The sequence below is a fragment of the Lithobates pipiens genome, unplaced genomic scaffold (genome assembly GCF_037356315.1).
Source record: "Lithobates pipiens isolate NorthernLeopardFrog02 unplaced genomic scaffold, aLitPip1_a1.2 Scaffold_16, whole genome shotgun sequence".
In the NCBI taxonomy this organism is placed as follows: domain Eukaryota; kingdom Metazoa; phylum Chordata; class Amphibia; order Anura; family Ranidae; genus Lithobates; species Lithobates pipiens.
Genome location: NW_027507748.1, coordinates 225314863 through 225386951, shown reverse-complemented (window position 1 = coordinate 225386951; position 72089 = coordinate 225314863). Strand labels below are relative to the sequence as shown.

General features: G+C 45.1%; 1 protein-coding gene across 1 annotated transcript; it reads left to right on the top strand.

Moving 5' to 3' along the window:
- Positions 1-14744: 14744 nt before the first annotated feature.
- On the top strand, positions 14745-64096 carry SHISA4 (shisa family member 4). The gene is made up of 5 exons (XM_077481147.1): positions 14745-15090; positions 51943-52114; positions 52227-52360; positions 60957-61211; positions 63203-64096. The coding sequence occupies exons 1-5, from the start codon at positions 14790-14792 to the stop codon at positions 63241-63243; spliced, it is 903 nt and encodes a 300-aa protein (XP_077337273.1). The 5' UTR covers positions 14745-14789; the 3' UTR covers positions 63244-64096.
- The last annotated feature ends 7993 nt before the right edge of the window (positions 64097-72089 follow it).

Genomic DNA, 72089 nt, shown 5'->3' with positions numbered 1-72089 from the left:
TAAAACAAATGTCTGAGGGTGCACTTTTGTTTGTTTGTTGGGTTTGGTCTGACTTAAAATATCTGTGTTAAAGAGGGATTTCACTGTAAAAAAAAATATTAAAAGCCAGCAGCTACAAATACTGCAGCTGCTGACTTGTAATTAATGGACACTCACCTGTCCCAGGATCCAGCGATGTCGGCAGCTGAGGACGATTGATCGCTCGGCTATTAGCTGCTGTCGCCGCCATTCTAGGTGAGGGAATCAGGAAGTGAATCGTTGCGGCTTCACTTCCCGGTTCCCTACTGCGCATGCGTGAGTTGCGCAGCGCAATAGGAATGGTCCGCGCTGTCTCTGGGACCCGTGTGTGTCCCAGCAGACAGCGCGGTGGGACAGGACGAGGCATAGACTCTCGTGGGAGTCTATGCCCGGAAGTGGGTGCAAATACCTGTCTTAGACAGCTATCTGCACCCCCCTCCCCCCTGAAAGGTGCCAACTGTGACACCAGAGAGGAGGAGGGTTCCGATGAGCGGAAGTTTCACTTTAGGGTGGAACCCCGCTTTAAGGGACATTGTTTTTCAGCTCATCAGTGGGCAATGGCACCTATGTATGATGTTTACACATATATTTATATATTTCTTGTTATGAGGGCTCTTTGTGTCAGCCGATGTGAACTTGTTACAACCACACATACTTCACAATACACATATCTTTATAGTCTCATCCTTGCTGCGCATAGTCTTCATCTCCATCTTCATCATTTATGTACACATTTTACATTTGGTATTATTGCCTTATAAACGTCGGGATTTAATTGTCATCACTACATATTTGTAGTCCAGACATTTAGCTAGCGACATCTGATTCATGCGTATTGATGTAATTGTTTAGCATAACATTTATTCCTCTCTATATATCTGCTTATTAACTTTTTACACATACTATTTTATGCTTAGTAATTTCCAGGCAGTTTTTTCACACAGTTTTAGAGGCTTCATCGAATGGGGATCTATGCGTCACCTTGATTTTGGTATATTAATTGTCATCCAACGATATGGAATTTGTTTGTTGTAGGCGTTTTGTGGCATATTTTTTTTTTTTTGTCACTTTTTAATGATAGCGCTTTGATCCCTTATGTGTGAACATGTCTCTACGGGTACCACACACTTTCAATGTTTATTGTTTCGTTTTCCAATGTTACAGGTTTGTGTGTCCCATACACATTCAGACCACATCGGTATTGCTGCTGCCTCGTTTAACCTAGTTTAGTTTTGTTTATGGCCTCGGTATTACCTGCTTGGGTTTAATATGGTATGTTGATTGAGTTCACATGATTTATTCATTTACTTATTTATTTTTAGGGCATTTTTTAGAGAGGCTTTTATGCAATTTTCATGCAATCTTGCTTTTTCTTATTCAATTGATGGGGGGCTTGACAGGAATTTGCCAAAGGCTTGACAGGAATTTGCCAAAGGATTGTCCAGGTTAAGCCATAGTCAGGGATCCCAGAAGACAGAATAAACGCTATACAAGCCAGGGTCGGTAGCCGGGGTCAGTCTTGGAACACAGGAACCTTTGGCAACAAGAGACAATGAACTGACCAAGTCCTTAGAGTGAAACAATGCTTTATACCCAGATAATTAGGTAACCTGCCACAGCTGATCCAAGAGTGACAGGTACAAATAGAATTGCCCACAGTACTTATGCAAAACTAGACATGGCTGGAAAGCAGGCAGAATAGGACTGAGGTGTGGCTCAGAGGTAAGGTAACAAACAGGAACAACTACTGGCAGTCATGAGTTCAATACCACCCAGAGCCACTTGGGGCGTGACCACACCTGGCTGTCCAAAATAGGGACAATTACAACGCACAGATCGCCGATCCACATACGGGCGTTTGAATGCGCTTAGATACGTGTATATTTTCATATGCGCCGCTGTGTGCTGCGGCAGGCATATGCATTCTGATGCTTTTGCATGCGCCGCCGTGTGCATATTAATGCTTTTGATTCTTTCAATTGTACACACGTTTATGTACTTCATGTTCACACCTTTCAATCATTCTTGTTTTATCTTTTTAATTACTTTTTCACAGTATATACTTGCATGGTTATTTAACCATGCTTATACTTACAATCTCATAATTTTATTTAGTTTTTATAATTCAGCATTTATTATAACCACGTACACATTTTTTCACATACATTTATATTGAGGCATATGCATTCACATCCAATGATTTGGGTTTTGCACACCACTTGTCACTTCATATAAATTCATTTCTTTGTAATTTTTCATCAATTCATTCTTTTTTACACTGCTATTATATGTGTCCTCCTCGATCCATCCCTGCTGGGATGTGGCCGGAGGTTTTGCTTTTGTGTTTGCAATGCACTTTAGTTCACATTGGACTTACACTGAGAGCTTTCATCATCTTGTATTAGGATTAAGAGGTTCAGGCGGACAGGCACCAGGTGATGTCTCTTGTGTTTGATTGATTCATCGCCTGGCCCTGCCCACTGTCATATTGCAACACTCTATATATTTATTTGTTGTCTGCCACTATGTTAACCAGCTATGAGTAAGCACTAGTCTTAGTGCAAAACGCGTCAGCTGTTAGACTCTTTTGCTGTGATGTCATTTGCTGTGTCCTAAATATTATTTGAATAAAACATCGTTTTAGCTTTTGAGTGCGGCCGTCCAGAGTTCTGTCATTATTCACATTGAGTGTGCTACATATCCTAAGTCTGGAAAGGAGTACTGGGGTTGTACGCATGGCCTGGCCTTTGGCACTTGTCACTAGGGATGAGCCAAACACCCCCCGGTTCGGTTTGCAGCAGAGCATGCGAACATGCAAAAAGTTTGTTTGGACACACGAACACTGTTAAAGCCTATGGGACACGAATGTACTAGTTTTAAAGACTTATATGCACTTTATTGCCATAAAAAGTGTTTGGGGACCTGGGTCCTGCCCCAGGGTACATGTATCAATTTTCAAGTCTTGCCACAGATTCTCAATTGGATTTAGGTTTGGACTTTGACTGGGCCATTGTAATACATGAATATGCTTTGAACTAAACCAGGGGCCGGCAACTCGTCGATTACGTGTGGGTGAAGGGTAGATCATCAACATACCTCTGCTTTGCCGACCCCCCGCACCTCTGTGCCAGTCTTCCCTTCAGCCTCCTATACTGCACTTATCTCTCCTCACATCGAGCACAGCAGAAATTGTCAGGCAGCACAACTCAGAATGGTGGGCGGTAGCTGACCAAGTTAACTTTTCAAGCAACCAATCACCAGCTTGTTAATATGGAAAGCCCCCTGTTCAGAGCTGTGTACACCTGAGGAGAATTATTCCACTGCTGCACTGACATTGATGCTGCTGTGTGTTGGGGGGTAGTAGGTGATTTAAAGAGGTAGAGCAAATTGCTGGGGGGCAGCAGAGGGCACCACTGTGGGGGAAGGGGTGATGTGAAATGGACACCTTTCACTGCTCTACTGCCACTGTCATCTGCACTACTGCCACCAGGCACTGCCTTACTGCCACTGTAACTTGCCCTACTGCCACCAGCCACTTTCATTTGCCCTACTGCCACCAGCCACTGCCTTACTGCCACTGTCACCTGCCCTAGTGCCACCAGCCACTGCCTTACTGCTACTGTCACCTGCCCTGCCCTACTGCCACTGCCACCAGCCACTGCCTTACTGCCACCTGCCCTACTGCCAAAAGCCACTGCCTTACTACCACCTGCCCTACTGCCACCAGCCACTGTTTTACTGCCACCAGCCACTGCCCTACTGACACTGTCCTGCTGCCACCAGCCACTGCCCTATTGACTCTCTCACCTGTCCTACTGCCACCAGTTACTGCCCTACTGACACCATCTACTGCCCTACTGCCACTGTCAACTGCCCTACTAACACCATCCACTTTTAAGGTAGGCTAAGCTTATATTTTTACTGTGACATGTGTTTTACTATATATTTTATAGTTATAGTTTTCCTTACTATTTAGTTAGGCCTTGTTAATGAATGTCTTTAACCCTTTCATGACTAAGCCTATTTTTGGAATTTGGTGTTTACAAGTTAAAATCCATATTTTTTGCTAGAAAATTACTTGGAACCCCCAAACATTATATATATTTTTTTAGCAGAGACTCTAGAGAATAAAACGGCGATTGTTGCAATATTTTATGTCACACGGTATTTGCGCAGTGGTGTTTTAAACGCAACTTTTTGGGAAAAGGGACACTTTCATTAATAATAAAAAAACAAAACAGTAAAATTAGCCCAATTTTTTTGCGTAATGTGAAAGATAATGTTACGCCGAGTAAATAGATACCAAACATGTCACACTATAATTGCGCGCACTTGTAGATTGATGACAAAGTACGGTACCTAAAAATCTCAATAGGCGACGCTTTAAAATTTTTTTACGGTTACCAGGTTAGCGTTACAGAGGAGGTCTAGTGCTAGAATTATTGCTCTCGCTCTGACGATCGCGGCGATACCTCACATGTGTAATTTGAACACCGTTTACATACGCGGGCGCGACTTCTGTATGCGTTTTCTTTGCTTCGCGAGCTCGCGGGGACGGCGGGCGCTTTAAAAATTTTTTTTTATTTTTTTATTTATTTTAAAATGACTAAATTGTTTTAAAAAAAAAATAATAAAAAATTGATCACTTTTATTGCTGTCACAAGGAATGTAAACATCCCTTGTGACAGTAATAGGTGGTGACAGGTCCTCTTTATGGAGGGATCGGGGGTCTAAAAGACCCCCCACCCCTCCTTTACACTTCAATGTATTCAGATCGCCGAAAACTGCGATTCTGAATACCGGATATTTTTTTTAAACCGGCGCCATTGGCAGCCGAGTAAACGGGAAGTGACGTCATGACGTCGCTTCCGTGTTTACTATGAGGAGACTCGAACGAAGCCGATTACGGCTTCGTTCCAGTTCCTCCGCAACAGCCGGAGGCGTCGGATCTCTGATCGGTGCTCCCGATCGAGCGGGAGCACCGGTAACAGCGGCGAGAGGCGGCGGGAGGGGGGGACGCCTCCCGCTCCTCCGGCATAACAGCCGAGCGGCTTTTAGCCGCATCGGTTGTTATGCCTGGATAGCCAATCGCCTGCTGCAAAAAACGGTACCGGGATGATGCCTGCAGGTGCGGGCATCATCCCGGTATAACCCCCAGAAGCCGAGTACGCATATCTGCGTACGCTCGGCGGGAAAGGGTTAAAAAAAAAGGGGGTTACCGAACAGCAGTGATCTTTGCTCTCTTTATGTTGTTCAGGTAGTTCTTCACCCCTCAAAGGTTGCTTACCCTTGATCTAAACCATTCCATTGTAGCTCTGACTGTATGTTTAGGGTCGTTGTCCTGCTGGAAGGTGAACCTCAGCCCCAGTCTCAGGTCTTCTGCAAACTCTGACCAGCTTCCCTATCCCTGCTGAAGAAAAACATCCCCACAACATAATGCTGCCATTGAAAGGTTATGTTAAGCATCCATCTTGTTTCTGTCAGCCATCTTAATATTCACAAACTTCCATTTTACAATATGTACAGTTTGAACACCCCTTTAACTTCTCAGATAACTGTCTCAACATGAGATTCTTCTAACTCATTTGTTCTCACACACTTATCTAAAACTTTCACAAATTTTCTCAGCATTCCTTCAGCTACTGTAGAAAACATGAACTGTCTCACGTTTTGTTATCTTTTTCTCACATTCCTTCAGCTACTGTAGAACAATGAACAAAGGCATTTTTTCTTGACCAGCTGTAACCATCTTAATATCTACTGCGCATGTCTTATTCTGTGTGATGTGTAAATTACTATATGAATCGCTTTGTGATAACTCAATACAATTAGTTCTTGAAGGACAGCATCGTGTGAGCGTTGTTTCTTTGTTCTTAAAGAACTGATTCCAGATATATCTGAAATTATACAATACATTGGATCTGAGGTCTGAGAGGTTGAAGGGACCCCCCTAGACACAGGATTAACCCTTTCAGCACTGGGGGCTTGTCCGAAGGATGGATGGAGATCTACCCTTAACGGGATTGGAAGGCTACTTTAACAGACTCGGTAAGTTAATTCTGTTCTTATTGAGTGAAATTGACTTGCTGGGGTCCAGGTGCCTGGCTTCCATCATACAGAGATTGCTGTTGGGTTATAGAACCTCTCATAAGTATAGATAAAAGTTCACTGGCCATGACCTTAGGGGTCATATAGTGTTTTGGGGACACTTGAAAATGTTTTGATGACCTTAGAAGAATTTACATGGTACTCTAGAGTTTTAGTTCTGTTTGGGACAGAACAAGTGACAGACGAGCAATGTATTGTGTAAACTCTGTGTATGATTGTATAACTGCTTTGCTTTAAAAGTATCATGCTGGATGAATTGCACTAAGTGTGGGTGTGGGCTGCTATTTTGTTTCAAGAACCAAAAGGCATACTTGGTGAGTGTTATTCCTGGAGGTTATAAAGCTACAATTTGGGTAAAGCTATTTTGTGAAAGGTAAACAGATGATTGTACAGTGTAAAGTTAATTTCATAGGTGGTTTAAATTTGTCTTAAACAAAACAGCAGCTCCATGAGCAAGATTGTGCATTTATTGTATGTCCGAAATACTCTTGAACTTGTTCCAATTTTATCCTGTTAAAGACTTTAAGTGATTGAAGCCATATTAGTATAAAAAAAGTATCACAGACAGTACCAATTTTTTTGTTAAATGAATCTAAGTAGATGTAATGATTGATGTGTGTGTGGTAGATGTGTGATTGTCTGATTCACACCGTTGTCTGATTGTCTGCACTGCTAGGTGGCAGTCAAGCACTGTAAATTGTTTTGTTTTCATAGGAAAATGGAATGTACATCACTGCCTAGTTAACCCTTGGGTGGATCATATGGCAGGATGGACAGAAAGCCGGTTTGGGTATTCTGCCAACTATGGATCCATTATTGATCCAGACTTTCCTGAGTAATCTCAAACCCCATTTAGTGGTTACAGTCAAACAAATGATTACTGAATGGTCAACCCTTTCTAGAACTGATTTTGGCAAAGCACTTTCACTGAAAGATGCAGCAGGTTGTTTTGATATACCAAAGCCGTCGCTTGTCTCCACACAACATTTCCAAGGGAATATGAAGGGAAACTTTAGAGGCAGAGGAAAAGGTAGAGGCAGATTTAAAGGCAGAAATGGAACAGGGATGAGTCACTCTAGAAACAATGGATGTTTCAATTGCGGTGCTGAGGATCACTGGGTGAGACTCCACCCCTCCTCAGATTCCCATCTCCAGCTCTGCCCAAAACCAGACACAACAACCACAGGCATCCATCCAACAAGGTCCAAAATTTCCCATCAAATGGGGAAATCAACAACAATGATGGGGCCCGGAGGGTAGTGTCCCAGCTTTTCCTTTTGTCTCGGATGATTTCAGTGACAGTCCAATGGTTGTTATTTCAATAAATGAGAGACCCCTTCCCTATCTCGTTGATAGCGGGGCCACTAGGAGTACTATTTGTGAAGATCATTTCAAAGGCAAATGGGAACTAGCGGAACCCTCTTTGGGAATTAATGGGATACTGACAAAAACATATAGGCCCCCACCCCTACCAATAGAAGATGATGAAGGGTACACCATATGGACACACTCTTTTAGGATAATACCAAGGTGCCCTGTAAATTTGTTGGGAAGAGACTTGTTTGGGCCACTGGGAATCACAAATAGAACCAACTCAGAAGGAGGTCTAGACATTTCCTCAGCTAAAATCACTATAATAGCATGCAAACCAGGTTTATTGATTCTGTCACAACAAAATAGTGAAGAAGATTTTGAGGATATAGACCCCCAGGTCTGGTCTACATCAGATCTGGATGTAGGACTTATTTCATGCACACCATACAAGCCCACTCTCAAAGAAGGTGCATTTCCTATCTATCACAAACAATATCTACTCTCTAAAGAGAAGATGGATGGCATAGTGCCAATGGTGAAAAAGTTCCTGCAGGATGGAACCCTGGAGGAAATTATTTCTCCATGCAACACACCTGTTAACCCTGTAAAGAAGCCGGATGGCTCCTTCAGATTTGTACAGGACTTGAGGGCCATAAATGACCTCATAGTCCCAATAGCACCCATTGTACCTGATGTTCCATCACTACTGTCCTCCATTCCAGCAACGGCCAAATGTTTTACTGTGATTGATTTAAAGAATGTTTTTTTCTCCATCCTTGTAGACAAGGAGACACGGCCACTCTTTGGTTTTACTATGTCGATTGACCAACATAATCAGTTTACCTGGTGTGGAATGCCCCAGAGTTACATAGACTCACCTGTGGTCTATTCTATAGTACTCCAAGCCACCCTCAGGCCTTGGACTGCCCCTCATGGTTCTGTACTGTTGCAATATGTTGATGATCTTTTGATTTGTAGTTCTTCAGAGGAGGACTGCCGAGCTGATAGTCTATCCTTATTGAAATGGTTACATACATGTGGTCACAAAGTGTCTAAGAAAAAATTACAATGGTGTAAACAGGAGGTTGAGTACCTTTGCCATATTGAAATGTGCAATGGGTACCAGCCCGAGCCTCGGCCTCCCTGATTTTGGCAAAATGTTTCACTTGTTTGCCATGGAAAATTGCAGAACCATGGCGGGAGTACTAGTCCAAGAACATGGTGGGAGACTGTGCCCTGTAGCTTTTTTCTCAAAGGTGGTTCCAGTACAGGTGCAAGGCATGCCTGTGTGTCTTAGAGCATTGGCTTCTTGTGCTATGGTTGTAGAGATGGCAACACCATTCACCTTGGCCATAACACTACTTTACATACTTCACACAACGTTACCACACTCTCAAAACTTTACATACTCAGCATATGTCAGCACAAAGATTGAGTGGGTATGAAGTCATCCTCCTGTCCAATCCAAACCTGAAAATAAAAAGTTCAAGCATAAACTCTGGCACAGCTCCAATTTTGAATGCCTTATTAGGTCTTAAAGGAGAACAGGATGACTTACCACCACCTTATGACTGTACACAATCAATACATCAGGACACTTCACCTAGAGCAGATATGCTTTCAGTACCAATTCCTAATGCACAAACAGTTTTTGTTGATGGCTCTTGCAGCAGACAAGTGATAATGTCTATCACGTGGGATATGCTGTTGTCCAACTGCCGGATACTGTCCTCAAAGCCAATCCAATACCCTATCAGTCTGCACAAGCTGCTGAATTTATAGCATTAACCCGTGCATGCCAGCTGTTTGCAGGAAAAGAGGTAAACATTTATACCGATTCCAGGTATGCTCATGGTGTGCTCTGGGACCATGGTGTAATATGGCTTTGCAGGGGATATGTAGCAGCAGATGGAAAGAGCATGTCACACTCTGACCTAGTCACAGCATTACTAGATGCAATTCAGTTGCCTTCAAAACTAGCTATCATGCACTGTAAGGCACATATAAGCCAAATGACTGATATAGTCAAAGGTAATGCCCTAGCTGACAGAATCGCCAAAGTAGCTGCATCTACACAAAAGGCAGACATTCAAATGCCCATGCTAACACCTCAGCCATGTTCCCTAAAAGAGACACATTGGCTCACGGAACTGCAGGCTTTTGCCACCCCTGATGATATTGCGCAATGGAACTGTAATGGGATGGTACAGAAGGATCCTAAAACAGGATTAATCTGAAATGAGGGGAAACCGTATATTCCTGTTGCTAGCCCCCCCCCCTGTTCATTGCACAATACCATGGACTGGGTCACAAGGGCTGGCAGGCCACATGTGAACTCCTAGATGCAGATTTTTTCATTGCAGGATTACCTAATCTAGTCACAGCTTTTGTATGGAGATGTATCACTTGCATTAGGAACAATCCAACAAACCCAAAGAAATCAAAGTATGAACATCTTGAGTACCCAACAACACGGTTTACCCATTTACAGATAGACTTTACATATGCCCAAAGAAGGAAAGAAACAACAATACCTTTTGGTCATAGTGGACATGATGTCACGCTGGCCAGAAATCTTTGTCACCAACAATGAAAACGCACAAACTGTAGTGAAGATCCTCACACAGGAAATTACTCCTAGATGGGGATGTCCATTGCAAATAAATTCAGACAATGGCACAGCTTTCACAGCTAAAATCTGCCAAGATCTTGTAAAAGTACTAAAAATAGACTGGAAGTTTCACCTCCCCTACCATCCACAGAGTTCAGAGATTGTAGAGAGAATGAATAGAACAATTAAAGACAGGATAAGGAAAGCTACGGGTGGGAATTTTGGCAAATGGAAAAAAGTTCTTCCAGCTGTATTAGCTGAAATCAGAATGATCCCTCACAGTGTGACGGGTTATTCCCCCTTTGAGGTACTCATGGCTAGGCCATTCCCCACACCGTGGGCTAATCATCCTTTGATGGTGGAGAAAGGGGATTTCGAACAAATACAGCAGGAATATGTAAAAAAAAAAAACGAATTGAAACTCTTGATATTGTTCAAAGAAGAGTCGCTCGCACCTCTCCTTCTTCTTCACAGGTACTAACCCACCCGTCCCAGGTCAGTGATCAAGTTTTGGTCCAGAGGCTTCAGAAAGGTCGAAAGCCGCAAGAGATTCCATTCGGACCAGTGACCAAAGTGGTAGCCATCACCAGGACCACCATCCTTACCGAGGAAAGTTCTACCTGGATCCATGCCAGCAGAGAAAAGAAGGTTGATCTAAATTGAAGAAAGGCTGGAAAGAGGCGAAGCAGGTGTTTTAAGTCCTCAAAAGACAAGCACAGAAATAAAGGACAGTGATGTCCCTCATTTCACCACAGACTTCTGGGAAGGCCTTCTGCCTTCTGATGATGCTTATACTTCTGATCTTTGTCCCAGTGTGGATAATAACCAGAGGTGGAGGAGTTGAGTCACATGACTTGACTTAAGTCAGACTTGAGTCACCTGTTTGAGGACTTGCGACTTGCTTGACTGAATTCAGTAAATTACTTGACTTGACTTTGACTTGTCACTACTGACTTGCGACTTGACTTTGACTTGGGCTATATGACTTGCAATGACTTGGCAAGTTGGCACCATAACACTACCACCACTAACTAACACTACTCCTAACCGTAACCACCACTAACCGCAATCCCCCATCTGCCTACCTGATCAGCGTATCATGCAGACAGACGACAGACATTGCAGTGTTCAAAAGCCGCAGGGTGATGTGCAGTGTTAGTTTTCTGCTGTGTTCAATTTTGGTCTCATCTGACCAGAGTACCTTCTGCCACATGTTTGCTGTGTCCCCCATATGGCTTCTCGCAAACTGGACTTCTTCTGGCTGTCTTTTAACAATGGCTTTCTTCTAGCTACTCGTCCATAAAGGCCATATTTGTTGAGTGCACAACTAAAAATTATCCTGTGGACAGATTCTCCCACCTGAGCTGTGGATCTCTGCAGCTCCTCCAGAGTTACCATGAGCCTCTTGGTTGCTTTAGGTGGACGGCCATGTCTTAGCAGGTTTGCAGTTGTGCCATACTCTTTCCATTTTCGGATGATGGATTGAACAGTGCTCCGTGAGATGTTCAAAGCTTGGGATATTTTTTTATAATCTAACCCTGCTTTAAACTTTATCCCTGACCTGTCTGGTGTGTTCCTTGGCCTTCTTGATGCAGTTTGTTCATTAAGGTTCTCTAACAAAGCTCTGAGGGCTTCACAGAACAACTATATTTATACTGAGACTAAATTACACACAAGTGGACTCTATTTACTAATTAGGTAACTTGTGAAGGCAATCGGTTCCACGATTTTAGTTAGGGGTATCAGAGTAAAAGGGGCTGAAAACAAATGCACGCCACACTTTGCAGATATTTATTTGTAAACAATTTTGAAAACCATTTATCATTATCCTTCCTCTTCACAATTTATGTGCCACTTTGTGTTGGTCTATCACATAAAATCCCAATAAAATATATTTAAATGTTTGGTTGTAACATGGCAAAAAGTGGAAAATATCCAGGGGTATGAATATTTTTTTCAAGGCACTGTATCATGTTCCCAAAAGTAAACTTATCCTTTAAAGGGGTTGTAAACTCTGTTTAAAAAAAAAAAAAAAAAAAAAATATGTCATACTTACCCCCACTGTGCAATTCGTTTTGCACAGAGAGGCCCGATCGTCGATTTCTGAGGTCCCCCGATGACACCGGTAGCTCCTCCCGCTTCGAGTGTCCACATTGGAGAAGGCTCTCCTAAGGTGTACACCCATGCAGGCGTGCTGCCGAGTCCTACTTCTGTGTACATTGACACAGAATGCAGGACTCGACCCCGGCACCATGTCATTGGATTTGATTGACAGCAGCGGGAGCCAATGGCTGCACTGCTATCAATCTATTCAATCAAGAGCCGAGACAATGGTCAGAGAGGAAGAGCATGTCTCCGCTGAGGGAACGAATGGGCTCAGGTGAGAAAAATGGGGGGCTAGGGGGCTGGTCGGTGTCAGAAACTTTTTCACCTTAATGCATAGGAAAAAACACGAGGCAGTGGCGTCACTGGGGGGGGGGGAGGGGGAGCGGGGAGTGTGGTCCGTAACCAGATGCCACCCGCTAGAAGGGTGATGCATTCCCGAGGGTGATGAATGCTCTGGCTCCCTCTGGCAGTTTTTTTAGTTCACCTGGAACACACCTCCAGTGCTGCGGGTGTGCCTGGCATGTGTTCTCCTCCTCCTCTCTGTCTCTCATTCCTGCCCAAGCCTGCTCTGCTCTCTACCCGAGTGGCATAGCTGCACACTGTCCTCTTCTCTCCAGCTGCCGCCTGGGTGTTTCATGTACCTGAGCCGCCCAAGCTGGTGCGGGGGTGTTGGCTTGCGATTGGAGGGGAAGGGATGTTCTCCACCACGCAAGGTGAGGTGTTGTGAGGGGGCTGGAGGCTTGTTGATGAGGTTGGCTTTTGTCACAGCTATATTATATGTAGGGGGGTGGTTTTCTCTGGGGGGGCCTGTACTAATGGAGGGGGGATGGTTTGTTCTGGGGGGGTCTGTACTAATTGAGGACGTGGTTTGTTGGGGGTCTGTACTAATGGAGGGGGTGGTTTGACCTGAGGGGGGGTCTATACTATTGGAGGAGGGGGGTGGTTTGTCCTGAGGGGGGGTCTGTAATATTAGAGAAGGGGGTGGTTTGTCCTGAGAGGGGGGTTGTACTATTGGAGAAGAGGGGTGGTTTGTCCTGAGGCGGGTCTGTACTAATGGAGGGGTCTGTATTAAGGGGGGCAGTCTATACTGAGGGAAGGGGTGTCTGTACTGAAGGGGGGAGTCTATACTGAGGGAGGGGGGTCTGTACTGAAGGAGGGAGTCTATACTGAGGGAAGGGGGGTCTGTACTGAGGGGGGAGTCTATACTGAGCGAAGGGGTTCTGTACTGAGGGGAGGAGTCTATACTGAGGGGTAGGTCTATACTAAGGGGGAGATCTATACTAAGGGAGGGGGTCTGTACTGAGGGAGGTGGTTTATACTGATGGAGGGGATTTATACTTAGTGGAGGGTCTTTACTGACAGAGTGGGGTCTATACTTAGTGGAGGGGGGTCTGTACTGAAAGGTGACTATAGTTGGTGGAGGGGGGGTGACACCATGTTTTATCGCACCGGGTGACACCAACCCTAGTGACGCCACTGACACAAGGGTTTACAACCCCTTTTAAGGGTTAGGCCCAAAAAAGTTTTTCTGATAGGTTTCCACCTGAACTGCCTGGCAAGGTATGAATTTTGGTTGCCGGCGATGTACTGTTGGTGTAAACACTACTTTGGTCCACAATCAAGTTATAGAGGTCTTATGAATACTTTTTCAAGGCACTGTACTTTTCTTTCAAGTCACATTCACTGAACGTTTGGCTCAGTGCTACCATCCACTTAGCGAATTTTGGCCAACTCATTAGGAACCAGCCAAAATTTGTATAATATATTTCCTTAAGACCCCTTTCACACTGGGCGGTTTTCAGGTGCTTTAGCGCTGGAAATAGCCCTGCATAAGCGCTTGAAAAAAACCTTTTATTCATTCAAGTGTGACTTTTCACATTGGGGTGGTGCGCTTGTGGGACGTTCCGAAAAGTCCTGCAAGCAGCATCATTGGGGAGCGGTTCAGGAGCGCTGCGTTTAGATACGCCCTGTCTATTGGAATGAATGGGCAGTGCTTTTGAAAACGTCCTGCCCATTGGAATGAATGGGCAGCGCTTCTGAAAACGCCCTGCCCATTGAAATGATTGGGCAGTGCTTCTGAAGACGCCTGCCCATTGGAATGAATGGACAGTGCTTCTGAACCGCCTGAAAAGTGCATGCGAAGTGCCACAGCACGGGCATTTTTAACTTCTTCTTTGGGGTTAAAAGCATCCCGCTTTAACAGCACCGCTCGTTTTAACATGGCTCCTGTGTGAAAGAACCTCTTACTCTTTCCGCAGTACACTAGTAAAGTAAACACTCTTGTCGCTTGTTGACCTGTGGCCAGGCTGGTCCTCACTTCCTGTGGTTGAGGACTGGAAGTAAAGCCACAGACAGCAATAAACTGGACTAGGGTCACACCCTTCTCCAAACCAAGTCTCATTTTCCTGGGGAATTCCTGTCAGGTCCTAAGGAGGAAGAAGGGTGTTCTAAAAGCAGTCAGACCCACAATAAACAGACCAGAGTCCACCCAAGGAGGTCCTACAGACTGAGAAGGAGAGGGCAGGACCCGTTAGAAATAGTCTGCCAGTTTTTTTTTTCTGTACCACCCCCTATGACGCCGTGTAATATAATACACATGCCTCGCTCATCCTTCCATTCGCTATATCGTTAAATGAGAGCATGGCTCCTTTCAGGCCTGCTCCCCTTGTGTGTCTCTCATGACAAGTCTCCTGAGTCGGCACTTTCCGTATATTGTGTAGTAGTGAGGTTCGGCTGGAGGAGGATTCGGCTGGGTGTAGCTGCGCCTCTCATACATCCATATTTACACACAGGCTCGGGGCCGCCGGAGACAGGGAGCCTCAGAGACTTCTTCCTCCCCCTCCTCCTCCTCCTCCTCCCAGCGCCGCTGCTGAAGATGGCACTGCAACTTCTAGGAGCCGCCTGGATCCTACTTCATGTCATGTCACCGCTGGGTAAGTCATGGGCTGCCCCCTCCGCTCAGGCTTTAGCTCTATACATGGGCAGGGTTATGTGCTGGCTACAGGATAGCACATCACTTCTGTAGTGCAGTACAAGGTTTGTGTTTATTTGGTGTGGAGTGAGTGACCACAGACTTCTGGGGACAGCAGCGTCGCCTGGAGACACATAAATAGGACATCTCGGTTCTGCCGAGCATCATGTTTTCTTCTGTGGAGGGGCGATGGTGGCAAATGCACTTCTTAGGGGTTGACAGTAAAGATCAGGACAGGTTTATATAGCTGTGGGAGGATGTTTACAATGAAGTTAAGGATGGGTATATGTAGCTGGGGGGTGACAATAGAGATCAGGACAGGTTTATGGGGGGGGGGGGGGGCAGTAGAGATTGGAACAGACTTATGTAGTTGGGGGGTGACAATAGAGATCAGGACTGGTTTATGTAGCTTGGGGGGGGGGGGGCAGTAGAGATTGGAGCAGACTTATGTAGCTGGGGGGTGACACTAGAGATCAGGGGTTTATGTAGTGGGGGGAAGACATTGGAATTTGGGACAGGTCTATGTAGCTGTGACCATAGAGATCAGGACACAGGTTTACGTGGTGATGGAATGAAGATTGGGACAAGTTTACATAGGGGTGGGGGGAGGTTGGGGGGTCGGTGGCAGTAGAGATCAGGACAGGCATAGGTGAGGGCAGGACAATAGGGATAGGTTTACATAGCTTGGGGGGTGGGGAGACAGTAGAGATTGGAACAGACTTATGTAGCTGGGGGTGACAATAGAGATCAGGACTGGTTTGAGGGTATAATGACAGTAGAGATTGGGATAGGGCTGCAGCTTAACGATTATTTTCATAATCAATTAGTTGGCCGATTATTGTTCCGATTAATTAAATAACCTTCTAAAAAGTGTGGTGTATAATAAAAAAAGGCAATTTATTCTTATCCACTTCCCTACCTGCTCATAGTCATGTGACGTCCGCAGGTGGGATCTCCCATCCTGGGCGGGCGTCACATGACATCCTCAGCTTGTCGGCGGTATAGGGGGCATGCGCGTGCCGCGTTGCTCGGAAGCTGATGCGCTGCCCGGTGACAGAACAGGAATGCGGATCTGTGTGTGTATACACACAGATCCACGTCCTGTAGGGGAGAGGAGACCGATCGTGTGTTCCTAGTATATAGGAACACCAATCGATCTCCTCCACTTAGTCAGTCCTCTCCCCTCACAGTTAGAATCACTCCCTAGGTAACACATTTAACCCTTTGATCGCCCCCTAGTGTTAATTCCTTCCCTGCCAGGGACTTTTATACAGTAATCAAAGCATATTTTTAGCACTGATCGCTGTATAAGTGTCATTGGTCCCAAAATAGTGTCCGACCTGTCTGCCGCAATGTCACAGTCATGATAAAAATCGCAGATTACCGCCATTTCTAGTAAAAAAAATAATAATAATAAAAATGCCATAAATCTATTCCCTATTTTGTAGGCACTATAACGTTTGCGCAAACCAATGTACGCTTATTGCAATTATTTTTTATTTATTTTTTACCATAAATATGTAGAAAAATATATATCGACCTAAACTAAGGGAAAAAAAATGGGATATTTATTGTAACAAAAAGTAAAAAAAAAATTTTATAGCGCAAAAAATAAAAATCGCGCAGGTGATCAAATACCCCCAAAAGAAATCTCTATTTGTGGGGAACAAAATGATAATTTATTTGGGTACAGTGTTACATGACCGCGCAATTGTCATTCAAAATTTTACAGCGCTGAAAGCTGAAAATTGGCGTGGGCAGGAAGGAGGTGAAAAGACCCTATACTGAAGTGGTTAAATATCTGTATGCAAGCATCTTCTTTGGCGTGGTGTGGGAATAGTGTATACACTACTCCTACATTGCCCCTGCCCATTGAATTGAATGGGCAGCGTGTTTGGAAGCGCTGCAACATGGGCGCTTTTAACCATTTATTTCGTGTGGGCACTTTACCGTTAACGGACCCCCCGCCCCAGGGTGAAAGCAGCCTAAAAGCAAGTGAAATTTTCAAATGACATTCTTTCATTCAGCAAATGTACAAAGATTTTTCGTATGAATATACTCGTCTGCAGTTTGCTTTTGATCCATTTCTGCAGTGCTTTTAGCATGTTTGCACACACGATTTTGCTGTGATTTGCATTTTGTATTTTGGCCAGTCTGTTGTTTGGCAGATTAAAAAACGCAAATTGCTGCAAAAACACACTACATGCTTTTCTGCAGCTTCTCCATTGAAGTCTATTGAACCAAAAAGGCCAAAAAAGGACCGTTTTGCATTGAAAAAAGTTCCTGACCTTCTCCAAATACGCAGCGGCTGAAAAAAGCATAGATGTGAACGTGTCCCATAGGAAACGATGTGAAATGATCTGTAGTGCACTTATTCAAATAAATAAATATACCCAGAAGTAGGATATATGGGCATTTTAACTAGGAGTCAGACATAAAGCTATATGAAGGGTGGAGGGGAGATAAAAATATTTTATATTATAGCAGTACTGAAAGCTGAGACTTTTCATGGATATGATCATTTTAAAAATAATGCACAATACTGGTAAAAATGTACTTTAAGACCCCTTTCACACAGGAGGCATTTTCAGGCGCTATAGCCCAGTGTTAAAGCCAGAGTGCTTTCAAACTAGGGCGCTGCGCTGGCAGGGCGTCCAAAAAAGTCCTGCAAGCAGCTTCTTTGAGGCTCCTAAAGCACCCCTGCCCATTGCAGTCAATGGTTAGCGTCACCGAAGCACCTAAAAGGAGCAGTGCTTTTAACCCTTGATTCGATCGCTAGCAGTGGTTAAAAGCACCCTGGTGGCACCTGAAAAGCGGCGCTAAAACTAGCGGCGCTTTACCGCTAACGACCCCGCTCTTGCAGTGTGAAAGGGCTCTAAGGCCTTATATTACCTCCAGTCTATCAGCCTCTACCTTCTCTGGGTTCAGATGCTGATCTTCCCCGCATACAGTCTTTAACCACTTCAGTACCAGGCACTTACCCCCCTTCCTGCCCAAGCCAATTTTCACCTTTCTATGCTGTCGCTGTTTAAATGACAATTGTGCGGTCATGCCACACTGTACCCAAACAGAATTTTTATAATTTTGTTCCCACAAATAGAGCTTTCGTTTGGTGGTATTTGATCATCTCTGGGGTTTTTATTTTTTGCTAAACATTAAAAAAACGACAATTTTGAAAAAAATAAGTTTTTGCTTTTGTTTCTGTTATAACATTTTTGTCAATAAGTAAGTTTTCTCCTGTGCTGATGGGTACTGATAAGGCGGCACCAATGAGCGGGCACTGACGGGCACTGATGGGTGGCACTGATAGGCAGCACTGATGGGCACTGATAGGCGACACTGATGAACACTGAAAGGCTGCAAAGATGGGCACCTATGGGTGGCACTGATAGGCGGCACTGATGAGCATTGATATGTGGCACTGATGGTCACTGATTTGCAGTACTGATATGTGGCACTGATAGGCATCCCTGGTGGCACTGGCAGTGGTAGGCATTGTGAGTGGGCACTGATTGGCAGCTGCCTTGGCACAGATTTGCATTTCCGTGGTGGTCTAGGGGGGCATACCTGGTGGTCCAGTGTGGATGGCCATCCTGGTGGTCCTGGGCGGCATGATGGTGGTCCTGGGCGGGATCCGAGGGGGGGCTGCGCTGATAAACAATTAGCACAGACCCCCCCCTGTCAGGAGAGCAGCCAATTGGCTATCCTCTACTTGCGCCTGTCAGACGCGAGTGAAGAAAAGCCGATCAACGGCTCTTCCTGTTTACATCATGATTGGACATGGCTGATCATGTGGTAAAGAGCCTCTGCTGGAGGCTCTTTACCGAGATTTGGTGTAGCGGTGTGTCAGACTGACACACCGCACTACCAATCGCCGCGATGCGTGCCCCCATGGGTGCGCGGTGGCTGTTATCCTGCTGGACATCATATGACGTCCAGTCAGGATAACGGAACCACCGCCCGGCCGTCATTCTGCTATAGGCCAGACGAGAAGTGGTTAAAGTAATTTTATTTATTTATTTTTTAAACAACAAACATGTTACTGCTCTGTGTAATGGTTTTGCACAGAGCAGCCCTGATTCTTTAAAAAAAACTTCTGCCTTTAGAACCAATCACTTCCTGCCGAGAACTACATGTCCCATGAGGCATTGCTCCTCACACATTCACAAGTTTTCAGGCACTTACTGTCATATATGAATGGTATACTGAGCTGTATGTGTGCTGCACTGTATTTTCATGACATGTAAACAAATAATGCATTCTGTATGCAGGCCAACTAATCGGCTGGCTGATTAATCGATTATGAAAATAGTTGACAACTGTTTTAATAATCAATTCATTGTCGATTAATCGATTCATTGTTTCGGCCCTAGATTGGGACAGGTCTACGTAGCTGGGGGGTGACAATAGACATCTGAGCAGATTTATGTAGCTGCGGGTGGTGACAGTAGAAATCAGGATAAGTTTACATTGTGGTGGAGGAGGGTCAGTAGAGATCAGAACAGGCATAGCTGGGACAGGACAATAGAGATCGGGATAGCTGGGGATCACAGTGAAGATTGGACCAGGTTTACTTTAGCTGGGGGTTGACAATAAAGATCAGAACTGGATTTCATAGCTAGGGGGTGTCAGTGGAGATTGGGACAGCTCTGCTCTACGTAGCTGTGTGTGGGGGGTGACAATAGAGATCTGTACATATTTACATAGCGGGGGGGGGGGAGGTTGACAGAGATTGGAGCAAGTGTACATAGCACTGGAGGGGGTCAGTAGATATCAGAACAGACATAGCTGGGGGCAGGACAGTGGAGATCGGGATAGCTGTGGGGTGACAGTAGAGATCCAGACTGGTTTTCGTAGCTGGGGGGTGACAGATTGGGACAGGTCGCTGGGGGCAGGACAACTGGTTTACATAGCTGGGGGTGCGACAGTGGAAATTAGCACAGGTTTACATAGCTCGGGGGGGGGGGGGGGTTGACAGTCGAGATCTAGACAGATTTATATAGCTGGGGGTGGTGACAGTAGAGATCAGGACAGGTTTATATAAGGGGGGGGGGGTTGAGTTGTCGGGAGAGATTGGGACAGGTCTATGTAGCTTTATGTAGCTGGGGGTGGTGACAGTAGCGATTAGGACAAGTTTACATGGAGGTAGGTGTGACAGTGGGGATCAACACAAGTTTATGTAGCTCTGGGGGTGACAATAGAGATCAGGACAGGTTTATGTAGCTAGAGGGATGATGATGGAGATGGGGACAGGTTTTTATAGCTTGTAGGGGTGACGATCAGGGCAGGTTTACGTAGCTGGAGGGCTGACAATAGAGACAGTTTTATATTGCTCAGGGGGAGACAATAGAGATTAGGACAAATTTATGTAGCTGGCCGACTGACAGTTGTGAAGGGATGGTCCATAGACCTGACCTGGGTATAAATAGCCGATTTGGTCTTTATATGTTTGAGGTAATGGATTTGATGGTGGTGGATATCCCTTGGTAGGAAGGGAGGAAGAACATATACTCACCTTACACCCAGTTTCTGTACTGGACAGGGTAATGTCATGATCCTTGAACCAGTACTGGGCATTATCAGAAAGAGCTCATGCAAGGCTGCCTTCTTACTTTCAGTAGAAGTTTGGTTTAAAGTTGGGGTCACACTGGTAATTCTGCCACTGGCAACATTAAAACATTAAAGCGGTAGTAACCTGCAAGGCAATGTGCTAGAATGCATCACATCCTAGCACATTATTTGAAACTTAACTTAGAACAAAGCCCCCCAGTGGCGCACTGTCAGCTGAAGGCACTTCCATCTTCACCTGGTCTTCCTTTCGGGTCCGCGGACTAAAGCTGTGAGTGGCTGGAGTTGCAATGACATCACTCCCACACATGCATACCAAAGCTGCTGAGGCAGGGTTATAATAATGGATTGTAGGCGAGGACAACGCTGTGACTAAAAAGAGTAAACACTTTTGTGATAGGCTACTTTCACACTGAGGCAGTTTTTAGGCGTTTCAGCGCTTAAAATAGCACCTGTAAAGCCCCTGAAAACTGCCTCTCATGCCCATGGGGCAGTGCGCTTGCAGGACCGGAAAAAAAAGTCCTGCAAGCAGCATCTTGGGGGCAGTGTATACATTGCTCCTACACCGCCCATTGGAATGAATAGGCAGCGCTTCGGAAGCGCCTGAAAAGCGATTTTGGGAGCACCGCAACACTGGCACTTTTAACCCCGCTAGCGGAGGTTAAAAGCTCCCCGCTAGCGCCCAAAAAGCTAACCGCCACCTCGGTGTGAAAGCAGCCATAGTAAAAAGTATTATTTCTATACTGTCACTATATCACTGTGCTTAAAAACAATAAGCTACCCCCAGAACACTCCAGTCAGCGCTCTCCAATGGCTGATCGTGTTGATATGGAACCATTCAGCAGACCCTTTTTGGTCATGACCCTTCCACAGAAGCTGACGGCCAGCTTCTGTCGGACCGGCGGCTGTACACATGGGCCGAATGTCACCCAACATTCGACCCATGTGTATTGGCCTTTACCTGCTCGGTGTAATGGCTTTGCACAGAACAGCCCCGATCCTCCTCTTCTCTGAGCCCCCACCGGTGCTTCTGGCTCCCCTCCCCCCGCTAAGTGCCCCCATAGCAAGCCGCTTGTATGTCCATTGATGCACAGAACAGGGCTCAGCTGTATGCTCCACGCCCTCCTCGTTAGCTCTGAATAACAAATGGCTCCCGTGTTTGAGCCAATGAGGTGGGAGAGAGCCGGGAGAGCAGCTGCTCTCATGCACATCATAGCTGGTTCCAGATCGGTCTCAGGTAATTAGGGAGGAGCTGAATTTAGAAGGTTTTTTACCTTCATGCATGGAATGTATAAAGGTAAAAAAAAACCTTCAGCCTTTAGAACCACTTTAACGTGACTCAAAAACATAAAGTGTAACTATGGGGAAAATAACAAATAACATGATATGATACAATCTGTCATTAGCATTAACACAGTATTATTTGTTTACCTGTCTCCCCCCTGTAACATGGTTTTATTGCCTATTTATCCTGCCATTAGATTTTTCGTTTTTTTTCCCACTTTCTATAACAGACCACCTGTTTGGCAGAAGTGCCTGTTCCAGGCTCATTTACACACGTGCATGTGGAGCTGCGTTACAGGTAGCTGGTAAGGATGAGCTCTGGCGTGTTCGCATGCTCCATGTGCAGATCCCGCGAGGAAATCGGCGCAGCACTCCGCTAACCACAGGCAGTGAGACATTGTCCCCATACGCGGCTGCAGAGATCGGGAAATGTCTCACTGCCTGTGATTAGCGCAGCGCTGCGCCGACTTGCTGGCAGGCTCTGCCAGGAAGGCTCTGCAGGCGAACACGCCAGAGCTCATCCCTAGTAGCTGGTGTTAGTCAATAGAGATGCATGGACAGGTGAATTGCTGCAAACACAGACAGCGTGTGTCTGCAGTGGGCACCCATCCCTGCATGCATCTCAGACTCGGTGTGTGGTTGAGTTTGGACAGTTGCTAAATCTCCATTGACTGACACGGGCCACTTGCACGCAGCTCCAGATGCATGAACAAACAGCTCTTCACACTGTACAGACCTCTGCGCCCTGTGAATGAGCCTTTAAGCAGAATGAATCCCTCTTATCCTTCACAGCTGAAGACAATGCCATCTTGTCCTCTGCTTGGATTTTCAGTTGCTATGGTGCGGTTTATGATCAGCTATGATACCAGCCATTTGAGGGTTCAAAAAATCGTTTGATAGCTGACACAGCTGTTGGTCTTTGTGATGATTGTCAACAAAAACACGCCTTGAATGTAACCATTTTGGTAAACAGTTTTGTAGGTTTCAGTGCCGGTTCACACTTGTGCGATGCGAGAACCCTGCAAATCCACTGCAGGTTCCCGCATAGCACCCGACACCTGCCATATGCTAACTGCCGGGAAGTGTCATTATATGTTAACGACACCCCCATTTCAGCTCATGTATCGCACTGCGAACTGACAGTTCGGACATGAATGATTCTGGTCCGAACAGAAAAAAGGGTCCTCTGCGTGTTTGGACCAAATGCGGTGTGATATCAGCCATACTATCTGTCACTATCTGTATGGCAGACATCACATGTAATGTGAACAGCAGTTCCACATCTTAATTGCCCTGACAGTGAAAAAACCCCCTGTGCAGTTCAGGGTTAAAGAACTTCTCCAATCTCCCTGTATAGCATAGAATGCATTAAGGTGAAAAAATATATACCTTTACAACCCCTTTAACTGAAATTCTAAAAACCCTAACCCTTCACCTTATTCCATTTTGCTTGACATAAAACCCTAGAGTTAATCTTAAAATAAAGGTTTACATGAAGTTGAACTAACTCTTAACTTTACGAACACCCTCGGGACAATTTTAAAATGTTACATCAATAAGTACTATATTTTCTCAGCAATAAATGCTGAGAGTGACACCAAACATGATATCCATCATATTATTATGTCTAGTTACCACCCTGGTATAAATGGCATCATTTAGGAAATGTACGGTATTGCATTTTGTGGTAGAAGGCTTACCCTACCTATAATTATACGTGATGAAAATAACAGCATATGAACCCTTTCTAGAGAGAGAAAAACAAAAATGCAGGGCTTCTTGTTTTACCTACTATGACCTTTTTTCTCTTGTTCTTTAACAAAGATGTTTATTCGAGTTTTGAACAGTTTTTAACAGCACAGGATAATAGTGCAAAAGATTTTGAGTATGAGTAAAAGAGCAAAAAGGAGGTGTATAAATGGGCCACAAGCAACAAGGACAAATCAAAACAGAAAAGTCATTGCCATGACTGCAAACAGAATGAGTAACAGTGGATTGTGGGGATGTACTCAAGTAGGAGACAGCCCCACTGTGTGGGGTCTGCTCCGCCTATCAGAGAAATGCAGTCCACAACCTAGTGGTAAGAGTGGCTTCAACAGAACCTTTGTCTTCTTCATACAGATAATAAAAAGGACTGATTACCTTTGTACACAGAGACTTTTACCTTTGGGTTATACTGCCAACTGCAGTAAGATTGGACACTGAGCAATACAAAAAAAAAGATTGGGTTTTTAAAACAGCTTACCTGTAAAACCCTTTTTCTTTGACCTACATCACGGGACACAGGGCCATAGTAGTTACTATGTGGGTTATAGGCCACCTTCAAGTGATGGACACTGGCACGTCCTAAGACAAAGAGTCTGCTCCCTATATGACCCCTCCCACTACTGGAAGTACCTCAGTTTTGTAGAAAAGCAATACACGTGTATACCAAAACAAGGGAGTGACCTCTGTGTCCCGTGATGTACTTCACAGAAAAGGATTTTACAGGAAAGCTGTTTTAAAAATCCTATTTTCTTATCGTACATCATGGGACACAGAGCCATAGTAGTTACTATGTGGGATGTCCCATAGCAATGCCAACTGAAGGGAGGGAGACACAACAAAAATGGGGCACTAAGAGACTAGAGGACTTATACTGCACCTGCAGTACACTGCGTCCAAAGGTTATATCCTCATGACCATTTACATCTACTTGATAGAATCTGGTAAATGTTTGGACTGAAGACCAAGTTGCGGCCTTGCAGATCTGAGCCATGGAGGCTTGGTGATGCACTGCACTGCACTGAAGTACTAACAGCCCTGGTGGAGTGCGCTTTTAATATGAAAAGGAGGAATCTGAGCAATCACCTTTAAGTAGACATTGACTTCTCTCACCACATCAAGAAAATGTAGTGATTTTTTCTTCCAAAGAACAGGGTTCTGGAAAAATTAAGGTAGACCAATATCCTGGCTTAGATAAAAACCTGATACTAACTTTGGTAAAAAGTTAGGATGAGAATGCAATACTACCTTATCCTTGTGAACAATAAAAATATGGCACAAGAAAGAGCAGCCAAACTGATACCCTTCTTTCAGCAGAAAAAATTGTTTCCTTGCCAAAAAAGGACCAAGGGAATATGTTGTATCGGCCCAAAAAAACGCTGTTTTGTAATGCAGACAAAACTAAATTCAAATCCCAAGAGTTCAGGGGTTACCTAACCGGAGATTAAGCCGTGTTCCCCCATGAATAAAGTTATGTGCCAAAGAATGTGAAGCAAGTGGTCGTTGAAATAATACAGATAAGGCCGAGACCTGTCCTTAGAAAGGACTCAAGACCAGCTTTATTTCTCACCCCGTCTGCAGAAAAAACAAGTACTCTACCTTGACTTATTTTCTGGGGTGCAGCTCCTGGTTTCATACCAGCAGACATATGTTTCCCAGACTCTATAATATATAACCATGGAGGCCAGCTCTGCATTAACCACGGTAGAAAACTACCAAACCTGACAGTACACACTTCTTCAGAGTGTGGGTCTCAGTAGCCAAACCATTAAATTTAGTGTTTGTAAAGTAGGATGGAACTTTGAACCTTCAAACAGCGAGAAAAGGTCTGGCCTTGAAGGTAGGGTCCACGGGTCCCATACTGCCATCTCTACAATCTCTGCATACCAAGATTTCCTGGACCCCGCTGGGGGTCACAAGAGTCAACGACTTCCTTGCTCTGTGAAGAAGTCATGGACGCAGGCAGAATAGGAGGGAATGCATAAATCAGTGAGAACCGATTCCACAGGAATAGCAAGGTATCTGTTCCACATGCTAGTAGATCCTTTATTCTTGACACAAAGTTGTTGATTTCTTTGTTGAACCTGGACATAAACAGATCTATGTCTGGGCCCCTTTGGGGATTAATATAGGCCATTGCTGTGGCATAGACGGATTGAATCCTGGCAGGACAATACCTTAAGCTGAACGTTCAGGCCCTCAGGACCAAGTGTTTGCCTGAATTTCTAAAATGTTAATGGGAAAGATCATTTTACTATTTCAGATGTAACTTAAACAAGAATTTTCACCTTTGCAGATTTTTGGATGTTAACCATAAACTGAGGCTCCGGCGCACCCAGCCCACAGTACCTGGTATTTCCAGGTGGTCTTTCATCCGGGTACTAACCAGGCCTGTCCCTGCTTAGCCTCCAAGATCAGATGAGATCAGCGTTATCAGGATGATGTGGCTGTAGGCTTTGGAGTTAGACACATTGAGAATGTAGAGCTTGAACCCTTTGTTTAAGCCGATAGGATACTGTTTTGCAGCAGTCTAGAATGAGACTGAGCATAAGAAACTGCCTCAAATCTTTCCCAACAACCTCATGCAATGTTGAATAGGAGAAAATCATCTTGCTTCGACTACCTAAATCAGTTCCTTTATGGCGCTGATCTTTGCCTGTGGTACGAACACCCTTATCTGGATGTACCTATGATCAGACCCAAGTATTTTCTTCATGGTTTTAAAGAAGATTTCTCCTAGGTTGAGAATCCGACCTAGATATTCCAGGTAGTCGAATTTGGTGATCATACTTTGGTCTAAGCGGGCTACCGACTGGTCTATCAAGAATAGATTGACTAGGTAAACCACAATCGTTATACCTTGGGCCCTCAATCTGACTAGAAAAGGAGCCTGAACCTTTGTACTTGAGGTGCAGCAGCTAGACCAGAAAGCAGAGCTACACACTGAAAATTTATATTTTACACTTTGAAATTAGATATTACTAGTGAACGAGAGAGGGAATAGGCATATAGAGATAAGCATCTCTGACGATTGACGCCAGAAGTTCTCCTCCTTGTAGGATGGAGATAAGAGATTGGATTGACTTTGAAAAAAAAAAGATTATATTCAGGAATTGAATTGAGATCTTTTGAGATCCAGAATGTCCATTTGGATTTAACCAAACCCCAACCTCTACTCTCACATGAGGGCCACCATGAGCACTTTTTGCCAATGCTTGAGAGAAAGATTTCTTTATCTCTGGATTCATAGGAACGTTTTCATCTCAGAAAAACGAGGAAACGGAAACTCTTGGAACGCCAGTTTGTACGTTGGAGCTGTTGAGGAAGTCCCCCATTCGTCTTGACACTCCTTCTGCCAGATTCCTGAGAACTGCAGAAGAATTCCTTATTGAGCAATGGGGGCACCTCTTCATAAGGAGGCTACAGTATCTTGTAGGCTTCTGGTGTGCTAGTTCACACCAGACAAAGTTCCATTCAGTTCCGTGTGCTTTTTTTCTGTACTAAAAATGCATGCACAGTGTTTTCCATTTATTTCAATGGCTCTAGTTCACACCATGCAGTCAGTTTCCGGTCAGTTTGTGCACTGGGAACTGACTGCATGGTGTGAACTAGAGTCTACATGAAAAACACTGTGCATGCATTTTTAGTACAGAAAAAAAGCACACGGAACTGAACGGAACTTTGTCTGGTGTGAACTAGCACTTAGGCAGGTTTGTTTATAGTCGTTTCTAGGCAGTTGAGTTTAGAGGCCTTTTTTGGAAAGCAAAAAAATTAGTTCAGACACTGAGTTTAGAGGCATTTCAAGCGGCTAAATGCGGTAACTCGCGTGTAGCTGTGTTTCGCTTACAGGAGTTTTTCATGTCATGTCATCTTGCCCATGCAACACATTTACTAGAAGCTGGGCTTTGTTTAATTGTAAGTGCTATTAGTTATGTCATTAATCTCAATGTACACAATGTAAGTCTTCAGAAATGCAGGAACATAGGGTATGCAAAGCGTTCTCTGATTGGACGAGGTGAATTGTATGATGTCACCATCCTGCCTCTAACGCTCATCCAATCAGAGAATGCTTTAAATTCATTCAAAAAATGCAAGCTGCTTTTATAAAGTGATTGTAAAGTCCCTTTAAAAAAATAAAATAAAAAAATGTTATACTTATCTGCTCTGTGCAGTGGATTTGCACAGTGTAGCCCCGATCCTCCTCTTCCCAGGTCCCTCTTTGCTGCTCATGGCCCCTCCCTCCAGTTGAGTGCCCCCACAGAAAGCAGATTGCTATGGGGGCACCTGAGCGGAGCTGCAGTTTTGTGTGTCCATTCAGACATGGAGCTGCGGTTTGGCCCCGGCCCCTCTCTCTCCTGATTGCCAATGGCGCTGCTGCTGTGTGTCAGCCAATCAGGAGGGAAAGTCCCGGATGGCCGAGGAACTCGTGGATATTGCTGGATAGAGTTCTCTGAGGGGAGAAGTGACAGATCATCTGTTCAAACAAAGTATGAACAGTGATCTGTCATCTCCCCTAGTCAGTCCCCTCCCCCCTTCAGTTAGGAAACACACAATTAACCCCTTAATCGCCCCCTAGGGTTAACCCCTACACTGCCAGTGACATGTTTACCGTAATCAATGCATTTTTATAGCACTGATCGCTGTATTAATGCCAATGGTCCCAAAAATGTGTCAAAATTGTCCGATGTGTCTCCGGCATAATGTAGCAGTCACAATAAAAATCGCAGATCGCCACCATTACCAGTAACAAAAAAAATAATAAAAATGCTATAAATCTATCCCCTATTTTGCAGGCGCTATAACTTTTTCACAAACCAATCAATATACGCTTATTGCGATTTATTTATTTATTTATTTATTTATTTCTTTTTCCCAAAAATATGTAGATGAATACATATCGGCCTAAACTGAGGAAAAAAGTTTTTTTAATATATATATATATATATATATATATATATATATTTTGGGGGGATATATATTATAGCAAAAAGTAAAAACAATGCGTTTTTTTGTTTACAGCGCAAAAAATAAAAATTGCAGAGGTGATCAAATACCACCAAAAGAAAACTATGTGGGGAAAAAAAGGACGTAAATTTTGTTTGGGTGCAACGTCGCACGACCGCGCAATTGTCAGTTAAAGTGTCGCAGTGCCGAATCGCAAAAAGTGCTCTGGTCAGGAAGGGGGTAAAATCTTCCGGGGGGTGAAATGGTTAAATCAAACATTCTCATGAATAAATCTTCACTGTCACTTTTTTTATGTCCATTAGGATATATTTAGGGGAATCTCTGTCTTCATGCAGGTTTTTGCAGTCATAATACTCTCTACTAAACCCTGTTTTGCACTTAGGAAAAAAGTGATTAGTCAGGCATCTTTTTTCCCATATAATGGAGGCATGTTTTTCTGAATAACTGATAAATACTTTACATTTGAAAAATACAAATAGTCTGCAGAACCTTGACATGGGAGAGACTTTAAGTGTTTACGCTAGCAGTCATAAGACGGGTATGAGGTGAAAGCTAGTAGAGTTAGAACACCCAGGCAGTAAGAAAAAACAGACTCTTAGTGTCTCTGAAATCTATCTATAATTTTAAGATTTCTCCATGTATTAATAATAAATCTTTTTTGAAATTTGAAGTGCATGTTACTGCTCGCTGAGATTTTCCATGTTATAGGGCAAGCTGTAAGTCCTTGTTCACACCGGTGCAATGTCACGCAATTTGACAGTTCCAAATCTCATGACAAGTCGCACCCCATTTCCAGCAATGGAACCATTCAGATTGTCCCGACTCATGCTGCAGCGAATTTGAAAAAAGTTCCTGCACTACTTTTTCAAATTTCATTGTGACTTGCATAGACTTCAAATGAAGTCGCAAGCCACGCTGAAGGTGCAAATAGCACTGATCTGTTGCTTTAACCACTTGGGATCCGCGCTATTGCAAAATGACGGCAACAGCGCGGACCCACATTTCCGGGACTATGTCTATTGACGTCGTCCCGGATACGAGCGGCCTGCGCGCCCCCTGAGGGGCGCGCGCGGCGCGCTCTGTGATCGGCGAGTCCGTGAGACTCGCCTGATCACCGATCCGTGTAAGGGGTCGATCCCGACCCCTTATCACGTGATCAGCTGTCAGCCAATGACAGCTGATCATGTGATAAAACGGAGCCGGTAATCGGCTAGTATTCCTCCTCGCGCTGACAGCGCGAGGAGAAAAAAAAAAAGCCGATCGCCGGCGGCCGTGTTCGGGACATCAGTCCCGATCACGGCCAGCAATTTAAGCGGACACCTGCCCCCTGCCAGTGCCCACCTGCCACCCGCAGTGCCATCCTGAAATAAAGTAAGTGCCCCCCTGTCAGTGCCACCCAGCAGTGCCCATAGTGCCCACAGTGCCACCCAGCAGTGCCCACAGTGCCACCCAGCAGTGCCCACAGTGCCACCCACAGTGCCACCCAGCAGTGCCACCCACAGTGCCACCCAAAATCTGCCTCAAAGGTGCTGCACCCCAGTGCCGCCCATCAGTGCCCAGCAGTGCCGCCCATCAGTGCCCAGCAGTGCCGCCCATCAGTGCCCAGCAGTGCCACCTATCAGAGCCACCTATCAGTGCCACCTATCAGTGCCCATCAGTCCCATCTATCTGTGGTACCTATCAGTGCCCATCCGTGCCACCCATCCGTGCCACTTATCCGTGCCACCCATCCATGCCATCTTATCTGTGCCCATCTTTGCCCATCAGTGCCGCCTTATCTGTGCCCATCGGTGCCGCCTTATCTGTGCCTATTAGGGCCGCCTTAACTATGCCTATCAGTGCCCACCAGTGCAGCCTATCAGTGCCCACCAATGCAGCCCATCAGTGCCCACCAATGCAGCCCATCAGTGCCCACCAATGCAGCCTATCAGTGCCGCCTAATCAGCGCACTTCAATGAAGGAGAAAAATGACCCGTTTGCAAAATTTTATAACAAACTATTAAAACATGATTTTTTTTTTTTGCATCTTTTTTTGTTTGTTTAGCAAAAAATAAAACTCCGAGCTGTAACTAAATACCACCAAAAGAAAGCTCTATTTGTGGGAAAAAAATGATAAAAATTTCATTTGGGTACAGTGTTGTATGACCGCGTAATTGTCACTCAAAGTGCATCAGCGCTGAAAGCTGAAAATTGGTCTGGGACTGAGGGGGGTTTAAGTGCCCAGTAAGCAAGTGGTTAAAAACGTGCTGAAGTAGCGCAATTTCAAAGCTGCACTGGTGTGAATCAGGGCTAAATGATGGAGCTAAACCTTCTCTCTTTTTTTTTTTTCAAAAGATGGTAGATAAATGTCTGGAGCCATTTTGGCCCAGGCACGGTCTCGTACAGTAAAACCCTAACTGTATGATATCATAATGTACTATAAACAATTACCATCTTTTTCAAATAAAGTACTTGTTTTTGCCTTTTTCATCTTATGTTGCACCTCAATGCAGGTTTCCTCGTGGTGACAGCAATGGTCCATGCCTGCGTAATGACTTTTAAAGCCCCCACTTGTCTTCATTGAGAGAGGGTAACAACACAAGCACAATTGGGGCACAGAGACAAATCATTCTTTGGCTTTTTTCAATAACCCTGTAGATTACTAACATCTAAGCATCTGCTTCTACTTATATTTTCACAAACTGCACCTTGCATTCATATCAATTGCGGTGGGGCGGCCATGGCAATAAAGTTATGTGAAGGAAAAAAAAACATTTGATGCGCTGCAATATTTTTTTCACTTTAAGAACTCTAGGTAAGCCAGCATAGGGTTGAGCTGCGTGAATATCAAGATAAATGTGTACAGTGGATGGTCACGTAATGAGGGGCAGAGCTATGTAAGACAAGTGTACACACAGCTGGAAACATAAAGGCTAATTCACAGGAATTTGTATTTACTTAGTTTTGTCATTTCTGGTGCAGGAAAAAATCCTGATTATGGATAATACCTGTACAAAGATGCCTGCCATGCCATCTGGGGAGATAAGAAGAATAGGATGTTGTCTGGAAGACTATTGTAATCTCACTGAAAATGAATAAATACCATAAATATGACCATATTTATCGGCGGATTTAAGAGGGAAGTTTCAGGAAAAAAACTTAAATTTTAAATAAGGAAATTTGAAGCAAAATAAGGGTCAGTGCCCATCTAGAGCCTCACCATTGCCATCAACTCAGCCTGATCAATGCCCATCTGTAGCCTCACAAGTGCCATCAATGCAGCCTGATCAATGCCCATCTGCAGCCTCACAAGTGCCATCAATGCAGCTGTCTCATCAGTCCACATCAATGCAGCTGTCTCATCAGTCCACATCAATGCAGCAGCCTCATCAGTCCACATCAATGCAGCAGCTCCACCATTGCCATCAATGCAGCAGCCCCACCATTGCCATCAATGCAGCAGCCTCGCCATTGCCTTCAATGCAGCAGCCTCGCCATTGCCAACAGTGCAGCCTGATTGCTGCCCATCTGCAGCCTAGAGGGGACAGGGAGGGTGGCGGGACGAGCACTGACAGATTACATACAGTGAGAATCTCGTGTGATAGACAGAACAGTGCTCCAATGGCGGCCCAGGAGATGGGACTTCCTATTGCAGAGGCCATCAAGTCCTCTGAGGCAGCTAAAATTGAAATATTGGTGTATAACACACCCGCGCTATTTGCACCCGATTTTCATGGTGAAAAAGTGAGTGTTATACGCCAATAAATACAGTAATTATGAACGATACGTGCTCTTATGGAAGCTGCCACCGCTTTCAAGGTACAGGCTTCAAAGTTGCCATCCTTATATTCACTTCATTACCTAGTAAATCACTGACCTGGAAGAAACATGTACATTGCAGACACTTGATAAACACATACTTGTTTCAGGTCAGTGTAAGTAGCAATGAGCCAGCATAAGCATTACAGCCTTGGAGCCTGTTCCCCCTAAACAAGTAATCCGTATGTTTACTGGTTCTTTTAACCGCTTTTGTACTGCCGTAGTCTAAAAATGGCAAAATGGTGGATGGTTATTTACCCAGTACCGATTTATAAACTGTGCAGGTTAAGTCACCATTGGGCAGCTGCTGCACCCCTTAATGTCTGTGAATTGAGCCGTTCTTGGAAAAGAAAGTGATATAAAATTTATTTGGGTGCAGTTTTGCTTGATTAAGCAGTTGTCAAAGTATCACTTTTGGGCGATCTCTGAAAACCTTCTCAAGAGAAGCATATCTTGCCTCCACCTAACAATGGTATATTTGTTTTCTCTATCAGTTATTACCTTTTGTATCACTTGACCCTCCATTTGTTTTGTTTTTTAAATCTTTATTTAGAAACAGTTTAGTGAAGGAATACATACAAATCAGATATACATGAACCGTATTGATTTAGGCATATGTCAAGAAACACATAGACATGCATAACCTGTCTAAGGAAATGAGAACATAGTAAAATATGTAGAACCTATGCCTTGCTTTAGGCTAGTGCCTGTAACTGTTTCCTATACCCATATCAGCTCTGCCTTTTATGAACAATAACTGTAACATAGGTTTTTACTAGCCCAAGGAGGGGAACCGGCCCAAAGCCAGCTCTGTCCCTCCCAGGGTATGTGCAAGGTTGAGAGCGCAGAGGGCGTCCCTCCAGCGGCGAGTCCAGGAGAGGGGGGGCCATACTGCCTCCATCTTCCTCTTCCGGCTCGCTACTCCAGCAGGGCAAACGTTCAATGGTCCCTTCATTTTGGGAGGAGGGAACAGAGGACCCCCCCCATCAAGGAGGGTTACCCTCCCCCCAGCCAGCCAATGCAGCTTAGCTAGTGCACAGGCAACACAGCTAACAACTACATCTCAGTATCAGGGAGGGCATTATGTAGTTAAAGGCGTACACAATAATGAAATAGAGAGAAGAAGAAAGGGAAAAGAGATTAGGGAGGGAGAGGGTAAGAGGGTAGGGGAGGGTAAAGGATAGGTGGATGGGGAAGGGAGATAGAGCATACTTGCGTTCTGAAGAAGTCTGATGGTTCCGCACTGGGCGAGTCACAGCAAGGGCTGGCCACTCCAGAGGGAGGGCGGGGTGATGGATGTCATTCACTGGGCAACAATGCCACTATCTATGCGAGATCTCAGGGATGGTTCTGCTAGCTCCAACAGAGCCAGGTCCAAGCTGGAGGATGTTCGATTAGTATCAGACACGTAGTCCGTCCAAGGTTTCCATATCATGTCAAACCGATCCCTCATGCCTCTGCACATCGCTATCCAGTGTTTGGCCTCTCTAATATCATTTACCTTTTTGATCTATTCCTCCCTTGAGGGAATTCTGGATTGCTTCCAGTAGATTGGAAGAAGGCGTTTAGCCGCATTTAATAGGTGTGGTAGAGCGCTTTTTTTGTATCTACCAATCGGAACCCGGGGGATGTGCAAGAGGTAGTTAGCTGGAGATAGTGGAATATCTAGGTCCAGGATTTATTTTATTTGAGATTGAATGACTGCCCAGTATGGTTTGATTCTAGGGCATTCCCACCAAATGTGTAGGAGTGTGACTTTGTGGCCACATTCCCTCCAGCACTGATCCGACAACGAGGGATAAATACGCACTGGATCCGCCGGTAGCCTGTACCAGTGTGACGTTATTTTGTAATTAATTTCTTGGGTTTTAGATTCCATGGAGCTTGAGTGAGTGAGTTTGTAAAGGTGGGACAGTTGAGTTGTAGAAAAGTCAAGCTGCAGGTCTCTCTCCCATACCCGTATATACGTTGGTCTAGTGTTTTCAGCGTCAGTACTTAGTAAGCGGTTCATTTCTGAAATCATGTGGGGGATTGGTTCATCTTCTACAAAAAGTTGTTCAAAGGGTGTGAGAGATGAGATGTCTCTTATTGAGTGGCCGTGCACCTCAAAAAAGTGGTGAAGTTGTCTATACCCCCAGAAGTTCATTTTGGAGCATTTATGCCTGGTCTGTAGATATTCATAGCTTACCAATTTACCATTGCTCATCAGTTTTTCGCAACTGCCGTTCCCATCATCCACCCAGGGACCAAAGAAGGCCATTTGTTCGCCTGGCGGGAACCATAGCAATCCCCCCAGCGGGGCTAGCAGGGACATAGGAGGGGATAAATTTAAAGTCTAATTTATTCTGTTTCAGGTTGAAAGAGCGTGCAGTGTTAGTGGGGAGGGATTATGTGATAGTCCCCTATGTTCCCGGGACAGTCAAGGTGCATAAGCTAGATTATTATTGATCAGCATTCAAGGGTGGGACGCCCGCTGAGGCTAGGTAATCTTGGATGGCAACAGACCTGGGTGTCTTGGTGTCTACGGGGGGTTCAGGGGATAGGTTATAAAGTTGAGTATAGTATTTTTGGAAACCTGAGGCAATTTTGGAGGACTGGACTGAAATGTCACCAGACGCGAACAAAGCTTTTGTATGTAAGTTTGAGCGTGTTTCTTGCGAAGGGCCCTTGCAAGCATATGGCCACATTTGTTGCCATGCTCATAATATTTGTGTGACTGGTGTCTGGCCTCTTTACGCATTTGTCGATCTAATAATCGCAAAAACAGGTCTCTCAACTTGGTCAGCCTCTTCCGTGCCTCAGGGCCTCCACTTTGTTTATGGTTAAGTTCTGCTTCTTGAAGGCCGTCAAAACCTTTGTGAAATCTGCTTGATGCATTTCTTTAATTTTGGAGCCTAGGGATGTTAGTACTCCCCTAACTACCGCTTTATGGCCCTCACTGAGTTCTGAAGAATTTTCTCTGAAATAATTAGTGATGACCTCTGGCACTTTGGCAGCCACCGCAGTATCGTCCAATAAGTTCTCATTTAATCTCCATGTCCATGCCTTATGGGAGCTGGATGGAAGTGCAAGGACCACTCCAACTGGTGCGTGGTCGGACAAAGTGATATTCCCAATGGACGCGGACTGCAGGAGCTCCAGTGGGAGGCTGTCAACATAAATGTGGTCTATGTGGGTATATATGTCATGGATGGCCGAGTAATAGCTGAAATCCCTACCAGAGGGGTGAAGAACCCTCCAGGTGTCAAGTAGGAGGTGTGTCTGAAGAGACTTGCGAAAGTGTTTGAGAAAAGCGTAGGAGCACGAGGGCCGGGCACTAGAGGTATCTAGTGAGAGGTCTGGGCTGACATTAAAGTCCCCACCAAGGATCACAAAGCCTTCCTTGAATTCTGTCAGTAAGTCAAGGGTGTTGTCTAAGAAGGTGATTTGGTTAGAGTAATGCCGCGTACACACGTAGCGGATTATCCGACGGACTTAGTCTGGCGGACTTCCCGCCAGACTGTCCGTCGGACTTTCCGAACGAGCTACTTGCCCACACACGGCACTTTTTCAGCGGACTAAAACGGCGTACTAAGTCCGCCGTACTATCCGCCCTACTTTTGAAATGAACGGACTCGCCCACACACGCGGAGGAAAGTCCGCTCATCTCGAGCGCGTCTCCAGGTAGGGGGGCCCGCGAAGGAGATGTCGCAGGCCCCGCCACCTGGTATGGACTTAAAGGGGAACCCCAACGCCGAAAAAATCGGCGTGGGGGTCCCCCCAGGTCCACATCAGACCCTTGTCCGAGCACGCTACCTGGCAGGCCACGAAAGGGGGGGACGAGCGAGCGTACCAGGCCGCGTGCCCTCAACATGGGGGGTGCCTTGGGGAGGCCCCCCCACCCCAAAGCACCTTGTCCCCATGTTGATGAGGACAAGGGCCTCTTCCCGACAACCCTGGCCATTGGTTGTCGGGGTCTGCGGGCGGGGGGCTTATCCCTTTAATAAGGGGGCCCCCGGATACCGGCCCCCCACCCTATGTGAATGAGTATGGGGTACAGTGTACCCCTAACCATTCACCTGTAAAATAAAGTACAAAAAAAACACAACACACAAGATAAAATAGTTTATTGCACAGCTCCGGGGGTCTTCCGTCTTCGGGGGTCTTCTCGTCGGACTCCTCCGCTATCTTCTTCTAGCTCTTTTGCTAGCGGAGGAGCCCGACTTTCTTCCTCGCCGCGGCCTCTTCTTCCGACTTCGGGGGTCTTGTCCCCCTCTTCGGTTCTTCTGCCGGGCCACCGCGCCTTTTTAAAGCTCTTTTACAGGTGGTGGCCCCGTCTTCTGTCGCCGCCGCCGCCTTCCGTTCTTCTTCTTCTTCTTCTTCTTCTTCTTCTCCTGGGGATGTTGACTTGACGCTCTCTCCGGCCGCAATGCCAGGGACACGCTGCGTGGCGACTTGTATAGGGACAAGGGGCGGGGTCATCGGTTGATGTCACATGGGTTGATGTCACATGGGTTGATGTCACATGGTGACCCCGCCCCCTTACAATGTCACAGTCCCGGAGGATGCTGGAACTGTCGCCATGTGACATCAACCCATGTGACATCAACCGATGATGCGAGTCCGGCGGGAAGATTGGAGTGCAAAACTTTCGGGTCAAAGTCCGCCGTACTTTCGGGTCAAAAAAGTATGCCAGAGGCTACACACTGGGGGATTGTCTGGCGGACTTCAGTTTGCCGGACTTTTCCACCCGCTTGTTTGATCGTGTGTACGCGGCATAAGGTGCATAAATGGAGGCGATCAAAAAAAGTAGCGGCCCTGTGGATCTATTCTGCTGTCTGTGTGCTGGAAAGGGCAGGTCTTGTCAATCACAATCGTAATGCCCTTGGATTTAGATGTAGGGGAGGTACTGTGAAACCATTGGTTGAATAGGTGGGTGGGTAGTCTAGGCAGGGAGTGGTGGGTGAAATGGGTTTCCTGTAGGAAAACCACTTGCGCCCCTAACTTCTTAAGTTCCCACCATAATTTGTTTTGTTTCCCTGGGGAGCAGAGGCCTCTTATGTTATAAGATATTACCTGAAGCGTAGCCATGGAAGGTCTGGAAAACAGGAGGGTTGCTAAAAGATTTGATTCGCCCGATGCAAGAACCGCAGCAAGATGATGCTCCTGGGATGAGAGGGAGGGAAAAGAGAGGGGTGGGGAGAGGTAAAAAGGAGGTAAAGAAAAGGCACAAAGAGTTAACTATTGAAACAGCAATAACACAATAGCATAGCATTAATTGTAGTAATGAACAGAATAAATATGCTGAGTGTGAGATTAGAGGGGGGGGGACCCCAGACCACAGCCTAACGTCCCAATAGGGAACTAAACCCATGGGTGACATACGTGGGGTACGTGTGCCAACATGGGGGGAAGATAGGAGGTCCCATCTCCATCCACCGCATTTGAAAGTTGGAAGAATTTGGTGCGGGGGAAGTTATTTTAAGAGAGAACGAATGTTCTCTGGCATTCAGTGAGGGTCAGGACTGGCAAATTGGGGAGCCCAGCCCATGTTCTGGGTGGGGGCAACAATGTTCAGCTGACCTGGACTCAGGAATCACAGTTGAAGTGTCCCTTAGGGGATGAGGGTTCTAAGTGGGGCAGTCTCGACGTTCAGGTATAAGTGCCACCTCCCCAGTGTCAGGTTTGGAGAGAAAGGAGGTGCTTCAGTGTGCGGGTATCATGTCTCTCCAATTTAGTTGAGGAAGGGGACGCTATCCGTTGGACTACCCTAGAAGGGGCTCCATAGCAGTCTCAAGTAGTAGGAGGGCCCCCTGGAGGATCTTGGTTCTGGTACTGCCTGATCCGTTGATCACGGAGGGTGGAGTTTAATTCCGGGAGCATTCAGAGAGCTTGGGATCACAGCCTACTTATCCTGAAGGGCCCCATCTGGGGAAAATCCAAAGGCCAGACTTCAGCGTTCAATCGCATGGCACAGTCTGTGAAAAAAAAGAAATGCTGTGTATGGGGTACAAGTTCCCTTGTAGCCATGGAACCAAAGGGCATTCACCGCCCAGAAATCCAAAAAAATGGGAAAAGGGGAAAAAGAGGGGGTAGACATCAATATCAGTCTTGGTTAGTGGATGGTCCCACTGAAGGGTCATGGTTCGGGTTTGTCTATCTCTCTTTCAGTTTTTGCACGTGACCGTTGACCATGGTTGAGGGAGTTTAATTCCAGGGTCGCCCAGAAGGTCCTCTCCAATCTGGGAAGTCCACAGAGTCCAATCCCAGAGATGAGAGGAAGTGTGGGAGATCATCTTTATTACGTAGGGTAATCTGTCTTCCATCTTTATTCACCTGCAAGGAGAAGGGGAAGCCCCAGCGGTATGTCAATCCTGCTTCCTGGATCATAGTCAGGAGGGGGCGGTGAGCCCTTCGCTGCATGAGGGTGCGCCTGAAAATATCTTGATGGGAAGATAATCGTGCACCATCAAAGTCATAAAAGGGCTTGCCGCACACTTTTTGCATAATACGGTCTTTAATGGTGTATTTGTGAAGCCTACAGATAATGTCTCTGGGGTTGTCCACATCCTGAGACTCAGTACTCTAAGCCCCTGTACACATGGTGGGAAATTCCGACGGAAAATGTCCGATCGAACCATGTTGTCGGATAATCCGACCGTGTGTGGGCTCCATCTGACTTTTTCTGTCGGAATGTCCGACCAACAAAGTTTGAGAGCTGGATATAACATTTTCTGACAACATGATCCGATCGGACTTTGTCCGATCGTTTGTAGAGAATTCCAAACGGACAAAGTGGCATGCATGCTCAGATCAAATTACGAGACCAAAGCTATTGGCTTCTAGCCTGAACGTAGTCCCGTCGTAAAGAATGAACGTCATCATGTTCCGAATGATTGGATTTTCCGACAACTTGTCCATCCGTGTGTATGCAACACCAGTTTCGGACAAAATCCGTTGGAAAAAATCCAACGGATTTTGTAGTCGGAATGTCCGACCGCGTGTACAAGCACTATGAGCACGGTCAATTTCTATGGGAGCGGAGGCTGGCAGGCCCAGTATATCTCTGAAAATATCCGTCAGTGTGGGAATAATATCTCTGGAGGCGGTGGCCTCTGGCAGGCCCCGGATGCTGATGTTGGCCCTCCTGCTATGGTTTTCAAAATCATCGAATTGACCCAGCAAAGTTTCAATCTGCTGATCTTGCATCTGGCACTTAGACTGCATCAGAGCAATAGTGAAGAGAGCCTCTTCTAATTTCTCTTCCAGGGACTCCACTCTTTTGCCAAGATGTGTGGTATCCGCCTTAAGCTGGGCAATGTCTGCAGCGAAAGCCTTCTCTACACCAAGTAAACCGTTCTAGATCCTCTCTAGTGGGGAGAGACATGATATGGCGCCTAATGTCCTCATCACCCAGGAAGTCAGATACTTCTTAATGGCCATACAGGGAGACTGGGGGTGCTGAATCACTCACCGACCCGGGGATGGAACCGGAGAAGTTGGCAAAGCTGTCCCTTTCGGTGGTCGGGCTGCCGCTGCGGCTGGCTGGGAAGATTTTGCTGCCTTTTGTGTTTTCCCAGTCGGCGCCATATTGGATACCTCGCGGCCTTTTCCTCAGGTGCCCGGAAAGTAGAGATCCAGCTGTCCCTACCGCGTTCTGTCGGTCCGCGACGGTTGGGAGGAATGCCGCGATCGCTGTGACATGGGGGAGGCCTTCGGTTGCCAGTAATCCCAGATCCAGCTATGATAAAGGCGGCAGTGGAGCGGAGCTGACGCAAAGCACATCCTCACTCCTCCATGGTCAGGACACGCCCCCACTTGACCCTCCATTTTACCGCTCATGCACACTGCAGCTCAAGCTACTTTTACAGGCATTTGAGCTTTTATTTCTCTGCCTAAAAGTTTGTGCTTTTTGCGCATTTTTATTGAGCTTTTTTGAGCATAATGCCTCATGCACACAGGTTGTTCTGTAAAAACTTGCTTTTAGTAGCTTTTTGCATTGGCGTTAATGCTCGTTTATCTGCACTAGCTTTTAGCAGCATTTCTCTGCCTCTATTTAAAATCGATGGTTTCCTATGAGAGCCCATTGATTTAAATAGAAGTCGGATCAATCAATCATGATGATGCGCTTGTGTGCTGAGGATCTTGAAGGGGAACCCTCACTTCACCCTCCTGGTACAGGACCGTAGATCATTTTTTGTTCGGGGGGGGGGGGTTCAGCAGCAGGTACTAAGTAAAAGTCTTTAACCACTTTCAGACCGGACCATTTTGCTGGTAAATGACCAGAGGCCTTTTTACAATTTGGCACTGCGCTGCTTTAACTGGTAATTGCGCGGTCATGCAATGTTGTACCCAAACAAAATTTGCGTCCTTTTCTTCCCACAAATAGAGCTTTCTTTTGATGGTATTTGATTGCCTCTGCGATTTTTTTTTTTTTTTGCGATATAAATGGAAAAAGACTGCAAATTTTGAAAAAAAATGATATTTTCTACTTTTTGTTATTAGAAAAATCCAATAAACTCAATTTTAGTCATACATTTAGGCCAAAATGTATTCAGCCACATGTCTTTGGTAAAAAAAAAGTCAATAACTGTATATTTATTGGTTTGCGCAAAAGTTGTCACATCTACAAACTAAGGTACGTTTTCTGGAATTTACGCAGCTTTTAGTTTACGACTGCCTATCTCATTTCTTGAGGTGCTAAAATGGCTGGGCAGTACAAAACCCCCCCAAATGACCCCATTTTGGAAAGTAGACCCCCTAAGGAAATTGATAAGTGGCATGTTGAGCCCATTTTTTTTTTTTTTTTTTTTACACAAAGTTGTCACTAATTGATATATTGCTCACACATGCTATGGGCATATGTGAAATGACACCCCAAAATAAATTCTGCTGCTTCTCCTGAGTACGGGGATACCACATGTGTGGGATTTTTTGGGAGCCTAGCCGCGTACGGGGCCCCGAAAACCAAGCACCGCCTTCAGGCTTTCTAAGGGCGTTACAGTTTTGAAGGCCATAAAATGCCAAGATGGCACAAACACCCCCCAAATGACCCCATTTTGGGGGGCGTTACGGGGCCCCGAAAGCCAAGAACCGCCTTCAGGTTTTCTAAGGGCGTAAATATTTGACTTCACTCCTCACTACCTATTACAGTTTTGAAGGCCATAAAATGCCAAGATGGCACAAAACCCCCACAAATGACCCCATTTTAGAAAGTAGACACCCCAAGCTATTTGCTGAGAGGCATGTTGAGTCCATGGAATATTTTATATTTTATATTCACTGGTGAAAGGGTTAACTAGGGGGCAATCAGGGGGCTTTATGCGGTAGTATATGGGGGTCCCTGGCGCTATAAAAAGCTGCGGCGAACCTAAATACCTACCTGCCTAACTAGCGTCACCTGTGACACTAATACAGCGATCAGAAAAACGATCGCTTATTAGGCTGGGTTCACACTGGAGCGATGCAGGAACGCCACAAATCCGGGCGGGTTCCCGCATCGCATGCCTCCCGGCAGCAGTTCACACTGCCCTATGCGAACTGCTGGGAGTGTCAGTGAAATGTTAATGACACCCCCAGATCAGTTCGCATATCGCAGTGCGATCTGCAAACTCGGATCGCATGGTGTGAACACCCATGCGATCCGATTCTGCTGCGGACCAAAAAAAGGGTCCCGTGCGAGTTTGCGGCGGGTGCGACACGAATTCAGCCATACTATCTGTATGGCTGAACTTGAATTCTCAAACCGCTGCAATGTGAACCCAGCCTTAGTGACACTGGCGACGGGGGTGATCACGGGGTTAAACCTTTATTGGGGGGGTTAGGGGGGTACCTTAGAACTAAAGGGGGCTAACCCTAACTGCCCTAACAGTTATTACAGTCACAAATGACACCCGCCGGGTGATCAGGGGGTTAAACCTTTATTAGGTAATAAATGGCGGGTGCCCTGAAACTATAAAAAAATAACTAACCAACCAGCGTCACCTGTAACAGTTATATGGTGATCACTGGTGAAAGGGTTAACTAGGGGGCAATCAGGGGGCTTTATGCGGTAGTATATGGGGGTCCCTGGCGCTATAAAAAGTTGCGGCGAACCTAAATACCTACCTGTCTAACTAGCGTCACCTGTGACACTAATACAGCGATCAGAAAAATGATCGCTTATTAGGCTGGGTTCACACTGGAGCGATGCGGGAACGCCACGAATCCGCGGCGGGTTCCCGCATCGCATGCCTCCCGGCGGCAGTTCACACTGCCCTATGCGAACTGCTGGGAGTGTCAGTGAAATGTTAATGACACCCCCAGATCAGTTCGCATATCGCAGTGCGATCTGCAAACTCGGATCGCATGGTGTGAACACCCATGCGATCCGATTCTGCTGCGGACCAAAAAAAGGGTCCCGTGCGAATTTGCGGCGGGTGCGGCGCGAATTCAGCCATCTGTATGGCTGAACTCGAATCGCACAGAGATCGGATGTGATTTGCACTGCAGTGCGGTGCGAATCACATTCGTTCTCATAAACCGCTGCAATGTGAACCCAGCCTTAGTGACACTGGCGAGGGGGGGTGATCACGGGGTTAAACCTTTATTGGGGGGGTTAGGGGGGCACATTAGAACTAAAGGGGGCTAACCCTAACTGCCCTAACAGTTATTACAGTCACAAATGACACCAATGCAAAAAAAAAAAAAATGCAATTGGTGTCACTGTGACTGGGGGGGGCAGGGGTAATTGGGGGGTGATCGGGGGGTAAAGGGGGGGTGTGAGTGTGCCTGGCATGTTCTACTGTACGTGTGGTGTGTTGGTGCAACTCACCGATCCTCTCTCCTCGGTGCCGGAACGAAAAATACCGACACGGAGGAGAGATCACATCACTTCCTCTCCTGTGAGGAGAGGAAGTGATGTCACGGAGCATTTCTATTCGTCGGGAGCGATCACGAGGGGGTGGCCATGAATGAACGCTCCCGAACGAATGCCGACCGCCGCAGGCACCGGGGGGGGGGCCCGATCGGGCCCCCCACCCGCGGGAAGGCAGGGACTTATATATACGCCCATATGCCTGCCCGTGCCATTCTGCCGACGTATATCGTCGTGCGGCGGTCGGCAAGTGGTTAAATAACACAAATTGCGTCAAATTCATAAAGACTGAAAAAAGGAAAACCTATGTGTTGCTCATAGTAATGCCGCGTACACACGAGCGGACTTTTCAACGTCCAAAGTCCGACGGACTGAGTCCGTCAGACTATTCGATCGTGTGTGGGCTGCAACGGACTTTTGATTCACCAAAGTCTGACGGACTTTAGAATATGGAACATGCTTCAAATTTTCCCGAAGGAACTCCGCCGGACCCGGTCCCCTTCGAAAACTCCGCTCGTGTGTATGCTACTCCGACGGACTAAAACCGACGCTAGGGCAGCTATTGGCTACTGGCTATGAACCAGTATTCGAATCCAGTCGTACGTCATCACGTTCGAATCCGTCGGAGTTTAGTGTGATTGTGTGTGGCCAAGTCCGCTCCGCCGAAAAGTCCGTCAGAACTCCGTCGGAACTCCGGCAGAACTCCGACGGAACTCCTTCGGAAGTCTGTCGGACATAAGTCCTCTCGTATGTACGGGGCTTAAGCAATCATATCCTTGATCCTCTTGAGAATTTAACCGGATTTGAGTTTTGCCTTCTTCCAGTTCTTATGAACATTGCCCAGTGAGATTGGTGGTGCACTGTAATAGCCCATCTTGCTGGGTAGGTGCAAAGGGGCACCATCTTGTGGCAGGCAGCAGACTCACTGACTTTATTTTTATGCAGCATACTAGGCAAAAGAAGTGGTAGTGTGCAAAGTCCATAAATACAGAACGTACCTTCCAACTTTCAATCTTGAGAATAAGGGGCATGACAGGGAGGCAGTGATCTGTGGTGCGCTGCAAGAAAGTGGATATGGCCAAACTATATAGTGGGAGGGTCTTATAGCGGGAGTCCACCGGGACTCCGCGTTTTTTTTTTTTTTTTTTTTTAAAAGCCAGCAGCTACAAATACTGCAGCTGCTGACTTTTAAAATAGTGACACTTACCCGCCCAGCGCGCCCGCGATGTCGGCACCCGAAGCCGATCTCTAGGTCACCTGTCGGGTCCTGCCGCCGCCATCTTGGGTATGGGAATCAGGAAATGGAGCCTTTCGGCTTCATTTCCCGGTTCCCTACTGCGCATGCGCGAATCGCGCTGCGCAATAAGGACGCTCCCTGCTGCCTCTGGGATCTGTGTGTTTCCCAGCAGGCAGCGGGGCACTTGCGGGAAGGGGCGGGCACTTGCGGAAAGGGGCGTACGTTACGCCCCTTTCCGCAGAGAGCTATCCCGGAAGTGGGTGCAGTCACCTGGATTATCCAGGTAACTGCACCCCCCTCCCCCCTGAAAGGTGCCGATTGTGGCACCGGAGGAGGGGAGGGTTCCGATGAGCGGAAGGTCCACTTTAGGGTGGACCTCCGCTTTAAGGGACATGGTTGAACAAAACCTGGGCTTCCTTGTACCTAATAAAATATGCTGAGGCTGAGTCTTCCATAATTGCTGTTAGCCTATTAGGCCCTGACTGTTCACATGTAGCCATCACACTGCAATGTTGGCAAATGCAGCACATGTGTTTTGTGTTCCATTCATTTTTAGTGGCACCAAAACACAGTGTGGTTTTGGATGCTTGTTGTGCGATAAATTGCTTAACAATCACAGCAAAAAGACCCCACACTGTGGTGCCAGTAAAAGTGAATGGAACACAAACACATGGGCTGCAGTTTGCCAGCATTGCAGTGTGATTTGGAATTGAGCAGGCAGAATCACAGCAATATTCTGCCCACAATCCCAAATCGCTACATGTGCCTAATGGGCTAACACAACAGCAATTATGGAAGACTCAGTCCAACGCCTCAATCACTAATTTTGGCAGCAGTTGCCACAATCTCAGATACCTGGTAGAATGACAGGAATAAATTCTGCAGCACTGCAGTTCTAAGCTAGCCTGACTAAGGAGGAAACAAGAGAAAGAGGGACACACTTAGTAACCCAGGATGGCCTGGGTAGGTCAATGGACAGCAGCAGCACTTCAAAACATCATCCACGTCAACGTGGTAGGCTGGTGGCTAACAGCACCCTTGAGGGTCCAGCTCCTCATCCAAGTGGCAGTCAAAGGTGAGAAGTGGCACTGTAAGGAGGTGGAACCAAGGGAAATAGCAAGGATTGGTGAACGGGTATGCGCCGGCCCATCCTACACTGCTCAGTGCTGCCTCCTGTCCTGGTGGCTGTGGCTGGACAAGTCAAGAAGACATGGTCTCATATAAAGGAGCCAGGAGGCGCAGAGGTGCCAAGGCGGAGCAGCGAGAGCCAGGACCATCTTTAAATTTAGATGGACCCTGGGCAAATATTTTCAAAATTAGTTTACTGCGGCAGATCTGGCAGTGACTGTGATTGGTTGTCATAGGTTACAGCACACATTACGGCTCACTGATTATTTGCTAGAGATTACAGCAAATCATTTCCGCTTGCTGATTGGTTGCCAGAGGTTACAGCTAATCGTTTCTGCTTGCTGAGTTGTTGCTAGAGGTTACTACACATCATTACTGCTCCCTGATTGGTTGCTAGAGATTACAGCAGTGTGACAAAGTTCTGTTATGCCACGTACACACGTAGCGGACTATCCGGCGGACTTAGTCTGGCGGACTGTCCGCCGGACTTTTCCGAACGGGCTACTTGCCCACACATGGCACTTTTTCAGCGGACTAATATGGCATACTAAATCCGCCGTACTATCCGCCGTACTTTTGAAATGAACGGACTCGCCCACACATGCGGAGGAAAGTCCGCTCATTTCGAGCACGCCACCTTGTATGGACTTAAAGGGAACCCCAACACCGAAAAAAATCGGCGTGGGGGTCCCCCCAGGTCCACATCAGACCCTTGTCCGAGAAGGCGGCGATGACAGCGGCGACAGAAGACCGGGCCACCGCCTGTAAAAGAGCTAGAAGAAGACGCGGTGGCCCGGCAGAAGAACCGAAGAGGGGGACAAGACCCCCGAAGTCGGAAGAAGAGGGAGGCGGCGAGGAAGAAAGCCGGGCTCCTCCGCTAGTAAAAGAGCTATCAGAAGATAGCGGAGGAGTCCGGCGAGAAGACCCCCGAAGACGTGCAATAAACTATTTTATCTTGTGTGTTGTGTTTTTTTTGTACTTTATTTTACAGGTGAATGGGTAGGGGTATTTGTACCCCATACTCATTCACATAGGGTGGGGGGCCGGTATCCGGGGGCCCCCTTATTAAAGGGGGCTCCCGGATTCTGATAAGCCCCCAGCCCGCAGACCCCGACAACCAACGGCCAGGGTTGTCGGGAAGAGGCCCTTGTCCTCATCAACATGGGGACAAGGTGCTTTGGGGTGGGGGGGCGCGCGCCCCCCCTTCCCCAAGGCACCCCCCATGTTGAGGGCACGCTGCCTGGTACGGCTCAGGAGGGGGGGGGCGCTCGCTCGTCCCCCCCCTTTCCTGGCCGGCCGGGTAGCGTGCTCGGACAAGGGTTTTGATGTGGACCTGGGGGGGGACCCCTGCGACGTTTTTTTTCGGCATCGGGGTTCCCCTTTAAGTCCATACCAGGTGGCGGGCCAGCTACGCATCCTTCGCGGGCCCCGCCTACCTAGAGACGCGCTCGAAATGTCCTTTCATTTCAAAAGTACGGCGGACTGGCATACGCACGGCCGGATTGTCCGCCGAAATGCGAGTCCGGCGGGAAGATTGGAGTGCAAAACTACTTTCTAAGTCTGCCATACTTTCGGGTCAAAAAAGTACGCCGGAGGCTACACACGGGGGGATTGTCCGGCGGACTTGAGTTTGCCGGACTTTTCCACCCGATTGTTTGATCGTGTGTACGCAGCATAAAGCATGCTGGGAGAGTAGTGGGCATGACCAGATTGCGTATATAAGAATGGCCTAGGCCCCCATTCACATTGGAGCAACTTGTTAACCTGTCCATTCGCATGACAAGTCGCACCCTATTTCCCGGCAATAGCCCTGTTCAAATGCCTCACCAATCTGAAAAAGTAGTTCCTGCACTACTTTTGGTGATTTCAGGTGAAACTTACATAGACATCTGTAGATGAAGCCCCACTGATGTCTTCCAAGCCAGACCTGAAGTTTTAATTGTATGATTTCTGATGAAGTTGCACGATTTCAAAGCCGCAGTCAATGTGAATGGGTAATCAAAGGGGATGATTAAACAGAGCCACCCCTTTTTCACCTACCTCTGGGTGAAAATAGCAGCTGCATCATTGACTACACATTGCCATAATATTGATGCTTGGTTTCACGGTGCCGCAACCTGACATGTCAAGTTTCACAGGCGCCATCCCCGCTAACCTTTCCCATTGATGTCACAGTTGCCGCAGCCACAAGCCATATGCACAGAAAATCAGAAACTGTGGATAGATTACAGGAGATAACCAGAGACTGCGGATAGATTACAGGAGATAACCAGAGACTGCTGATAGATTACAGGAGATAACCAGTGACTGCTGATAGATTACAGGAGATAACCAGTGACTGCGGATAGATTACAGGAGATAACCAGAGACTGCGAATAGATTACAGGAGATTACCAGTCACTGCGGATAGATTACAGGAGATAACCACTGACTGTGGGTAGATTATAGGAAATAACCAGTGACTGTGGATAATTACAGGAAATGACAAGAGACTGCAGATGCAACATACTACACGAGATGATCAAGTAGCCATTTTTTTATATTTTACCTTTCAGCAATGCACAGCTATACAGGGAGGTAAACAATGTAAGGGAGGGTTTAGCATAACAGTGAGGCAGTGTATATGGGCGGAAACGCGTAACTGGCCAGCCGGGTCATCTCCTGCTCTCAGCACTCAGGGGCGAGGCTCTTGGTGGGCAAAGCTCCAAACAGTCCCGTGGCGGGGCTCCCAGCCAATGCAAGTGCAGCGTCGCACTGATTTGGACAGTGCCATTGCCAGCAAGTGCTGCTTGATTTGGCATTAAATTTGACATGTCAAATCGCATGCCAAACTGCTCCAACTTCAACCAGGGCTAAGGGGCAACAAGAACACTTGCAGCCCAATTAGAGCTGCAACTAACGATTAATTTGTCTGTCGACTAATCTATCGATTATTTCTTTGATTAGTCAACGACTATCCGATTATTTTTTTTATTTTTATTTTTTAATGAATCTAGTGTTTTTTTTTTGATTAGCTATGCATTGCAGGGCAGGGCAGAGTATAGGCGGGCATTGCAGGGCAGGGCAGAGTATTGCAGGGCAGGGCAGAGTATTGCAGGGCAGGGCAGAGTATTGCGGGGCAGGGCAGAGTATAGCATAGCGCATAGTATAGCATAGTATTGCAGGGCAGGGCAGAGTATAGTATAGTATTGCAGGGCAGAGTATAGCAGGGCAGGGCAGGGCAGAGCAGAGTATGGCATGGCAGAGCAGAGTATGGCATGGCAGAGCAGAGTATGGCAGGGCAGGGTATGGCAGGGTATGGCAGGGCAGGGCAGGGTATGGCAGGGCAGGGCAGGGTAGGGCAGGGTATGGCAGGGCAGGGCAGAGTATGGCAGGGCAGAGTATGGCAGGGCAGGGCAGAGTATGGCAGGGCAGAGCAGAGTATGGCATGGCATGGTAGGGCAGAGTATGGCATGGCAGGGCAGAGTATGGCATGGCAGGGCAGAGTAGAGCATGGCATGGCAGGGCAGAGTAGAGCATGGCATGGTAGGGCAGAGTAGAGCATGGCATGGTAGAGCATGGCATGGTAGGGCAGGGCAGAGTAGAGCATGGCATGGTAGGGCAGGGCAGAGTAGAGCATGGCATGGTAGGGCAGGGCAGAGTATTGCATTGGCAGGGTATGGAGGGATGGCTGCATCCATCCGACCTCTCCCCTCCACTGCACAGATCAGTACAGAGAGGGGAGAGAGAAACCGGCGTCATGTCATGACGCCGGTTTGTTTACAAGTGATCGCTCCATCGGAGCGATCACATTGTAAACACCTGGGTGTAGAAAGATGGCCGCTGCTTCGGAGCTAGGCCGAAGCCGCGGCCTCTCCTAAGGCCGAGACCGCGGAGCGCTCCACGGATCGCGGCATGTGCGCACGGATCGGTGACGATCCGTTGCACCCCTAGGGACGGCGGCATGGAGGGGGAGAAGAGAGGGGGACGGCGGCATGGAGGGGGAGAAGAGAGGGGGACGGCGGCACGGAGGGGAGCGGTAAATGCTAAGCACTGCCCCCACTGTGACGCATCGACGCCCTGCACGCACGTCAACGTATTTTCTTAGTCGACGTAGTCGATTACGTCGACGCGTCGTGGCAGCTCTAAGCCCAATATATCTCACTCACTTTCAGCTGTCATTGTAACAAGATAATGTTATTCACTTTACCTGTCAGTGGTCAAAATGTTATGGGTGATCAAAGCATGTGATTCTACAGTATCTTTAATGATCGCAAATGTTTTTTTATTTCATTGTGTTATGGTGCAAGCCATCTCTAATCATTCACTCCGCAGATAACTGCTTAGCTGACATGTCCGTAAACAATCACAGCTCCACATTCTTCTTATAGGTCAAAAAACATAATGATGGGGTTGGTATATTCTTGCTATTGCTTGAGTCTGCAGAAATATGTTATGTCTAGAATCGGTGGAACCGGTGATTTTGAAAATGCACAGAAGCTCCTTGTCTATTGTATACAGAAGATTTACTTTATAACCAGACACATACATGATCTCCTACTTAGTTTCTACAACTAGATGGTGCTGCAGACTGAGGAACTGAACCTTTGAACAGCAATTGTATCCTTCCTTCCTGGCAGTCTGTCTCTGAAGGATTGCCTGCGCTCCTCCTTTCTGGGAAGCTGTTTATCTGTTATACATCACGTAAACATGCCGTACAGCGGTGGAGATTATTTCCATGTGTACGGAACACAACCAAGCAGAATAAAACATAGAAAAAGTGATGGCAGAAAAAAGACCAAGTGGGCCATCAAGTCAGTTTTTTTTTTTTGCCAACATTTTTGTATGAATATGATGTATGTTTGTCCCAATAACATAAGCATAGATATATACTCGAAAGAAAAGAACACTGTTAGAGATAAGGCAGGTCATTTTCTGATATGTTCATGTTTTCAAAATATGAGATAATGTAATACTTCTGATTATTGCCTCATGGGCAGTAATAAGCAGATTACACAATATGCACAGAACAGTGAATGAGTATGAGAGACCGATTGATCACAGTCCCTTATGTATAACCACCTGGGCTACGATGGTATCAATCGTTGAGATCACCCCAGGGCTTCAGTCTTTTAATAATTTGATTACAATCCAAGGATCCTTTTCCACCGCTGTGTTGACAGAGTAATGTGCTAATACTAGGCCTTCACATCTCACTAAGAGCATTGAATAAATAATGCAAAAGGTTAGCTCAAACAAATGAATGTAATGTATATTTAATGAGTGGCAACAATGAATCAGTCATATTGGTAAGCATTTATATAAGTACAGTGTGTGTGTGTATGTACACCATAAATGTATGTGTGCTAAATACATATGAATTGGAAAAACTAGATGCAGTTGTGTTACATAGTTAGTAAGGTTGAATAAAGACACCAGTCCATCCAGTTCAACCTGAGTGAGTTTCTACAATTGTCCTTATCCCTGTATATTGCACACTCACATCGGTCCCTACCCTGAAGGAGCCCACAATCCAAGGTCCCCATTCATATACTAGAGCCAATTTTGGACAGAAGCCATTTAACCTACCTGCATGTCTTTGGAGTATAGGAGGAAACTGGAGTACCCAGAGGAAACCCACGCAGGCACAGGGAGAACATGCAAACTCCAGGCAGGTAGTGTCATGGTTGGGATTCGAACCAGCGACCCTTTTTACTGCTAGGTGAGAGTGCTACCCACTGCACCACTGTGCCGCCCTGGTGTTATGATGGCATACAATGGCAGATGCAGTTTACAGATAGCGTTCTCATCCTGCTCATAGTATCCAGTCGAGTTTGGCATCTAGTCTGATAGTATGACTATTTGGGTTCTCACTAAGGATGAACTCAGGCGTGTTTGCATGGTCCACGTGCAGAGCCCGCCAGGAAGTCGGCGCAGCGCTGCGCTAATCACAGGCAGTGAGACATTTCCCGATCTCTGCAGCCGCGCATCGGGGGAAATGTCTCACTACCTGTGATTAGTTCTCACATGGCATCATTATTAAGAGTTTGTTAACAACAACCTAATGTGTCAGATAACTGCCCTGTACATTTGTTTTTTTGTTTTGTTTTTTTGGACTGTATTCAGATTTCTTACATATATTTTTCAATATTACATTTACGTCAATAGTAATAATTTCGTAAATAGTATAATAGTAATAATTCTAGCCAAGGTAAAAATGTTTATAATATATTTTATTGTTGTGTTTTCTCTTTCAGTGTCGGCAGGTGAAGACTGCCTGTGGTATCAGGATCACAGTGGTGGTTGGCATCCTAGTCTAGATTGTAAATATGGTACATTTTGCTGTGGAGACTGTTACCAAAGATATTGCTGCTTTGACCCTAGTAAACTACTCACTGAGAGGATGCAGAAGGGCTGTCTTTCTTTAAGGTACTGTTTAAACAATATTATTTAATAACTAAACATGCAATATTATTTTATTTTCTAATATCCCTTTTTTCACGATGTTCAGTTCATATCAACTTTTTTACTTCTGTTATAGCCCAAAGACCATTGCAGGCATTGGATTCGCTGTGCTACTCTTCTTTGTGGTGATTGTTACATTGATTTGCTGCTTTATGTGCTCTTGTTGTTATCTGTATCAGCGTCGCCACCAGCGTTCCACACCATACAGAGGTAAATCCAAATTAAATATTCTACCTGAATTTTTAAATTCAAATTTAATTTAATTCAAATTTAAATTTAAGCCATAAAGGGATGGACATGGTCAGCAACAACACTCAGGTAGGGCTTGGCATTTAAACAATGCTCAGTTGATACTAAGGGGCCTAAAGTGTGCCAAGAAAATATCCCCCACACTATTACACCACCAGCCTGGACCATTGATACAAGCCAGGATGGATAAATGTTTTTATGTTGTTTAGACCAAATTCTGACCCTACCATCTGAATGTTGCAGCTGAAATCATGACTTATCAGACCATGCAACGTTCTTCCAATCTTCTATTGTCCCATTTTGGGGAGTCTGTGCGAATTGTAGCCTTGGTTTCCTGTTAGCTGGTAGGAGTTGCACTTGTGTGGTCTTCTTCAAGGTTCGATGTGTTGTGCGTTCAGAGATGGTATTCTGCATACCTTAGTTATTATGAGTGGTTATTTGAGTTAATGTTGCCTTGATCTCAAACCAGTCTTCCCATTCACCTTTGACATCAACAAGGCATTTTCGTCCACACAACTGCCACTGACTGGATATTTTCTCTTATTTGGACCATTCTCTGTAAACCCTAGAGATGGTTGTGCATGCAAATCCCAGTAGATCCGCAGTTTTTGAAATACTCAGACCAGTCCGTCTGGCACCAACAACCATGCCACGTTCAAAGTCACTTAAATCCCCTTTCTTACCCATTCTGATGCTCAGTTTGAGCTTCAGCAAGTCATCTTCACTACGTCTAGATGCCTAAATGCATTGAGTTGCTGGCATGTGATTGGCTGATTATCAATTTGTTTTATCAAGAAATTGAATAGGTGTATCTAATAATGTGGTTGCCCAGGTATCATGTTCTGAGCAACTATTGAACTTGCCATCTCAACTCGCATAAAATGGCGCTGTGAGTGGCAACATTGTTTTTTTGATGATCATCATTAACCAGCCCTAAAAGTGCATTTCTGTTCTAAGTGAATTGTGGGGAAATCTGCTAGCTTCTAATATTTCTTGGAAATGTATTATATTTCAAAAGCAGTTCCTTTTTCTGTTCTTGCTCAGCTTTAAATCTATGGGAGTCTCCTAGAATTTGGGATTGTTCATAGTTCTGCTGTTATATAAAATGAATGAAAAATTCATCACAGAAATTCTGAACAGTGGAACAGATTTGTGATAGCTGTATAGATGGGGACACTTACTTTTTTTTTAAGATATTCTCTTCTGGAGCTTCCAGTAAGGAAAAACGTAGGTTGGTTTTATTTCAATGAGGGGGCTGTGGAGTTGTGTTTGCCATAATTACCCGTTTCTGTTATGTCATCAGTGAACATTGTCCTAACAAAGGGGTAAATATTTAGATACAGAGTATCTTCATTGTATGTTAATGAGAGTCCAGTCTTTGTTTTAGGACAGCTAAAACTGAACTATTTGAGAAATGTTTGCAGTCAGCCATGACACCCTTTCCTTAGAAACATATTAAAGGTAGGAAATATTGGGGTATGTTGTGTGAATAGGAACACATAAACCAAAGTGTTTTTTTTAACTGTACTTAACCACTTAAGCCCCGGACCATTTTGCTGGCCAAAGACCAGAGCACATTTTGCGATTTGGCACTGTGCCGCTTTAACTGACAATTGCGCGGCCGTGCGACGTGGCTCCCAAACAAAATTTACGTCCTTTTTTTCCCCATAAATAGAGCTTTCTTTTGGTGGTATTTGATCTTCTCTGCAGTTTTTATTTTTTGCGCTATAAACAAAAAAAGAGTGACAATTTTGAAAAAAAAAACCGCATTATTTGTTACATTTTGCTATAATAAATATCCCCAAAAATATATATAAAAAAAACATTTCTTTCCTCAGTTTAGGCCGATACGTATTCTTCTACATATTTTTGTTAAAAAAAATCGCAATAAGCGATTGATTGGTTTGTGCAAAAGTTATAGTGTTTACAAAATAGGGGATAGTTTATGGCATTTTTATTAATAATTTTGTTTTACTAGTACTGACGGCGATCAGCATTTTATTTTTATTTTTTTATCGTGACTGCGACATTATGGCAGACACATCGGACATTTTTGACACATTTGTGGGACCATTGTCATTTATACAGCAATCAGTGCTATACAAATGCACTGATTCCTGTGTAAATGACACTAGCAGTGAAGGGGTTAACCACTAGGGGGCAGTGTAGGGGTTAAGTATGTCCTGGGGAGTGATTATAACTGTGGGGGGTGGCTACATGTGACATGTCACTGATCTCTGCTCCCGATCACAGGGAGAAGAGATCAGTGACACTGTCACTAGGCAGAACAGGGAGATGCTTGTTCACATTAGCATCTCCCCGTTCTTCCTCTCCATGAGATGATCGCGGGTATCCCGTGCGGACATTGAGTCCATGGGACCCACGACCCGACTCACGGAGCTTACTTTGGGTGCGTCCACAGGCCACCTCTTGAAGGGCAACGTACAGGTACGTTAGTTTGCCATATCAGCGTGAGGCGGTCGACAAGCGGTTAAAGCAGAGTTCCACCCAAAAATTTAACTTCCACTTTAAGTACTGGTAACCTCCTGAAATGCCACATTTGTCATGTCATTATTTTTTGGGTGGGGGGGTACCCAATTTTGACAGATAGCCAACTCCCACTTCCTCCCCTGGCACCACCCTCCCTCCCTGCAATCTTCTGGGATACTTTACAGGTCCCAGAAAACTGCTCGGCCATTCACAGTGAGCAGTGAAGCCACAGCCAGGCGCCCACTGTTACAATGCCAGAGAGGAAGGGAGATGAGCAAGGCTTCATGTGCTTGCATCGTGGGACAGATGAGTGTCTGTTTATTAAAAGTCAGCAGCTACACTATTTGTAGCTGCTGACTTTTAAATGGGTGTAACTCCGCTTTAAATGTGATTACTTAACCACTTGCCGACCGCCGCACGACGATGTACGTCCATTTTTTGAAGAGGGATATCTCGGTAACGGCAGCAGCTGCTGCCACAACCAAGATATCCATCTCTTCAGGCGGCGGTCGGCTGTACGATAACGGTGGTCTCCGCAGCGGATTCGCCGTGAGATCACCGCTATCGGCGGCGGGAGAGGTGCCACCCCCCCTCCCGCCGCCCTCCCACACCTTCCGCCGCTTACCGGAGCCGTCGGTAGCGGCGGAGGCGATCGGGTCCTTCAGTCGGCTGGGCATAGAGACAAGTGAGGCTAAGATGGCCCCCACTCGTCTCTATACCATAGGAGGGCGGAAGCGACGTCAAAACGTCACTTCCGCCCATACCTCTTAAAGGTATATTTTTTTTTTAAATGTCAGATTTTCTTTTTTTTTTTTTTTTCTTTTTTTTTTTTTTTTTTTTGCATTTTAGCCCAAATATGAGATCTGAGGACCTTTTGACCCCAGATCTCATATTTAAGAGGACCTGTCATGCTTTTTTTCTATTACAAGGGATGTTTACATTCCTTGTAATAGGAATAAAAGTGATCCATTTTATTTTATTTTTTTTAAAAAGTGTAAAAATAAATTAAAATAAATAAGAAAAAAAATTTTTTTTTTTAAAAACACCCCGTTACGACGAGCTTGCGCACAGAAGCGAGCGCATACGTGAGTAGCGCCCGCATATGAAAACGGTGGTCAAACCACATATGTGAGGTATCGCCGCGATCGGTAGAGCGAGAGCAATAATTCTAGCCCTAGACCTCCTCTGTAACGCAAAAAATGCAACCTGTAGAATTTTTTAAATGTCGCTTATGGAGATTTTTGAGGCTAAAAGTTTGACGCCATTCCACGAGCGGGCGCAATTTTGAAGCGTGACATGTTGGGTATCAATTTACTCGGCATACCATTATCTTTCACAGTATAAAAAAAATTGGGCTAATTTTACCGTTGTCTTATTTTTTTATTCAAAAAAGTGAATTTTTTCCAAAAAAAGTGCGCTTCTAAGACCGCTGCGCAAATACGGTGTGAAAAAAAGTATTTCAATGACCGCCATTTTATTCTCTAGGGTGTTAGAAAAAAAACAATATAAAATGTTTGGGGGTTCTAAGTAATTTTCTAGCAAAAAAAACTGTTTTAAACATGGAAACACCAAGTCCGAAAAAGAGGCCTGGTCCTTAAGTGGTTAAGAAGCCTGTTCCCCTGTGTTTACAGCCTTCTGCACACTGCCCAACAGTTTATCTAATTTACTAAATTTGCCAGTTCTTATTGGAGATGCACTATTTACTCAATCTATAAATAGTTGAGGTTACCTGTAAAACATACATTGCTGGTGGACAAGTTTGGGGGAAAAAATACAGTAAATGGTTATGGCCACTTACCGATAGTTTTAAAGGAAAGTTTTGGCTTCATATTCAGTGGGTATAGAAAAGAATCACATCCGTTTTTGTTTTATCCAGCGGTATTTACTCAGTGTAACAAACTCATTGAGTTGCAAAAAGGATCACCCCCTTGTGTCAATATTTTGTTGAGCCACCTTTTGCTTTAATTACAGCCTTTAGTTTGCTGGGATATGACTCTACTTACTGTGCACATCTAGACTTTGCAATATTTGCCCACTTTTCTATGCTCAGCTGCTCAAGTTAAATTTGGTAGTGATTGTGGACTGCAGTCTTCAAGTCAATCCACAGATTTTAAGTGGGGTTTAAGTCTGGGCTCTGACTAGGCCATGCAAGGACTTTTTCTCACCTTTTTCTCCTTCAACCACTGTGTGCTCATTTTGCTGTGCTTTGGGTCATTGTCATGTTGGAATTTAAACCTTCTTACCATTGACAACTTTCTGGCAGGGGGCAGGAGATTTTCCTGAACAATTTGATATTTTGCCTTGTCCATTTTTCTTCTATCCTGACAAGTGCTCCAGTCCCTGCTGCAAAGAAACACCCCCATAACATGATATTACCACCTCTGTGGTTTACTGTAGGAATTTTGTTATTTGGATGGTGAGCTGTATTGGATTTCCGCCAGACGTATCATGTGGTGTTGAGGCCAAATAATTGAGTCTCATCTGACCATAACACCTTTTTCTATGTGGCATAGCTCAGTCATGACTGTATGTGGCCTTTCTTGAGGAATGTTTTTTTTCTTGCAACCCTCTCATACAAGCCACATTTGTGGAGAATTTGTGAACTTTGTTGTCACATGCACAAAATGACCACTCTTTGTCATAAATTTCTGCAGCTGTTTCAGAGTTGCTGCAGGCCTCCTGGTATCCTTTTTGACCAGTTTCCTCTTGGCTTTCATCCAGTTTGGAGCAACGTCCTGGTCCAGGGACGGTCTGTGTTGTACCAAATATCTTCCATTTCTTAATATTAAACTCCACTGTGCTTCTAGGCATTGATAAAGCCTTTTAAATGGTTTTGTGTCCCCTTTTCTGACTTCTGCCTGTCAGCAACTTTATCTTGTGACAGTGCCTTGTCACCAATAGTTGATTGTTTGATTCAGTTGCACTACCTGGGACTGAAATGCTCCAGGAAATCTCTTTTCATGCTGAATTAATCATAATGACCACAGCTGATCACAATTTAAAGTCAAATGGCTTTGTGTGCCATTGAGAAGGTGATTAGCTACACCTGATTAAGTTTACAAGTCATTTTTAGGAGGAGGGGTGTTCCTTTTTCCAACTCAGTGATTCTGTTTTTGATTTTTTTCACTAACACTAACTTCATGTTGGTGTTATTTTTCTTACTTTGATGTTATAAGTTGCATTGGATAAAACAATTGGAGAAGACAAAAACTGTGCCTGTCTGTGTCCTCATTTCGGGCTACAAAGCAACAAAATTTGATTATTTTAAAGGAGGATGATTCTTTTCTATGCCCACTATATACATTAGATAAACCTTTTAGTATAAAAAATGCAGACATCTAGAGGTGCCTGCATTGGTGGACATACACATTGCAGAGGGTGTTTATAACCGTCACTATTTTTATTCACATGGTTTAAATTGCCTTCAAAAGAAATGAAGAAGAAATGAAAAAATGTTTCTGTAGTTGCTCAAGCACCATTGGTCAAGTTATAGTTGATCCCATCTCCTGTCGCTGCCAATGTAAATGTGAACAAAAGTAATGATTAAACTAATTTTGAATTAATATGCTGAATACTATCGTTGCATGTTTTAAGTCCAAAGGGTTAATCAAAATTAATGTTTTTTTTAAATTGATAGTGGGCCATTAACAATTAACACTCTTTATTGAATGTAGCTGAGAATAGCTTGCTGGTTATATAGCTAAAATCTATATACCGTATTTTTCGGACTATAAGGCGCAACGGATTATAAGGCGCACTAGCAACGACCGGCTGATAAAATGGATATTTCCATATATAAGGCGCATCGGACTATAAGGCGCACTGGATTATAAGGCGCATTTAATGAAACACAACTCGGATGCGGTACTGTAAGTCAAATTTTATTCAACTCTTTAGCAATAACCATAAAATGGTCTATAACAATAACTCTTAACACTGTTCAGTTAAATACAAAACCAGACACTCACTTTTTCACTTTATTCTTCAATAACTCTTAACACTGTTCAGTTACCGGTGAATACCGTACAAAACCAGACACTCACTTTTTCACTTTATTCTTCTCCCGCAAATCCATCAAATTCTTCATCTTCAGTGTCTGAGTTTAACAATTGGGCAATTTCGGCATCAAGCACGCCCGTATCCCTCTCATCATTCTCATCAGTATCCGAGTCAGTCTCGTTACTGTCATCGGTACCGGTACTTAGCTGTTCAGTGATAATTCCGGACTTCTTGAAAGCTCGGATTACACTGGTGACTGATACCTTCGCCCAGGCATCCACGATCCACTGGCAGATAGTGGCGTAACTCGCCCGGCGTTGCCTCCCTGTGTTGGTGAATGTGTGTTCGCCTTCTGTCATCCAATGCTCCCACGCAGCTCGCAATTTAACTTTAAATGACCTGTTGACACCTATATCTAGTGGCTGCAGTTCTTTGGTTAATCCACCCGGAATGATGGCAAGCACCGAATTAGTTTTCTTCACTTGGGCTTTGACAGTATCTGTCAGATGGGCGCGCATGGAGTCACAGACCAATAGGGATGGAGATTCGTGGAAAAAGCCACCCGGTCTCTTGACGTAAACCTCTCTCAGCCACTCACTCATCTTCTCCTCGTCCATCCAGCCCTTCGGGTTAGCCTTGATGATGATGCCAACCGGAAACTTTTCTTTTGGCAGAGTCTTCCTCTTGAAAATTACCATGGGTGGTAGTTTCTGGCCATTAGCCTGGCAACCGAGAACTACAGTGAAGGATGACTTCTCGTTTCCTGTAGTGCGTATAGATACCGTACTGGTCCCTGTTCTCTCGACAGTACGGTTTACAGGGATATCAAAGGTAAGGGGGACCTCGTCCATGTTGGTGATGTGCTCTGGTCGGATCTTCTGTTCATTGATCTTGTTCTTGCAGTAGGTACGGAAAATGGCCAGCTTTTCTTCGTAATCCTTTGGCAGTTGCTGTGACATAGTGGTTCTTGTGCGGATAGAGAGATTCCGCCTTTTCATGAAACGGAAGCACCAAGAGGGACCTCCTCGAAAGTCGTTGATCTCCATGTCGCGTGCGATCGCTGTTGCTTTGAGTCGAATAGAGACAGTAGAGACACTTCTACCTGCGGTTCTCTGTTCAATAACCCACTGTTCAATTTTGTCCTCCAACTGTGGCCATCTTGCTTTGTTTCCTCGGAAACTCAGTTTGGTCTTCTTTACCTGGCGCAGGGCATCTTCTTGCTTCCTCCACTTCCGTACCATTGATTCATTAATGTTGAATTCTCTCGCAGCTACTCTATTTCCATGCTCTACTGCATGACTGATAGCCTTCAGTTTGAAATCCGCATCATAAGCATGTCTCTTAACAGGAGCCATTTTTGGGGCAGCGGGTATACCGTAGAAAATGAACGAATGAATGCTCACACCTCCTGACTAAGATGGCCGTAATGCCCGATCCAAGCAGTGCAGCTTCCTAGCTTTGGTAATCCCACGAAGCTGCACTGCTTGGATTGGGCATTACGGCCATCTTAGTCAGGAGGTGTGCGCATTCATTCGTTCATTTTCTACGGTATACCCGCTGCCCCAAAAATGGCTCCTGTTAAGAGACATGCTTACGAAGCGGATTTCAAACTCATCGCTATCAGTCACGCAGTAGAACAACCTGAGAGAGGTTTACGGTACGTCGGTTTACGGTAAGAGACCGGGTGGCTTTTTCCACGAATCTCCATCCCTATTGATCTGTGACTCCATGCGCGCCCATCTGACAGATACTGTTAAAGCCCAAGTGAAGAAAACTAATTCGGTGCTTGCCATCATTCCGGGTGCATTAACCAAAGAACTCCAGCGATGTCAACAGGTCATATATAAGGCGCACCGGATTATAAGGCGCACGGTCGATTTTGTGAGAAAATTTAGGCTTTTACGTGCGAAAAGTCCGAAAAATACGGTAAAAAAAAAAGTTACTTTCAGTAAATAAAATGAAGTTTGGTTATAATCTACAGTAAGTGTTTTTTTTTTTTTTCTCCATATGTTGAAAGGATGAACTTTTAACGTGAATACATTTTCTGGATTATGTTCTCTTTTGCCAGCTCAAGAAATCCAGATGTCGGGTGTTTCCCAGCAACCTCTTTATCCTACACAACCTCCATACCCCACCCAGGCTCCTTATCCAACCCAGCCTCCATACCCAATGCAGCCTCCATACCCCCCACAACCCTATCCAATGGATCCCAAGTTTGCCCCACCTCAGCCTGGATATGAACCTGTGCCTATGTACCCAGCAAGTGGACCAACATCCCAGTATCCTGTATATTCTCCAGCACCTCCAATGTACAATCCAAACTGTAAGCTATATGTTACATCATAAATGGTAATGTGCTTTGGTCATTCAGGGAAATGTATACAGATTCACTTTAATGCAGATGTCCTCATCTCTGTGACCTGAGGGGACTCCATAGCCCTATGTACAGTATAAAAGCAGCAACTTATAGCTTGCACAGGGGTTTTCTACCACTCCCAGCAACTGATCATAAGTCTTTATTAAAGTGGCTCTGTCACAACAACATGCCTTAAGATATTTATAAGAACCCATGTAAGTATATTTTAGGCTGTAGGTGTTTGCGAAATGTTTGGCCTGCTGTGCTGAAAACAGACCATTGCTTTTTTTTTAGTGTCCACTCTGACACTGCTAGTAGCGTCATGGAACATGTCAGAGAGTAAACGTTCCAGACACACGACTGCTTCTCCTAACTGGCCTAATATCCACTAAGGATCTGGCAACGGCTTTGAAAGCCTTGTGTGATATGCTATGACAGTATCTGCAGATCATAATCCTCGGTTTTTTACATATTAAATGTAAAAGAAACAAAGAATTGCCAAAGCACATATGCAAAACTGAATTTAAAATGCGTCTACTGATATCTATGGACAGGAAAATGTAACATGCTCAAAATGGTCAATATATACACAAACCCCCTGCTGTAACCCATAGCTCTGATTGAAGCCCTTACATAATTCATCTCTTAGATCTCTGGTGTACATTGTGTGGTCCTTTAATACTTCCTGTCCAGCTCTTGGTCCCAAGCAGTCAGTTGTAGTAGATGAAAAAAAAAAAAATATATATATATATATGTGTGTGTGTGTGTGTGTGTGTGTGTGTGTGTATGGGATGTGAAAATGGCCGTAGATGAATATAAATCAATGGTATATAATTATGGTTCTTGTCAAAATTACTGTCTTATGACGTGTTTGTGGTCACTGGTCTATGTGTATTCCTTCCCTCCTGAATCTGACAATAGAACAACTTATCAGGACTTCAGAAAAAGGTGCTGCATATCTTTCTCAATGAATAAAATAGTGCTGTGGAGGAATTCCCCCACAGCTTAGGATATGAGGCATGTAATTGTGCTGACATTGCTACTTTACTTGTAATGAGAGCTGAGACTGTTTACTGTGATAACGTTTACAGGGTAGAGCCAGCATGACAGAGGGACAAATTAGTTTTTTTAGCTCTTCTTCATAGTGCTGAAAGCTTATTCACTCATGCTCTACAAATTCCGACTGGCCACTGAGGCAGATCATCATAGTAATGGGCCAGTAGGTGTAGGCTTGAGGCTTAGTAGAGAAGCAGGGGATACTGAAAGTTGCTGCAAGTATTCTCTCTAGTTCTGCTACCAGATTTACACACAAATGTCCCCGGGTACACAGACTAGTAGAGAAACCGGCGATACTGAAAGATGCTGCAGGTATTCTCTATTTAGTTTTGCTACCAGAATTACCCACAAATGTCCCCAGGTGGACAGACTAGTAGAGAAGCAAGGGATACTGAAAGCTGTTGCAGGTATTCTCTTGTTCTGCTACCGGATTTACCCACAAACTTCCCCAGATGGACAGACTAGTAGAGAATTCGGGGATACTAAAAGCTGCTGCAGGTATTCTTTATTTATTTCTGCTACCGTATTTACCCAGAAATGCCCCCAGGCTGACAGACAAGGCTTAATAAGAAAAAGTGAGTGAATTCTTTATGGTAAAAATGTTCATACTTTTGAGTTTTTTTAATTACGTGAGTACATTGTGAAACCACATTACACAAGGATTCTACGACTCCTAATTAGTTGAATAGACAAATGTATGTACTTTATCTAATATCAATACAGATCTATTGAGTACATTCAGTATACTAATAATGAACATGGGTGTGTCACAGGGTAAAGACTGTTCAGACTACATACAGATCAGGAAAATGTTACCGCAAAAACATAAACATGACAAAAGCATAAAAAAATCTTTTAGGTAAACTTCACAATAGTAATTTTTTTATTCTTTTTATCCTTAGTTGCCGGTCCACCTCCGAACACAATGTATCCCGGGCAGTGACAACAAGAGTGCAGGAATATTACTTAATTGTCTTGACATGTTTTGCTCTATTGATTGTGGATTTTGTCAAAGGAACATCCTGTATTGCATACTTTCATTGCTCCACCATGAGAGACTTTTTTTGTACACCCGATTCACTTGGTCATGCCACAGAAATGAAAGATTCTTTGCGCACATTGTCATCTGGTAGGCTGCAGAAATATTTATTATCAGGTTGAGCTGCATGGTTGCCTTCACTAATGTTGCTGGAACACATTTTACTAATGTCTGTTGTGGATGTAATAATGATACATTAAGTGTCTGACTTCAATTCTTTTCAGACTTAAAGTGAAATTGTACTAACCTTTGTGTATGTGAACCGCGAGCACGATGTTACACCAAGCACTCAGATACCCCAACATGCATCAATAATCTCTAGAGTCTCCCAAGGAGAGGTGAATTTCTCTTAAAAATATGCTGCTTTGTCCCACCTCCCACACTGCACTATTGGTCAGTAAGGCAACCCATCAGTTGATAAGCCAGTGGGAAAGGGGTGGTGGTGGGGAGGGGGGGGGGGGGGGTAATGGGGGTAGTAAGCCACAACTGCCAAGGTAAAGTCAAGATTTTCATTATAGAGCAACCAGAGGTTTTGGGGCTTGCCCCAGGTACTTTAGAGGTTAATTAAGCTATTTCATTTTACCTTACCGGCTTTCAATACCATCTTGATGCCAGTTTGAAAAAAAAAAAAACAATGTACATTTCAAAGTTGCTTGATATGGCTGCTGTAAGAACTCTGAATGTAAAGGATGTATTTTTAAGTTAAACTACAATATTTTTTTACAGTAAATAAATATTACTGTTCTGTTATTTTAAATGGTGTCAGCTTTTATTCATTTATGTAAAAATCCTTATCCCAAAAGAGGCAAAACTGTTGCTGTAACTGCTTTTAAAGTGTTTGCTATAGTTCAGCTTCAATTTGTTTAGTGTATCTAGATCCTAGTACATCTAACACTTTGATTTTGGGTTTAAAATGGCAGTAAACTCTTGTATGATTTTTACCTATAGGTAAGCCTATAATGCTGATCTATAAGTACAATAAATCTCTCCTAAACATGCACTGTTTAGGAGATATTTACTTTAGATGCAGCTGGTGATGTCACTGAAGGAATGGCATATCCGTGCCGTTCCTTCAGAGCCGAGCCGTAAAAACAGTGCCTCCCCCCGTGCATGTGCGGGAGTGATGTCATCTCTGGCTCGGCCATTCATATCACCAAAACCTTTGAACCCGGAAGGAAGACCAGGTGAAGATAGAAGAGCCTTCAGTGGTGACAGCGCGCCACTGGAGGACTTCGTTTTCAGGTAAGTCTGTCATAATGTGCTAGTATGCGATGCACATTGACTTAAACTGCCCTGGGGTTTTTTTTATGCAGTTTACTACTGCTTTAATACCGCTTTAAAAGAAAACTACAAGATGTAATTTTGTTACCTGCTTTTGCCTCCAATGGAAAGTTACATAAAACACTAGGTTGTATAGAAAATCATTATAAATGCCAAATATATCAATTTTGGTAAAGGTATAGGAGCTGTTACATAGATGTGAATGAATGGTTTTAGTATTTGATTGTTCATTATGCTGAGTAATAGAATCTCTGTGACAAAATTGCAAAGTAAAACCAGTGCAGACAGGTCTTTCTGGAGAATGGCTTCTGCTGTGCACAAATCAACATTTCTCTAAATTAAAAAGACAAAAAAACAAGTGGAACCTTTGAAGCAGTGTGTCTGCATCTACAGCCACCTCTATGTGTGTTCATACTGTATCATAACTAATTTCCTTAAGCATGATAAAATATCTCCATTATGTTGTACATTTACTTCATGGTTTCCCTTGCCCTGGGTCATTATTACATCATGATTGCCTTTGTGTTGGGTCATTATGTACATTCCTGATGTCTTGGGTCATTATGTGCATCATGATATTAACGAGTCATGAAGGAAGACAAGCATCCCAGTTTGAAATAGTCTCTGATGATCAGTGTACATGGAAACATGTGTATGAACCTGTGCTTACATGTAAAAAGTTTGGGTAACTTTTTAGAAATAAGTAAACACAAGGTCAGCAAGGTTACAATTCCAATGCCCAATTTTTCATTTGAATTGGTTACACTGGGGAAAAAAAAATATATAGCATCTGCAGAATTTTACATTTCTGCTAGTTGGTTCAATAGTGTTTTCTATGGAGCAAACCAGAACCATCTTGACAAAGAGATTACCTATGCAAAGTAGCGGAAGGATATAAACTCATAACTGAACACTTTCTGCCTCTAAGAATACCAGTAAAGCATATCCAGGTATCCAAAGTGTTTACTGCTCCCCTTTCAATGTGACCAAGAGAACACATACTGTACTGTATGTAGAATCACACAAAACAAGCTTGTGGAATAGATTATCTGAAGCTAGGAGTACAAATACCTACCTCAGTATGTCTGTTCCTCAGGAATCTTCTATAGATGGTAATGCTGTTGAATAAGGTACACACAGCCAATAAGGCCTGATTCACATATCCGAGTGCAGTCCGGTGCGTTCCCATTTACTGGTTCAGGTGCGAATCTGGTCCAAATATTTGCCTGAATTCGCAACCTGAACCAGACCCAAACACGCACAGAACCCTTTTAGAATGCGGACTGCAGCCATCCCAGACCTGTGTGAACCAGCTCCATTGAGAGCTGGTCACCCTCACATGTCATGCGGGGAAACCCTCATCCAATTCGTACAAATGTGAACCCAGCCTCAATGTATCTCTTTAGATACAAATCAGCACAATCACAAGGAAAGGATCACGTGAGCAAGTGGTAATGTAAATGTATCATCATGACCGTAACACGAAATGCCTGTAGAGCTGGATAAATAGAGAGCAACGTTTCCCCTAATACAGGTAAAACTCCAACTTGAAGAAAAAATTGAGAAACTAACATGTTTCAGAGCAACCTTTGCTCCCTCATCAGAAGTTCAATTGAAATTATCAGGAAATTAAAATTAGCCTAGGGCCAGAGTATGGACATTACAGTAATGACAAGCAGCAAATTAGCTTTAAAACAAGCCCTCCCTGACCTCTGTAGCTGCAAGTACTATGAAGGAATTCATTTCATCCCCAAAGATTATGACAAAGTAGGTTTTAGTCATTTCTAAACATTGGTGCTTGAAATGCCTCTAAACTCAGCGTCTGAACTAATTTTTTTGCTTTCCAAAAAAGGTCTCTAAACTCAACTGCCTAAAAACGATATTAACCACTTTAGGACTGCATACGTCGGCACAATGGCACGGACGGGCACAAGCACGTACCCGTACGTGCCTGCCTTCCAGCGGGTGGGGGTTCCGATCGGACCCCCTCCCGCTGGCTGCGGCATTCCGTTTCGCTTCAGGAGTGATCAGGGATGAGGGGATGGCCGTTGGTTTCTGGCCATCCCCTCTCGATCACTCCTGGCGAATGAGAAGCTTCCCCTGCCTGTGTTTAGGAAGTGATGTCACTCTCCTCGAGGCGGTCTTTTTGACCGGACGGCGAGGAGAGAAGACATCCTAGTAAGTGCACCAACACTACACTGACATGTAGGTACACATAGGCACACTTTCACTCCAGTCACCCCCCAATCGCTCCCCCCCCCTCCCAGTCAAAGTGTCACTAATTGCAGTGATCATTTATTTACTGATCACTGCATTTAGTGTCAGTTATGACTAAAAAGTGTCAGGGCAGTTAGTGTTAGGTCCAGGGTTGCCCCCTATCCCCCCAAAAAAGGTTTAACCCCTTGATTGCCCCCCAGGTAACCCTTTCACCCCCTTTTGCCAGTGTCACTAAGCAATCGTTTTTCTGATCGCTGCATTAGTGTCACTGGTGCCGCTAGGTAGCTAGTTATTTTTTAGGTTCACCGCCAGGTTTTTATAGCGTTAGGTACCCCCATATACAACCTAATAAAGGTTTTAACCCCCTGATTGCCCCTAGCTTTAACCCTTTCACCAGCGATTACCGTATAAGTGTCACTGGTGACGCTGGTTAGCCAGTTAGTTATTTAGGTTCCCCGTCAGGTTTTTATATAGCGTCAGGGACCCCCATATACTACCTAATAAAGGTTTTAACCCCCTGATTGTCTCCAGGTAACCCTTTCACCCCCTTTTGCCAGTGTCACTAAGCAATCGTTTTTCTGATCGCTGCATTAGTATCACTGGTGCCGCTAGGTAGCTAGTTATTTTTTAGGTTCACCGCCAGGTTTTTATAGCGTTAGGTACCCCCATATACTACCTAATAAAGGTTTTTACCCCCTGATTGCCCCTAGAGTTAACCCTTTCACCAGCGATCACCGTATAAGTGTCACTGGTGACGCTGGTTAGCCAGTTAGTTATTTAGGTTCCCCGTCAGGTTTTTATATAGCGTCAGGGACCCCCATATACTACCTAATAAAGGTTTTAACCCCCTGATTGCCCCTAGTTAACCCTTTCACCCCCTTTTGCCAGTGTCACTAAGAAATAATTTTTCTGATCGGTGCATTAGTGTCACTGGTGCCGCTAGGTAGCTAGTTATTTTTTTAGGTTCACCACCAGGTTTTTATAGCGTTAGGTACCCCCATATACTACCTAATAAAGGTTTTAACCCCCTGATTGTCCCTAGAGTTAACCCTTTCACCAGCGATCACCGTATAAGTGTCATTGGTGACGCTGGTTAGCCAGTTAGTTATTTAGGTTCCCCCTGTCAGGTTTTTATATAGCGTCAGGGACCCCCATATACTACCTAATAAAGGTTTTAACCCCCTGATTGCCCCTAGTTAACCCTTTCACCAGTGATCACCGTATAAGTGTTACGGGTGATGCTGGTTAGTAAGTTTGCTTTTTATAGCATCAGGACACCCACCATTTATTACCCAATATAGGTTTAACCCCCTGATCACCCGGCGGGTGATATCAATTAGGTTTTAGGGTCAGATAGGGTCTGCGTCGCCCCAGGCAGCGCTAGGTTAGTGCCAGTATCGCTAACACCCATGCGCAAAGCATAAACCTCCCGTAGTGGTATAGAATCTGAACAGATCAATATCTGATCTGATCAGATCTATACTAGCATCCCCAGCAGTTTAGGGTTCCAAAAAAACGCATTGTTAGCGGGATTAGCCCAGATACCTGCTAGCACCTGCGTTTTGCCCCTAAAGTGCAGTATCGATCGATCACTGTCACTTACAAAACACTAAACACATATTTGCAGTGTTCGCAGAGTCAGGCCTGATCCCTGCGATCGCTAACAGTTTTTTTTGGTAGCGTTTTATATTTAAATCCTGAAGGCGGTGCTTGGTTTCGGGGTCCCGTACGCGGCTAGGCTCCCAAAAAGTCCCAAAAGTTTGTAATATTCCCGCAACTTGTGGCAAAATATAAAATATTCCATGGACTCAACATGCCTCTCAGTAAATATCTTGGGGTGTCCACTTTCCAAAATGGGGTCCTCGAAACTGTGATAGGTAGTGAGGAGTGAAATCAAAAATTTGCACCCTTAGAAATCCTGAAGGCGGTGATTGGTTTTTGGGGTGCTGTACAAGGTTAGACTCCCAAAAAGTCCCACACATGTGGTATCAGGAGAAGCAGCAGAATATATTTTCGGATGCAATTCCACTTATAACTATGGCATGTATGAGCAATATATCATTTAGTGACAACTTTTTGTAAACTTTTTTTTTTTTTTTTTTTTGTCATTATTCAATCACTTGGGACAAAAAAAAAATATTCAATGGGCTCAACATGCCTCTCAGCAATTTCCTTGGCATGTCTACTTTCCAAAATGGGGTCATTTGGGGGGGGGGGGGGGGGGGGGTTGTACTGCCCTGCCATTTTAGCACCTAAAGAAATGAGATAGGCAGTCATAAATTAAAAGCTGTGTAAATTCCAGAAAATGTACTCTAGTTTGTAGACGCTATAACTTTTGCGCAAACCAATAAATATACGCTTATTGACATTTTTTTTACTAAAGACATGTGGCTGAATACATTTTGGCCTAAATGTATGACTAAAATTGAGTTCATTCAATTTTTCTTATAACAAAAAGTAGAAAATATCTTTTTTTTTCAAAATTTTCAGTCTTTTTCCATTTATATCGTAAAAAATAAAAATTGCAGAGGCAATCAAATACCATCAAAAGAAAGCTCTATTTGTGGGAAGAAAAGGACGCAAATTTCGTTTGGGCACAACATTGCATGACCGCGCAATTACCGGTTAAAGCAGTGCAGTGCCAAATTGTTAAAAATCCTCTGGTCCTTAGGCTGACAATTGGTCCGGGGCTTAAGTGGTTAAATGAACCTGTGTACACATAAGATAACATTGGATGAGTTCAGGGGCAGCTGAAAAAGGCAGCCAACTGCCTCTGAATGTCCGTTTACCAGCAGCAGTGTACATGAGGCCATAGATGTCGGCTGCCTCTTCTATACCCGCCTCCACAGAGAAGCCACCACTGACAGCTCAGCGTGGGATTGGACCAGTGAGGCTTCAAAAAAGGTGTATATAACGATTTCTTCCTTACAGGGCTAGAGAGGCTAGTCTTAGATTGTGGATGCCTGTAGATTTAGAGATTTTAGTGTTAGGGTGGACATTGTGATAATTTGCCAATGCAATAATTTATTATTTTTCCTAATTATTCACATGTCCTTTGGCGCTAAGTTTCTTTTTTAGGCAAGAGGAGAAGGCCTGGAGCCTGCACTTGTCATTGTGCCTCCTAGAGAGATTCCAATATTTGTATTCTGATTCTGTTCTTTGCTCTTAAAGTGGTTGTAAACCCTTACAACACACTTTGACCTAGAGGCAAGCCTAGATTAAGGCTTACCTGTAGGACCAAGAAATATCTCCTAAACCTACACGGTTTAGGAGATATTTGCCTAAAGACAGGCACCACTGTCTACGGCGCATGCGCCGTAGACAGCGGTACGCACTGCGCACGGCACAGTCAACGGCGAATACGCCGCGTGTGGCGGCTCCCGTGCACATGCGCGGGAGTAACGTCATCGCGGATTCGCCGAATGACAGCGGCAAAGCGGCGAGACCCACCGAGAAGATGGATGCGCCGGACTACAGGGGACAGCGGTGACATCGCTGGCTCCTGTGTCAGGTAAGTGACACATAATGGACTACTATGCGATGCATAGCAGTCCATTATGCTTTACCTTTGCAGGGAATGAAAGAGGAAGTAAACTCATCAGGGTTTACTTCCTCTTTAACCACTTCTATACCGGGCACTTAAACACCTTCCTGCCCAGACCAATTTTGAGCTTTCAGCGCTGTCGCACTTTGAATGACAATTGCGCGGTCATGCTACACTGTACCCAAATGACATTTTTATCATTTTTTTCACACAAATAGAGCTTTCTTTTGGTGGTATTTGATCACCTCTACGGTTTTTATTTTTTGCACTACAAACAAAAAAATACCGAAAATTTTGAAAAAAAAAAATATGTTTTTTTTGTTTCAGTTTCAAAACTTTGTAAATAAGTACATTTTCTCCTTCACTGATGGGCACTGATGGGGCTACACTGATGGGCACTGATAAGGCGGCACTGATGGGCACCAATGATGTGGCACCAATGAAGTGGCACTGATGAGGTGGCATTGATGGACACTGATATGTGGCACTGATAGGTGGCACTGATAGGCACTGATAGGCGGCACTGATGGGTGGCACTGATAGGTGGCACAAATTGGCACTGATAGCTGGCATGGATGGGCGGCACAGATGGGCATGGATAGGCGGCACAGGTGGGCATGGATAGGCGGCACAGATGGGCATGGGTGGGCACTGATAGGTGGCACGGATGGGCACTGATAGGCGGCACAGGTGGGCACTGATAGGCAGCACAGGTGGGCACTCATAGGCGGCACAGGTGGGCATTCATAGGCGGCATTGTATTGTTATACTGTACTAATGGATGCCAATCAGTGCCAAACAATAATGCATGCCAATCAGTGATGCCCATTGTGGGCACTGATTGGCATCCATTATGGGCACTGATTGGCATCCATTGTGGCACTGACTGGCATCCCTGGTGGTCTAGGGAGGATTACCTTTTCCTGGGCATCCCTGGTGGTCCAGTGAGGGCATCCTCGGGGGGGCTGTGCTAATAATCGATCAGCACAGACCCCCCCCTGTCAGAGGAGCAGCCGATCGGCTCTCCTCTACTCGCGTCTGACAAACGCGAGTGAGGAAAAGCCGATCACCTGCTCTTCCTATTTACACTGTGATCAGCCGTGATTGGACACTCCTTACTCCTTACTCTTTACCGAGATCGTAGTTGTAGGGTGTCAGACTGACACCCCGCAACAACGATCGCCGCGATGCGCGCCCCCGGGGGCGCGCAGCGGCTCATAATCCTGATCACGTCATATGACGTCCGATCAGGATTATGCAACCACTTTGCCACCGTCAATTGCCTATAGGGCGGGTGGCAAGTGGTTAAATAAGTGTCCTGCAGGAGTTTAAGTATTTTCAGTTCCTTAAGCAAATTCATGAATAAAAAACCTCTAAAAATGAGAAGTAATTCTTATCCAGGCGACCCCTACCACAGGGATTTATAATTTATTGGCAGCCTCCAACCCTGATCTGAGGAGAATCCAAGGTCTGATACTGTGTATATTGTTGATAAAAGGCATCATCCACAGTAGTAACCTCAGAACCAGTATCCATCACATAGCACACTGGGCTATCTTTTTAGACTGTTGTTACTGGACAAGAAGCAGGCACCTTAGCTCCAAGTTGGGGACTGGACAAAGTACTTTCTGCAGTTTGTCCCACTACCCCTCAATTCTGAGGGGTGAACATTTTTGAGGCGCAACCCCACTCTCTTACAATTCTTAGT

Coding starts and splice junctions, on each gene's coding strand:
- SHISA4 (XM_077481147.1), top strand. CDS start 14,790: ATGAGAGCATGGCTCCTTTCAGGCCTGCTCCCCTTGTGTGTCTCTCAT. Junction 15,091..51,942: donor TCATGTCATGTCACCGCTGG/GTAAGTCATGGG, acceptor TTTCTCTTTCAG/TGTCGGCAGGTGAAGACTGC. Junction 52,361..60,956: donor GCGTTCCACACCATACAGAG/GTAAATCCAAAT, acceptor CTCTTTTGCCAG/CTCAAGAAATCCAGATGTCG.